General features: G+C 40.8%; 3 protein-coding genes, 2 long non-coding RNA genes, 3 other non-coding genes and 1 pseudogene across 9 annotated transcripts; 6 read left to right on the forward strand and 3 right to left on the reverse strand.

The window, feature by feature from the left end:
• Positions 1 to 16577: 16577 nt before the first annotated feature.
• Positions 16578 to 18087, reverse strand: LOC124342183 (annotated as a pseudogene).
• Positions 18088 to 25431: 7344 nt separating this feature from the next.
• Positions 25432 to 27355, forward strand: LOC124344449. The gene is made up of 4 exons (XM_046797992.1): positions 25432 to 26064; positions 26171 to 26369; positions 26538 to 26766; positions 26842 to 27355. Exons 1-4 carry the CDS (start codon positions 25564 to 25566, stop codon positions 27071 to 27073), a joined length of 1161 nt encoding a protein of 386 aa, XP_046653948.1. The 5' UTR covers positions 25432 to 25563; the 3' UTR covers positions 27074 to 27355.
• Positions 27356 to 29910: 2555 nt separating this feature from the next.
• Positions 29911 to 30772, reverse strand: LOC124344477. 2 transcript variants are annotated; one of them, XR_006919749.1, is made up of 4 exons: positions 30566 to 30772; positions 30377 to 30521; positions 30084 to 30295; positions 29911 to 29986 (listed from the first exon to the last, which is right to left on the reverse strand). It is a non-coding gene; the product is annotated as an uncharacterized LOC124344477 (long non-coding RNA). The 2 variants fall into 2 exon arrangements; XR_006919750.1 differs by having other exon boundaries at positions 30377 to 30505; positions 30566 to 30771.
• A 130-nt stretch (positions 30773 to 30902) lies between these two features.
• On the forward strand, positions 30903 to 37906 carry LOC124344476 (dual oxidase-like). Its single transcript, XM_046798026.1, has 9 exons — positions 30903 to 31301; positions 31367 to 31619; positions 32031 to 32111; positions 32336 to 32497; positions 32862 to 33049; positions 33445 to 33649; positions 33726 to 33892; positions 33966 to 35700; positions 35777 to 37906. The coding sequence occupies exons 2-9, from the start codon at positions 31460 to 31462 to the stop codon at positions 37654 to 37656; spliced, it is 4578 nt and encodes a 1525-aa protein (XP_046653982.1). The 5' UTR covers positions 30903 to 31301; positions 31367 to 31459; the 3' UTR covers positions 37657 to 37906.
• A 3434-nt stretch (positions 37907 to 41340) lies between these two features.
• Trnar-ccu lies at positions 41341 to 41413 on the forward strand. The gene has a single exon. It is a non-coding gene; the product is annotated as a tRNA-Arg (tRNA).
• Positions 41414 to 42111: 698 nt separating this feature from the next.
• On the forward strand, positions 42112 to 42995 carry LOC124342286. The gene is made up of 5 exons (XR_006918754.1): positions 42112 to 42226; positions 42307 to 42413; positions 42484 to 42571; positions 42636 to 42794; positions 42852 to 42995. It is a non-coding gene; the product is annotated as an uncharacterized LOC124342286 (long non-coding RNA).
• Positions 42996 to 43097: 102 nt separating this feature from the next.
• Positions 43098 to 44452, forward strand: LOC124341928. The gene is made up of 4 exons (XM_046794884.1): positions 43098 to 43312; positions 43373 to 43501; positions 43574 to 43716; positions 43804 to 44452. The coding sequence occupies exons 1-4, from the start codon at positions 43202 to 43204 to the stop codon at positions 44015 to 44017; spliced, it is 597 nt and encodes a 198-aa protein (XP_046650840.1). The 5' UTR covers positions 43098 to 43201; the 3' UTR covers positions 44018 to 44452.
• Positions 44453 to 45686: 1234 nt separating this feature from the next.
• Positions 45687 to 45759, reverse strand: Trnar-ccu. Its single transcript has one exon. It is a non-coding gene; the product is annotated as a tRNA-Arg (tRNA).
• A 1184-nt stretch (positions 45760 to 46943) lies between these two features.
• Trnar-ucu lies at positions 46944 to 47028 on the forward strand. Its single transcript is given in 2 exon segments — positions 46944 to 46980; positions 46993 to 47028. It is a non-coding gene; the product is annotated as a tRNA-Arg (tRNA).
• Positions 47029 to 60948: the final 13920 nt, after the last annotated feature.

Here is a 60948-nt window from a genome sequence, read left to right on the forward strand (position 1 = left end):
AAAAGCTATTTGTAGTATCGAGTTCTGATTTAGTTGTGTTAAACAGTTGTAAGAGTTCTTTGTGTGAAATCTGTATATCTTTTAATTCTTTATTTGTGTCAATGAGTTGGAGTTTGGTATTTCCTAAGTCAGAGATAGTAGTTTGGAGTTGTTGGAGTAGGTTCTTATGAGCTTTTTCTAATGTAGAGTGGTCTGAAGATTTTGATTGTATTTCGTTTTTGCTAACGGCTAATTCTGATTGTATGCTTTGATATTTTTGAAGGATTTCTTTGTGAGCTTTTTCTAGTTGCTGTGTTTCTTTTTGGAGGTCAGTTATTTGCGCTTGAAGGATAATTACTGTGCTGGAGGTGTCTTGTAGTTCTGAGTTTCTTTTTGTTAATTGCAGTTGGAGTTGTTGTAGTTCCGCTTGAAGGGTTTGTTCTTGATTAGTTTTAGATTGGTTTGAATTTCTAAGTACTTTGATATCTGCCTGAAGTGATTTATTTTCTGTTGTAAATTGTAAGAGATCGGTTTCTAATTGAGCTGCGGCCCTGGTTTTGAGTTCTAAGGCTGAGATTAAATTCCTGTTTTCTGATATTGTGACCTGGAGCTGTGAATCGAGATTAGTTTTTTGGATTTCAGACGTTCGAAATGCAGATTCTGCTGCTACCTGGTACGTCTGAGAACGATACTCTAGGCGGTTTATTTCTAATTCGGCAGTATGTAATTTTTTTGTTAGTTTTCTTTGTTCTTTTTCTTTTGATTTGATTTCAGTATTTAACTTTTTTCTATATTTTTTCGAAGTAGTTTCGGCTGCTTTTATTTTGGCTTCTGCTAACGTTGAGAGGGATTCGGCTAAAGCTGTTTGGTAGGTGTTGAATTCTAAGATTAGTCTGTTTCTTTTTTCGGTTGGATAGATGTCTTGCGAATAATACTGTGATATTGTTGTTCTATCCGAGTCTGATTGTGGGCTATCAGCACTACGGGAGCGTTTAAATGGTAGCGGGCTGGGTTGATTTCGTAAGGGAGTTGGAGGTCTTATTATACGTGGGCGTACTGATAGAGGGAGATTTGCTCGAACGATTGATAGATCCGGGTAGGTGGTAGGGATTGGGAAGGTTATGGCAGAGTATTGAGGTGGGGATTCGATGGAAGGTATTGGTTGGAATGATATTTCTTGCAAATTGGGATATGCGGTTGGGCTACTAACTGTATGGGGTTCGTGGTCAGGGTAGGTAATGGCTCTGATTTCGTTCTCTCTGGGAGCGGATGCCCCGTGAGGGTCAACTGGGTCAAAATGTGATGGTATATCTGACATTGACTTACTACTATGTGTAGCTAATCCCGCTGTGGGAGCAGCTGGACGTAGGTGGTGATGAATGTAGAGTTGTGTGGTTGTCCGGAAGAGATGATGGGCCGTATGGCAAGGTCGCCAATTGTAACAGATGGTTACGGAGGGTAAAGATGATTAAGTAGAGATGACGATTCGTTGGGATGATGCACTTTGTATTAGAGTACTAACATTGACAGTACATACAATAATACTGGAGATACAAAGGTGTACGAATGCGTGCGCGAACTCTGCTGGAGTTGCGCTTATATACCTACGAATGTGTGCAGGTTATAACTGGCGACTTTCTATAATATTAGAAAGTCTAAGATCTTACAGCCTAGACACGCGATCATGTCGTTAACAATGAATTAGATATCAGTCCCGAGGCTGCGCTCGTTCTTGATACTAATAGCCTTATGGCGATTGCTCCCATTACAGTGGATATCAACATGATATTGCTAATGAAGGTAATAACAAATGTAACGAAAAAAAAACCCTAAATATCTCGCTGTCATGTGATGGCCTATCACTACAATCAAATAATTCAAATTTCCTCAAAGTCGGTGACACTGGAGGATATGTCTGGATGTAGATAACTTTATCGTTAATGGAATTAGCACACACACACACAAATCACAACCTAAATACCTCGGTTGAATTTGGAGTTGGTGGCCTAGCACTGTAATCAGCTAGTTCACATTCTGTGGAAGTGTTATTTATTGGCCTTGTTACTTGTGCAGGGGGGATTTCACAAAAATATGATGAACTCGTACTATAAAATCCATTGGCAAAGTTCAAAAATGAGACCTGTTTGTTACTTTCCCTACGACGTTTCCTTGTAGCCATTAGTTATGGAAACAATGTTTGGGGCCCTGTTTCAACAACAAATAGTTGATTGACAGAAAAAATACTTTGTTTTTTAAATATCAGGTCTGAATGAGTTATCTGTAAGTATGATTTTCTCAATATGAAAACAGAATTCCGGAAACTAAAACTTAGACCAATTTTCAGCTTTTCTTCTTTTCGATTGCTTTTTTCTGTTTTTCGTCGCGTGACGCGTTACCAAATGCATTTTTTTTTAAAGAAGATCCGTCGAAATTTCCATGGAGAAATGACAAGGTAAACATTTTTTTTTAAATAGTGATCTTTAGTTACGTAAACCTAAATGTAGTTACAGTCCACATTGAAAAAAAAAATGCGTTTGCAAGCATGATTCATGGCCTTCACATGTTTTTCAATCCCATACTTTACTTTGTAAAAGAAGGGAAGTGGTAAGAAACGTTTAAGGAGAGGGTAAGAAAACAAACAAAACTTTTAGAGAATGGGGACATTTTGATAGAACGATTTCGGTATGCAGTCGCCACTAAGCAGCATTACACGTGTTTGGGTTTCACAAAGTGCAAAAATTGGAATTCGTTCTCTGTAAAAAAGCCAACATTCCGAAATTGTTGTTTTCGAAATGATTTATTTGGTCGTGAAAAATACTGAGGTTGGTCGTAACGAAGCGGTTCCAGAATGTTGGACGTCGAATGATGGAAAATGTTACTGGCCACCGAAAGATCCCCAAGGAAAAGTACATAGAGGCGAATTGCTGAAAACTGCTTTGCCTCAAAATTCTATTCAAAAAATTTCCGCACACATCGTAAGTTTGTTATCGTTTACGTTTCATCAGTTCTCATATTTCTGTTAATCTGACAGTCACCTAGCTATGAAGAAGCTGTGGTGCGATGTGATTTGCAAGAGGGTTCTGAATCAGAGAGTGTAACAAAAGCTAAATCAGGAGAAGGGGAATTTGGAAGTCATCATAGGAAACGACGTTCAACTCAAACTTCACGTGAAAATAGCATGTTACACAAATCCACCCAACCCCGGCACAGTAGATAGTGAGATTCAGTTCGTTAAGCCTTCCGTCACACCAGAAAAGAAGTTAGTTCGTCCGGGTCAAAATGCCTGATGGTAACTGTTTCTTTAGACAAACGTGCGGAATCTGAGGAAGAAGAAAATCATGTGTCCGAGCCGAAGAAAAGTAATTCGATAATAGAATAATAAACACTATCAGTATATAGTAGATAATAAAGTTTCAAAAGGTTCCCTTTTGAAATTCTTTCATAAAAACGCATCTATTTATTCCCATTATCCTCCCATTTCAGGTACGGAGAGTGTAACAAAGACAAAGGGTAAAAATGGAAAAGAAATTTATTAGTTGAAAAAGAACCTGAATCGGAAAAGCGTAGCTCGACTTCCCGTTATAAATTTGTAGTATTTGTGCAAGAAAAAGCAAACGTTGCCTTGACTCAAAAGGAAAATTTTATTACAAATTACTTAAAAGGTAACTTTTTTTGGCCTTGGTCTTAGACCAACATTTTTTTCTCTGTTATTCATATCTGATTCTTTACTCTTAGGCTTTCAGCGTTATGTCCGAACTAAAGCACAGTATGTTGCTGATGTGAAGCTAGAACAGCGAGATCAAAGAAAAATTCTCACAATTAAAGATTCAGTTAATCATTAAACGACACAAATCTCATCTTTATTCCATCTTCTTGCGTTCTTGGATATTCCAGTTTATTCTGGAATGTCCTTGGGACCGTTTCTTTCAACACACACAATCTGGTTCATATCACCATATGGGACCGTCTTAAACCGTCTTAACACGTCATATGCTACTACTAATAACGACTAACTACTAACGACTAAAATTGGCCAGGAAAAACTGAAAGAAATGAAGGACTGAATTGAAGGAAATGAAAGATTGAAGTGCAGGAAATAAAGGACTGAATTGAAGGAAATGAAGGACTGAATTGAAGGAAACGAAGGATGCAATTGAAGGAAATAAAGGACTGAATTGAATAAATTAAACAGATTTCTAACTTTTGACAATAGACGGATGGGCCAGCTGAATCGGTTCCTGCTTGAGTTCCGGGCCCTGCAGAAGCAGCTCTACCGTGCTCTCTCTGTTTTTACTTGCGGTGTACAGCGAAATCAATATGACGCCGGGGACGCCACTGAACACAAGAAGAGGCTCGGGAGAGAGGCCGAGAGCAGCACAGCCCAGCAACTCAAAAGAAGAAGGGTCGGACTAGGAGACGTGACGTGGAGGGACCGATCGATGGCGATCAATTTCTGTTGTTTGAAGGGAAAAGGAGACCAAAAACGTACCCCAAGACTTGACATTCTAACTAGTTTGGACGTTGGTTTTTATAGGGAGGAGAAGGAGAAAAACAAAAGAAAGAAGCTAAAAATGACGTTCCACACAATACGATGACTTTTTATAAAGGAGAGAGAGAAAGAGAGAAGGGATTTAAGAAGGGAGTTTCCGGGTTATTTTTCTTTCTAGACGGGGCTAGAGATCACACAGTTCAGTCCCGACGTGGACGGCCAGGAGTCTTTATGGGATTATCTCAGTGTTCGGACACAACGGCATTTCCATTTATCCGTTTCTCTTATTCGAAATAAAAAGGCGGAGGTCACCTGGGCCGAGGCCGATTAAAAAAAACGGGAATTAGAAAATAGGTAGACTATCCTCAAAACCAAATTTCATTTGCGCTTTTCCATGACCAGACGACGCAAAAATCGAAATGATTTCAACTAGAAAATCTTGTTTGGTTTATCATTTGCATTTCGGGGCAGCTTTTTTTGTTTTAGTGGCTCTCCAAGCTACGACTTTCATTTCAATGAAATGTGTGTGCATTCCTATTTTTAGCGCAGATCGTCAAGTCCGGTCCACGAGCACTGGCACACTGCTGGCCATGACGGGAGTGAGAGAGACTACCTAGAGACAACGGCAAGTTACTAGGCGCACCGCTCCCGAACGTTTGGCCCTCGCCAATCAGCCCGGTCGCCAGCCAATCGTCTAACGGATCAATGCTTTTAGCTTTTATAGACGGGGTGGCGGTTGCCGGGAGTTGGAGAGGAGAGGCAACACCAACCAACCGTTCGGTCCGGCGACTTTTTCGAACATTCATCAGTCCAAGAAGTCGAAAATCGCCAAGGCTGTATAGCTGATATGTTTAAAAAATTGTTGAAATGCTCCTCAATCTTGTTTTGTTTTTTATTTTATTTTTTATTTTGAGCTGCATTTCCTTTCGTTTTTCATTGATCAACAGCGCGAATAGGTTTCATTACAAAGTGCACCTGAAGGCCGCGGGACTCTTGTGCTTTGGTCTTGTAAATAGTTTGGATCCAAATGTACAATTTGTTGTTTGTTATTGACCAGCTTGTGGTATATTTGGCTTCTATTGACTCTTCAATTAACCCCCAATCGATCCAATTAAATAAAATAGATGAAAAAAATTTGTAAATGAAAACATGAATTTTAAGAATTAATGACTATAGATCCTATTCAATTATTTCTTAGTAACATCCAAACGTTATTATTATTATTATATTAATTGATGTTGTGAGTAGGAAAATTGGTTGAAAATTGACAGAGAGAGTCGTTTATATATTGTAATATATAACGTTCCAAAATTTCGAAATTTTATTTCGTTATAGAATTACAGTTGATTAATCATCGTTATTTATATTTGGCTTAATTAAAATGTTTATTTCAAAAACTACACTTTTTCGTAGTTTTTTAATATTTATCTTGTTATAGCTAATCGTATGATTAAAACGTTTGTTGACAGTGCAACGCTGCCTTGGTTTTGTGTTTACCGTCATTGTTTTCCCGCCAATGTTTACGTCTTGTCACAACTTGATTGTTAAAGGTTTAAACTGTGTAAGATTAATCTACATTTTCCTACACGTTACTTCTCTGTTTAATTTTCGAGTGTTTTATTTCTCCAGTTGAGAATCCTGGAATGCTTCGTCCTTCAGCTCCATTGGGCCAAGCTAATCCAACAGCAGGTATGAAAATTTTGATTCGATTTCATTCGGGTCAGGCAGACTGGTGGCAAAACCAGGGGTTACAGAAGGCGTACCTGTCCGGCTTGGTTGAACCTTCAAGACCACCGGCCGGTGGTCACCGGCATAGCTACAGTACCCCCTAGTTGACCACGGCTGCAGTTACCGAAGCCCCGTCCTGACACATCTATTATGTTTGGAGAGTAAACGGATCGGAAGGACGGAACGTGGCCACAGCAGAGGGTTGGCTGTGGATAAATGTTTAAAAGCAAATTCGGAGAAGTAAAAATACCCGACACTGAAAAGTCGGCGACGGCATCCCGTAGACACAGCGCCGGTCTGTGTGCGAGAGCAGTGCCGCAAGTGCAGTGAGAATGGTGTCTGCCCGTCCACGGGCTGAGGCCAGAGCAGGAACAGGCGTTTATGGGCCCAAGCCGCATGACCGAGCAGGAATAAAATTACAGAGAAACTCTAGTGGCCTACATTCATGTAAATAAGAGAATTACGATTTTTTGTTCGATTTTTTGCTCGTCTTGCGAGATAGGCGCTTAGTGCGGAGAAGAAAAACGACTAACGCATTCCAGAGAAGGTTGCACTGTGAGAAAATTTCGAAATTGGGGGGCCAGGGTTGGCCGCTAGAAGAGACCGCGCTGACTAAATTTAACCTGAGAGAGGAGTAGATGGGGCAGTGAACAATGAAGTGATGAATAGACTCCACCGAGGCGCCGCATTGGCATGAGGCTGAGAGAGAGAATCCAAAACGAAATTGATGCGAGTTTAGGTAGCAGTGGCCAGTGATTATTTGGGTGGTAGTTGCATTGGTCCTTCGGTTCAAGAGTGCTTTGGCAGACCATACCAACGGGAAAAAAACTTTGGCACACGCATTAGTAGACAAGGAGGACCACTCGTCATTCCAGGCGCTCCACACCTTCGACCTGATCATATGCTTTACATGGTTTGAAGAGAAAGGCACGGATAAAGTAAAGAGTGGAGAGGGGGATTGAGCCCAGTGTCGAGCCAGAGCAAGACCCGGAGATTTACCATTTGTGGCCGTAAAAACATGACAGAAACTGCCATATTCCAGTAGCTGGGTGAGGTTGCTCGCTTCGGTCGAACTGAGCGAATTGGCTGGTTGTAGGAATGCCAGCATTTCAGAAACAAAGATGTCACACGCAGAGGACGACTGCCTAAACTCGCTCACTCTCTCCAGGGCTGCCGAAAAGGCAAGGCTCATGGCGGTGCGGGCTGATATTGATGGAGGGATTGAGAGATTTAGGATATCTAGAACAGCACACGAGTCAGTGAACACAACGCAGAAGCCAGCTATACCACGCTTGTGGTAGACACAAATAAAACAATTGAGTGTGCTGGGGACAAGCGGATGTAAAAGAACAACCGTAGAAAAAAGTGGAGAGTTGTAGAGGAGAATATTCCATGGTGGATAGTTGGTAAGAGAAGGGAAACTGGTACGGGACAACGTATAGCCTTTGCACTCGAAGGGAAGACGCTGGGAAATGAAATTGCGCGATGATTTGGAGAAGCACAGATCAGTCGAACTCGAGAGGAGACGCAAGGTGGAAAGTTCAAGAATTCTGAGGTCAAGAGGAAGAAGATTGGAGAGAAGGATCAGGGATTCTGTAGGGGCTGTTTTAAACGCGCAGGTAATTGTGCGATTTAAGCGACAGATTGTGCGTTGGAACGATCGGACTTTCTTGGTTCCAGCTTTAGTTTTTAAAAAGGAAACCCAAACCGAGCAGCCATAAGTAAAAATGGGCTCTACGGCGGAGGAATAAAGGTAAGGTAGCCGTTTGCCATCGAAACCGAAAGATTGCCGTAGGCAACTGCTGACAGCCATTATTGCTTGCTTAGCGGAAACACACTTGGATTGAATGTGACTCGTCCATTTTAAATTAGCGTCCAGCACTAGACCAAGAAAAGACGCTGAGTGTGAAGGGGGAATTATAGTACCATTAATATAGACGAAGAGATTGGCCTAAGAGAAGTGCTTGCGAGAGAAAAAAACAAACACAGTTTTGGCAGCATTGAGAAACAGACTTCTGGTGGCTAGCCACTTTCCCACCATGTCACAGGCTAACTGCAGATTATGCGGAGCAATAACCGGATCTTTGTGCGTGTTTGCGAGGGTAACATCATCGGCATAGCCTGTCATGTTAACTGGGAACGGAAAAGGAATTCGGAGAAGGTCGTCAACAAGCAAATTCCAGAGAAAAGGTGATAATACCCCTCCTTGTTGGCATCCAAGATTGACACTTTTCTTTAGGCAGTGTTCGTTAATATAAAAACATGCCTGTCTATTGGTCAAGAAACTGTGAGCAATTTTCACTAGGTAGGCGGAGCAAGCGCGAATGGCGAGAGCCGATATTATGGCTGGATGCCACGCGGAGTCGAAAGCACTTTTTATGTCCAGGAACGCAGAGGCACACACCTTTTGCTCAGAGAGCTCATGACTCAATGAAAGACACCAAAGAGTGTGCGGCCGTTTCGGTTGATCGATTTTCTCTGAACCCATGCTGGTTGACACTGAACCACTCGTTAACGCTTGCGAGCCAAGCCAGCCGACCCAGGACCACTTTTTCGAGGAATTTAGCCATATTAGAAACCAGACTGATTAGCCTATAGCTGTTTAGGTTGGAGTAGTCGCTTTTGTATGCCTTGCCGATTATGACAACCTTTGCAATTTTCCACGAATCCGGAAAATAGCACAAAGATAGGCAAGCATTAAGGATGACCAAGAGAAAGGGCTTTATCAACGGTAAACAGAATAAAAGAAGATCAGCAGATAATCCATCGACCCCTGAGCAAACTTGGAATTCATTGAGCGTGCAGCGGTCTCATACTCCCAGTCAGAAATAACAGGAGGTGACTCATCAAGAGAAGGGTGAATAGCAGACCAAGCAACGGCTTCGACTGCAGCGTGAGTTGAGTCCGACGGGGGGCTCATCTGCGAAAAAGTGTCGAGCACAGCCATCAGCTATCGTGACCGGGTCCGATGAAAGAGTCCCATTGACAAGGATTTCAGAGGAAAGCGGGATTGATTTAGATTTCCCAGTAAAGTCAGAAAGGGCGCGGAAAACGTCGCCTTCGCCTGCACTCTCCCTAAATTTTTTCCAGGCGGAACACTTTGCTACTCTCAGTGCTCGTTGGTAGTTGGCTTTGCTACGGCGGTATAGCATCTCACTGTGAGAATTTTTGTCTTTCGACCAGGCCTTTAGGATGACCTATATTAGAAGAGAACGGGCTTTACTCCGAAGAGCACTGAGATCAGTAGACCACCACGGCATACTCTTCTTGCCATTGCAGCGGGATACTGAGGTTTTGGCGGCTTTCGCGCTCGATGAAATCGCGGAAACAAGACTGAAAATCTGGGCCTCCACTGACACACAAGAGTCCGCTTGAATAGGGGTTGGCAAGCAGGATAGAGCATTTTTTAGTTTGAGAGTAAAAAGATCACGATTAACCCAGGACAGTTTTGGCTTCGACCGACAAAAGGGTTTCCTTTGGGGCTTTTCAAATTCTGCATGATCAATTTCGAAGAAGATATATGGATGGTCGTAAAGTGAAGGGGTGGCAAGATAGAACCAACGATGAAATCTGACCTTATCGACTGCAAGGGTGAGGTCGACAAAAGACGTTCCAGAAGGTATAAAATCAAGATCAGTTGACGGTCGCTTGATTAAGTTCAGCTTAAAATTGGCTAAAATAGATTCAAATTCGGAGCCACGCTTGTCACAGGACGAGCTATTCCAAAGCTGGGACTTTGCATTGGCGTCAGTGCCGATGATGACAAAAGGTGACGAGACGGCCTCAAAGATGGGAGTGACCGCGGCTGAAAAGTCAGGGATGGAGGGGCGAAGATAGATAGAAGATATACGTATTGGGCCAGAGTTTGCTGATAGTTCAACACAGGCAGCAAAATTGGCAAAGTGCATGCTGCGTAACTTGCCAGATTTTGCAATTGAGTCTCGAATTAAGATGGCCGACCCATACGCGTGATCATGAGAGAGCTGGTGGAAAGATGAAAAACCGGGGGGACATTGGCAACAACTGGAGTAAAAGTTGGCAGCGCATAAGGCTCTTGGATCAAGACAATATCAATTTCAAAATCAAGGATTACTTGTGCAAGAGAAGCCGAGGCAAGGCTCGAGTGTCGCAAATTAATTTGAAGACACTTGAGACGATTGGGAAAGTTGGCAGGATCGGATAGAGAGTTTTGAGAAAGATTAAACATTTTTGTCGAGAAATGATCTGTACCGATCAACCGCTTTGACTTGTTCAGCGCAAGTCGTATGGCCAGATTGGTGAGGGCCACTGCAATTCACACACTTCAGAACGCTGGAGGTGCACTCACTAGTACGGTGCCACTCCGCGCACTTCCCGCAGGTTGCAAAGGTGGCCGGGCAATCCCGTTGAATGTGCCCGTAATGCTGACACTCAAAACATCGTCTCACCTCTCTGTTCAGATCTACAGGCACAATGCGGTAGTAGGTACCAAAAACTGATGCTTTACGCAAGGCTAGAATTTCGTCCCTAACAGCTCTGGATTTAAGAAAAATCTTGAAAAGTCCTTCAGTTGTCTGAGGTTTGGTAAAAATCACCTTGACAGACTGAATTTGGCCACACAAGAGCGCATTACGATGCTCCAATTCCGCCTTGAGTTTGTCCGGATCAGATACATTTACAAAAAGAGCCACCACCGGGAACAATACATTCAGTTTGCCAGCAGTTTCAAAGTGCCACTGCCACCTCGTTGTCGAGGGTGACAAACACCTTGTTATTCTTGTACCGGACATGGGACGGAATCAAGCCGCTGTTGGGAGTGTCGAGCAGCTCTTCAACCGTGAGAACGCTCAGAGGTTCAGCAGGAGCCGAGCCATTTACACATTTGGCTACGAGAACTGAATTAGTGTGGTTGCCACGGGCAACGAAGGCGTAAGACGAGCCAGAAACAGGCAGAGTAGACCGATCAAGGGGAGAGCTAGACCGTTGTAGGCGAAAGACACTATCAGCAAAAGCTACTTTCATTTGCACGGCCTCGTCGTTAAGGCGCCTGATCTGATTGTCTTGGTCATCCAGGTAATCACTGAGCTGGGAGACCTTAGATTCATGATCGGAAATGTCAACAAGATTGTTTTCAAGTAGGGACAAAGCAGCAGAAAGACGGGAAACTAGTTCTGATTTACTTAGCGAAAGGATGGTGGCAGCTGGTAACTCGGCAATAAATGTGGAGATTGGGTCGTACTTGGACTTCTTCACTCCATTCTGGTCTGTTTTTCAGGGGATTCAGTATCTTTCTTCCTTTTGGCAGGCTTGCTGGCCTTATTGACAGGGGCCGACGATGACTTGGTGGATTGACGATTTAGGGCCTGGCGAGCTTTGGTACAATCAGCCGAGCAGCAACGATGGCCATTATGAACAGCTTGAAAGATCTTGTTACAATGTAAACAATGCCGACTAGAGCCCGTCGACTGCCGACTAGGGCCCGGTAGGTCGCTAGGGGTGCTACCGTTGGACTCACCCATGGCCAGGCCAGAAACATACAGTCCATATAAAAGTAAAAAATCTGGACACAATGAATATATAAATTGATCACCAGATTCAGTACAAAAAACGGATATAAAAGATGCAGAGTAGGCTCCAAAAATAGCAAAACACACACACAATAAAAGAGAGTATATGGGAGGCAAGAAATACGTGACTGACAGCTGAGAGAAGACGACAGACGACTTGTATAAAAAAAGGGTATAAAAGGTATAAAAATATTAGGTCAATACTGTCTTAAAACTCATTGATTCAGCAAGATAAGCGATATGGCCAAAGCAGTGCTGGATAGCGATATGGTAATGATAGTGTATTTTACATGTGTTTTTTTATACCTTTGTGACCATGCATTACATCGACATGAACCCTCGATGAGTTCACGTTTTTCTGTTTGTTTTTTCTTCCTCTCGCAGTTAATTTATATCCTGGGTTACAGCCCAGTGACAACCGTGTTTTGTTGGCTGGCCTGAAAGATTACTCAGTACTGGACTGAACGCAAACCATTCAAGCCAGTGGCCTGAAAGGTATCGGTCTGAAGGGACAAACTAAACGTCATACATCGTTTTTTGTGTAATTATAGTTATTTATCGATTTTTTAACTATAGTTGGATGAAAATTCCATTCCGAAAGGAATCACTGGAGCTACCAGACTAAACAAAAATAACGTAAAATATTTCCTAGTGTTTGTTTACACCTTTCACTCTGACAATAATATGTAATTTTTGAACTTCCGGTTCGATGCGACTTCGAACCTGATACCAGGGCCATCAACCAGAATCCTCTCCTCGCCGATGAACTTTCATATCCATATATATTTTAGACTAGAGAAGAAATGAAACAGCATCGACAGGAGAAACATTGCAGGTAAGAATCCAGTGGTTAATACGACATGTCTTGTATTTTTACCATTTCATAATGTTAGGCTAGTTTCTTATGGAAAATAACATTTACCCAGGGAATTAACTAAAATACAAGCCGAAAATAAGCGAATCTTACATATTTTAGAGGAAAAAAACCTACTAAATTGTCTTTTATTTTCTTAGACTTAAACTTTATAAATTAAATATTGATTGTTATGCATGTAAAATAACTTACCTATAGTAGGGAAAATGTAATGAATCCTCCACACTCCCTAGTGCATCTTTCGATTAGTGAAGGGAGAGAGGTGGCTGCAGGCCAAAAGAAAAAAACTGGAAGAACTGCCAGAACATTTTCAGACAGATCTCCTCGAAATAGAGGAAACTCTGCGTCATAACGCTCAGCTGGTAGACGCTTATAAAGCCACTGCTCGGACAGCTGCCAAACGTTAGTTTTAGTTCGACGAGGCCAATCTGATACAAGAAGAAGCCCGTAGCGAGCACAAGCACAAGCAAGCAAAGTGCTCCAGAGCAAGAGACGTAGAAACGAAGACACTCCAGTCCACTGCAACTTGACAGGTGATCCACTAGCCCACGCAGGGGTAAGTGGGGTGGCATGAAAGTCTACTTCAGGTCTGAGAATCATGAACAGGCAAGAGCTTGTGAAGTCGGCATATACAAAGGATCTGAAACCTCCCAAAAGGCAGCTGCATACCTCGGTGCCAGAAGGCTTAAGTCCACTTCTCAAGTTGGCCAACGAACTCAACAACGAGCTCAGTCCTACGGTAGTGGTGACAGTTGTCGAGGATTTCCCGAGCCACCCAGATGTTCCTAGACGACGGACGAGTCATAAACTAAGATAGTTCCCCCAGCTCAAGAGTATATCAGAGAGCTGTGGAGACCCGACCGCGGAGCTGTTCGCCCGAGGACGCTTAACTACGATCTGGAAAAGCCCCCGTTTACCACCGACAGGAAAACCCTCTGCCCAGTAGTGCAGAAGAGCGATCAAGGTAAGGAAAATTTCCGCCTAACGGATTCTTTCCATAATACAAACAGAGCAGTCAGTTACTGCGACAACTCCAGACAACGACAAGCCAGTTGTGCCCGCCCCGGCAGGCGGCAATGGTGCATAAATTAAACCTTCTATCGGAACTTGTCTGGCTACTCTTTATTCCCAGGCAAAGCTCTGCGTACCCGTAAGATAAAAAAAAAGAAGGAGAAAATCAACGTTTGATTTGCATATCGATCCGGATGGTGAAAAAAAAGTGGCCCGATGGGAGACACGACAGAGAGACAAAAATGGGCGTAGATTTCGATGAAAACATAACGAGAGATGGTGGACCCAAAGAAGAAAAGACTTTTTGAGTAGCGGGCAACCGAAAAGGGGACACAAATAACCGATTCACAGATTGTACTCCATCAGCCGTGTTCCCAGAAGCCCAATCGCCCGTCGTTCGTATGTGAAAGGCGCGACGAGATTCTCGCCCATTCTACATTAGATCACTGGTACTTCATCCTTAGCGAAGATACCCCGGCTAACCATTGCACTTTATCATCTACACCAAAAGATTTTGGTCCAAGCTGCAGGTAGATCTTCTTTCCGTCCTTTCTTATTGGACCCTTAGACATCCCAGCACTATTCGTCTCCCAAACTACGACGCCAGAGAACGACAAAATCGAACCAACCATTAACCTTGGACAGCTACACCTGGCAACATCTTATTCCCATCAGTTGGCAGCCGCTATTTTTAGCCTCATCTTTCGCGTAACGCAACTGAACGAATTGAAATGGGCTGTTGCCCAGTTGGATCAGGATCAGCGAATCCAACCGTGATGGGAATAATTTACTACCCTCGCAACCAAATCAGCTGCTGCCCTGCATTGAAGCCTTGCAGCGAGCGGCTCCCTACCGGAAGTTGACTACTGATGAGATATCGGAGTCGTTTGACAGCAGCTCAGAGTCTGAAGTTAAGACAGTGATGCGGAAGAAGGTTGCAAACCGGAAAGAATAAAATACACTGTGCCTGATCAATGTTTTCCAGATTAAAATTTCATTTCTTCCTTATGATAATTTGAGGATCTAATAAAATCATTTCGATTCTTAAAACTTTGCTTATGTTTCATTCATTTTGTTGGCGTTGAGTTCACATGTCCACAATTACCTTAATCAATAAAAACTACACAGTATAGTATAGTATAGCTTGTAACTTTATACTATAGTTGATGAAACGTGTGTAGTTTCACAACGATCAAAGGTGTTGAATCTAATATTTAAGATAGAAAAGCAAGCTTATCAGCTCGCCGCGAAGGGATAGTCGTAAACCAGTTGAAAACTGTCTTAAATGACAAATTCAGGGCCTATTGTTAAGTCGGACTTATTCACAATTCACGCTTTTTTTCACAGACTTTTTGGTCTTAAAACGGGATTTTTCTGACACAGTTCAATATCCTTGCAAGTTATTTACGTTTGGTTTGATCAACTCATATTTTCAATTTTTACACATAAAGTTCAATAATTGAATTTAAAAATAACCATCATTTAGTCCAATAACTGCAAAACATAAATAACATCTGGTGGTGATTTGATGTGAAAGTGAAAAAGTTGTAGTCGCAACCGCCAGATGTCACTAGTCGTTAAGCAATTATTTTAGCAGTTTTTCATTAATTACAGGAGAGCTAATTAAGTAAATGGAATTATTTTTGTTCTGGTCGCACCGCATATTTTTTGTGTAATTTTTAAGACCAAAAAGTTCGAATTCTGATGTGAAACACACGAGCTATGGAGCGGGACATACACACATACATACATACAAAGTGACATGGTTTTTTTTTTCTCCGTATGCGGTTATTAGCTTCGCCCTTCGGGCTCGCAATAAAATCTTACTTGTGTTTGCTGCTTCACTTCTCCAACAATAATGACGAGGATATAACTGGACTGCATATTATAAAGCCGAAAACGGCGATTGTTACTGGAAAGCGTGAAAAATACTGTTATTTGACCATGAGCCCAGAGCTTATATGACTGCTGGAGGCCATGACTTTACATAGACTGAAATCTGAATGCACGAAGACCAGAGAGCAGAGAGCCCCCACGCGTCCATCAGCTGCGTAGAGAAATGTTTCAAAGTTTCCAAATTAACGAAAAAAAACCACCCCCCAAAAAAATTATTGTTCACATGCAACAATAATAAATTGAAAAATAATCAGCCGAAAACAACATTTGCAGTCTCTTTCTCGTACTAACAGATGCTATAGGGTCGTAATTGCAGTTCCTTTAAGAACGAGATTATCTTTTGTTGCAGGGAAATTACAGTCAGCAGTGCAGATTTCATCGCAAATGTGTAGATGTTTATAAGAAGGCCAATTTGTACAAATCGGTTTAGGCATAACAGTGCCGTAAAACAAAGGGTAGTGAATAAACGCTGGATAGGGGAAGTGTTGAAGAACAAGTAGCTTCAAACATAAAAACTGGGCGGGTTAAAACAATAATACTATGGAATTTCATGTAACCAGGACTAGAAAGACTAGGCACAAGTAGGGTAAACCACAGTTGAGCATTGATTAGTTTTGCTCATCGATGATGAGGCATCTGATGAATTGACGGCTTTAAACGATGCGCTTTTTCGGAAACCAAAACCAGTTCATGTGGCTTTTGTCAATACATCTGCCAAACCGTTGGTGCAAAAAGGAAACAATCGGCCTTGCAGGCGAATGACAAGAAAACCAGACGCCGACATTTTAAGTGGGTTCCTAGCATTAGATAAGAAAATAATTCAGACCATTATTCCCCAATATGTATGCAACACTGACTTACCCATATTTATCGGTTACGACTGGGAATTCATCACTGATCGACGCACATTTCCTTTCGTCCATGCCATTGGAACAGTTACGCTTACCATCACACACAGCCGACATAGGAATCATCTCTTGGCTACGATTTTGACTAGAAAACGGAAAATAGTTCAATGTTTTCAAATCGGTCAATTTAGGGTCTTCGAGGATATTTACCTGGGATCGAGACAACGGAAGACGTCGGCAGGACATTCGAGATCTTTAAAAGGTCCTTTCTCGTCTTCACCACCGATGCAGTCAACAACGTCATCACAGAGCATGTCACCAGGGATGCATTTACCATCGAAACATTCGTACTCGGTTCTGGCACACTTTGTTGCATTAAGGAAAGTCGAAGCTCCGAGAGCATCGACGTCATGAAGGAGGAAGATTTTGCTCTGCCCATAGACACTCAATTGTCTCGCGACGTATCGGGGAAGTTCACACCACAAGTTTGAAGTGTCAATTTCCTGCAAATACTCCAGTTGTTATTTATACATGTTTATGATTGGCGCTAAGTTTGACAACTTACGTCGATGGTTCTGTCGAGTAATCCTTGGCAAAATGTTGTCTCTCCCACGCCAGGCGGCCCAATGACGTGACCCATAAGAACCGTGCGTGTGTTTGGCTTCTTGCAGCCTCCAGAACGTTGCGCTTTTGTGACAGTTATAGCTGAAAGCTGGTTTTCCGTGCCAGCGGTGTGATAACCCAGGTACGCCAACAACTCACACGTCCGGCGGACGTCCAAATATGTCTTCAGGCTGCATTGAGCCATGTAACCTTTCAAAGTTGGCCAGCCCTACAATAAAATAGTCAGTTAATAGTCAGACATCGAATTTTAAAATCACAACATTATTTTATATTGAGGTTTCGTTACTTGGGTGTTAGTAGGTACCGAAAACTTAAGATTTTGACCCCAAGGCATTATTGAGCAAGGAGAAAAAGAGATGCCAGTTCTTGTGTGTTAAGAGCTCCATCCTTGTCCTTGTCATGCTGCTTAAAAAGCTGGGCAAGAAATTCCCAACCTGAAGCAGAGAATTCCGTGTTGCATCCTGGAGGAACTCGTAATCTAAAATCAATCATAGCATTAATGATGAATCGTAAAACAAAAGGGACATATTTAAAAAAAAAAGGTTACGCACGGTGTGTGTAAGTAATCTCGACTAAGGTTTAAGTAATCATCGTAGCCGAATTTTCTCAACACCGTCCAAGTGGTTTCATGTCGTCCTCGTTGAATAAATAAACGATGAAGGAACAGAAACCCTAAAAAATCAGAAACATTCTAAATTAAATAAAAATAGAAAAAGCGGGTTTATCTTCCCGATAAGAGAGTTCAACGCACCAGAAAGTGTAAGACCGTTGGAGCCTACGCCGTCATTAGTGTGGCGACGTACAACGTTACGTACATCTTCAAGAGCTCGATTTTGCAGTGATGTTCCAAAACGTCGCTGTTGAAAAGCATTCAGCTCAGCGTAACTAAGAGAGCCATAACCATCACGATCACAAATGGCAAATATTCGTCGAGAGCCCGCTTACATTTCTCCGTTAACTAACAAAGACATTAAATATTTAACAAAACTGACAACAAGCCTTGTAGAAGTAAAGTTAGCTTCACCTCTCGATCTTCAGCGATGTATAATGGAGCGGTTGATGAAGCACAGCTTTTTGAGCATAGTAGAACATCTGTAATGTTGCGAAGAGTTCGCGCTGAGCACTGAATAGAGAAAGATTGACAAACGTAACACAAACAACTAATACAAATTTCTGAAAAGTTGTTGTCCTAGTCCCGGCCCAGCTCACCCGCGAACGGAAATTATACCACCGTATAGCTGGAGCAGGCCTTCCGCATCTGGATGATGGTTTCACAAGAAGAATCGTTTGCGAGGAAGTGCAAGGCTCTCCCTAAAGACTCAGTCATCCTCCGTGATTTGACTATACGGCGTGTCGGGTAATTCAATTGTGAGAACGACGGCTTACTCAAGGCGGATGCACATTGGAATACGCCAAGCCTCATGCACGCACTCGACGCCCAATTGTCATTGCTACGGAACATCCGTTGACCAAGCTCATCATCAATTATTGTCATGTATAAATTCATCAAGCGGGTGTTTAGCACGCTTTTATAAACGCCAGTTACAAAACTAGTAGACATCCTCACTTCAAAACAAAAGAAGAAATTAATTCATTCAAAATGTATGACAAAGTTACAAAAAAGAAAGTAACACAAATGTTTGGAAAGTTATGTCCTGGTGACAATTGGCATATCACTGAGGTGAGTTGTGTTTCGTAATTAAAAAATAGCTATATAGAGCTATTTATCATAATCTTAACAAGCCTTAAAATTTTTAAATTGGATTCTCTATAAATTAAGAAGGCACAAGCCAATTATTGTTGATTTTCCCATTGTATAAAGTCCAAGCCACCCAGAAATATCTGGTTCCGGCGTAAACTCAGTTGTTGTTGTGTTGTTCTCACTGTTTAATTTGGGCATAGCCCGTGTTACTTGAATCTAAACCGTCCGAAGAAGCACTCTGTCGGTAGAAATAAAACAGATTTTGCATTTAAAAAACGCTTGTATACTCTTTTCCTTAAACCAAATGGTAGTATCGATGACAACGGCAAACATGCTGAGTATAGGGAGAGGTACTGCACCGGTCACGCCGGCTATCAGAGGAGGGCAGCAAATTCCGACAGACGAAGCAACAGACAGATTGAGGACAGAATTATTACAGGCCAGTAGAGCCGAGCTCCCAGCGAGCTCAAGTTCTAGCTCTAGCACGAACTCCAGCTCAAGTGATAGTCCGTCGAGACGACCAGCTACGCCAAGCGCAGCGACAGGAACAACAACATGGTAATGCGCGCACAATTTTTCAGCGTTGCCAAAAATTTAAAAAAATGTATACAGTACCCGCCACAGGTATTGGATCACCCCGGTCCAAAAAAGGCGTTTCAACCCGCGCGAGATAGGCCTAACGGTGTCTTGCGCGAGATTTAAAAAAAAATACTTTGATTGGTCGTACTAGGTTGATTTTTTTAGCTGATTTTTAATTTTTAAAAAGTTTTAAGTTTATGTATTTAAATTCATCGTTCATAAATATCGGTCACCCAAAAATTTATCGCATTGGCTGTCCCTACCCGCGGCATGGCCTTAAGATATGGCAGAAAAAGGATTCCTTCGCGCCTTATTTTTTTTCCTTTTCGATTCCTGTCCCCCTGTATTTTTTTTCAAAAATGTGTCCTTGTTTTTTCTATATTTTTAAAGCGAAATAGATGGAATGACTAGATTCTGTAAAAAAAATGCAAGTTTTGTCACATATTTTACAACAAAATCTGAGTTTTTTTCTATGGCAAGGACTTAGAAAAAAAACTTGTTCAAACATGTTTCAGGAAATCCGCAAGAAGTCACTAGTGCATGTAAGGGAGATTGCTCGGACGAAGCCCTTATGGAGAATTCCTACAGGGTGGCGTCACCATCCTCTCTATCACTCTGATTTAGTTTAAAAGCCTAATTTTTGTCATATTTAATGTAGCCAAGTCATTTTTAAATTGAAAACAGAATTTATTTTTTTGCCAGCGTTTGTCCCTTTCTTCCCCCCATTTCCACCCCGCGCGCCTTTTTTCTCTGAACAATTTTTTAGTCCTAGTAAATTATACATCAAATTAACGACCGATATCTTACCTAGAGCACTGTGTAATTCTTTTGAAGAAATATTCCGAATTAAAAACACTAGATTTTTTTTATTGAAGCCACTTAGATTTCTTATGGCCTTTGCCATGTAAACGGAAAAAACTACAAAACGCATGCGTTGCCAGATTTCTGGAAGTCGGATTTTCGCGATCTGAAAAAGCCCTATACTATGGTTACGGCCAAAAAGAAATCATCGCGATCCGACGAAAATTGGATTTTTCGGATTGCCGAGAAAAAAGCCAAACTCCATAAGGTTCTCTCTCTCGCGCGCACACGTTCCCAAACTTTAGGTAGGTACTGTATCGGGGAGATGGGGACTAGTTGGCAGATGGGGTAGGTTGGCATTTTGCTCGTTCGACCCCTTACAGACCAAAACAAATCAAGCCTTTTACACCAAATATGAAAGACAACACCCAGATTACTCATACAAAATTTCAAAATTATACGACTTCCCCAACAGGAGTTAAAGCAAAAAAAAAAAGGCAAAAAATTTTTTTTTGGGCCTCTCAGCACTTTTTATTTTTCTCATAGTATAAAACTCTAAGAGTGTCATTAGCAAAAAGAGCACCCATTAGCAAAAAAAGAATTAATGTTTGTCTTATTTTAAAAGAAACCCGACATTTCTACATTAAAAAGTTATTAAGTTATCAATTTATTTGTTCGAAAAGCACCCTGTGGGGTTAGTTGTCAGAAATTTTGAGGGGCATGTTGTCATACAGATTTCTCACCAGATGCTGAGTTGCTAGTTTTCAAAATTCGAACTATAAAGTTTGGACCAATGCAGAATCGTCAACAGCCAACTTACCCCGTAGGTGGGGCAAGTTGACAGACTTTTTTTTGCAGTTTTTCTCAATTTAACAATTTCGTGTAAATGAACATTGTAAAAAAATACGATCAATTCATAGAGAATTGAAATCTGAATCGGATTCATTCATTCATTTTACCAGTGGTGTACTCAAAAAATTCAGAAAAATTCAGGAAAAAAGCACCTGCCAACTAGCCCCCTTCTCCCCCATTCTTGAAATTTCCAATATTAGTACGCTTTTGCACACATGGTTAAAAGATCAATTTTTTTAATAAATACAGAGCTAAATAATTAGAAAAGAGCGACCTGCCCCCAGACCTTTTAGCCCCACTCTCCCCTATATTCCTTCTTGAATCAAAAGTGTTTGGATAAGCGTCGTGATATCCCGAAACCTGTTGTGTAGAGTATAAAGAGATGGATGAATTCGAAAGTTCAATGATTACTGATTCGGGATCTCGCCTATTAGTATGTACCAGCAGAGAAGGAACGTCTTTGACGGCTTTTAACCTGCATTTAACACAAGAGCCAAAAAAGTGGAAGGACAGGTAAGATGAAAATGAAAATTTTACACTAAGAAGCGATACGCATTATATATAGTGCTTCTTTTTATTTATAGTCTGAAGTCTGCGTCTACCCGTCGGAAATGAACTGTGTGGCTCTCATTCGACAAGAAACAAAGGTCATTGCTGGCCTTGGTTACGGCAACATGTACATCTTTGAAATGGAAATTATTTGGATGCCACAGTACCGGTTTTGGAGACCATCCGTCAGCAGCGGTGAACTGCATGATTCCTATTATGAACAGTGTCCTTATTACTGGTTGTGATGATGGGAAAATCCAGGCCATTAGTCTATTTTTACACATTGATTCTTGGGGGTAGTGGGTCACCACAGATTTCTAATTGAACGTTTAGACATTTCAACGTGTGGTCACTACATAGCATCTACCTCCCACGACGGACGCGTGCGGTTTTGGAATAATTCTTACTTCGAGGATCCCGAATCCCGATAAAGGTCGACCACTAAGAAAAATGTCCGCAACAAGAAAGATTAGCATTTCAGCTCTAAGAGACGCAACAAAGTTGATTTTTTTGCGAGACTTGCCGAACCTGAGCCTATATGGACATGGATTCTTAAAAGGAGTCAGTAGTTAGTTCAGACGGATTATAGACGGAAAGGCAACTCTTCCGGAAGGCAAGTCCAAAAAGGCAATTGCCTTTTTGGTAAGGCCAGTTGCCTTTTTGGTTGGCTCTGAAAAGAACCGAGTGGGCCGAGATCCAAGTGGGCCGAGATCCAAGTGGGCCGAGATCCAGGTGGGCCGAGATTCAGCAGACATCCGTCACGTGGCAGCTCTCAGTGAAGAATGGTACCTCTTGGCCTACCAGAGGGCGCTTATAAAGGTCCGGACGGCTTAGGCTCCACGCCTCCACCCAGTGGTGGGCCGAGATAGCTACAACGCCATCTGCACGGCTATCTTTAGGCTCCGCCTAATTGTGGGCCGAGATTCGGGTGGGCCGAGATTCAGTCAGGTGGGCTAAGATCCGACTGGGCCGAGATTCAGTCAGGTGGGCCGAGATTGCGCCCGTGCGCTTAATCGCGTACTTCGTGGGTTTTACTCGCGTACCTCGTGGGTTTTACTCGCGGATTTGGCTGAATTGACCTGACTGAATTTCGGCCCACCCGGATCTCGGCCAACCTATCTGAATCTCGGCCCAGTCAGATCTCGGCCCACCCGGATCTCGGCCCACCTGACTGAATCTCAGCCCAGTCAGATCTCGGCCCACCTTACTGAATCTCGGCCCAGTCAGATCTCGGCCCACCTTACTGAATCTCGGCCCAGTCAGATCTCGGCCCACCCGGATCTCGGCCCATCTGACTGAATCTCGGCCCAGTCAGATCTCGGCCCACCCGAATCTCGGCCCACCTGACTGAATCTCGGCCCAGTCAGATCTCGAACCCCCTGACTGAATCTCGGCTCAGTCGGATCTCGGCCCATCTATCTGAATCTCGGCCCACCCGAATCTCGACCCACCTGACTGAATCTCGGCCCACCCCAACCTCGGCCCACAATTAGGCGAAGCCTAAAGATAGCCGTGCAGATGGCGTTGTAGCTTTCTCGGCCCACCACTGGCTGGAGCCTAAGCCGTCCGGACCTTTATAAGCGCCCTCTGGTAGGCCGAGAGGTACCATTCTTCACTGAGAGCTGCCACGAGACGGATGTCTGCTGAGTCTCGGCCCACCTGGTTCTCGGCCCACCTGGATATCGGCCCACTTGGATATCGGCCCACTTGGATATCGGCCCACCTGGATCTCGGCCCACTTGGATCTCGGCCCACTCGGTTCTTTTCAGAGCCCAAAAAAGAGAAAGGCAACTGGCCTGACCAAAAAGGCAATTGCCTTTTTGGAATCACCTTTTTCAGATGGTTCAGACAGCGAAGAATAATTTATACTTTAAAATCTTTACGTGAATGATGTAGGGGAGAGGGGGGCTAGTTGGCAGGGTCACTTTTTGTGAATTTATTTGAATTTTTTGACCACACGTTTTGCAAATTGAATGATTGAATCAGATTCAGATTTCAATTCTTTATGAATTGATCGTATTTGTTTACAATGTTCATTTACACGAAATTGTTAAATTGAGAAAAACTGCAAAAAAAAAGTCTGTCAACTTGCCCCGCCTACGGGGTAAGTTGGCAAGTGACGATTCTCATTGCTCAAAAATTTCTAGGTCGAATTTTGAAAACTTGCAACTCAGCATCTGGTGAGAAATCTGTATGCCAACATGCCTCTCAAAATTTCTGACAACTAACCCCACAGTGTGCTTTTCGAACTCATAAATTGATAACTAAATAACTTTTTAATGTAGAAATGTCGGGTTTATTTTAAAAATAAGACAAACATTAATTCTTGTTTGCTTGGGTTTTCTGACACTCTTAGAGTGTTATACTATGAGAAAATTGAAAAGTGCTGAGAGGCCCAAAAAAAACTTTTTGCCCTTTTTTTTTTCTTTTTGCTATAACTCCTGTTGGGGAAGTCGTATACTTTTGAAATTTTGTATGAGTAATCTGGGTGTTGTCTTTCATATTTGGTGTAAAAGGCTTGATTTGTTTTGGTCTGTAAGGGGTCTAACGAGCAAAATGCCAACTTACCCCACCTGCCAACTAGCTCCCCTATTCTAAGAGTCGGGACTAATATTACAATCGCAACGTCGAACTGGTCAAAAGTGTTGATGAATTAGGCTATTTATTTTAAAAATATCGTTGCAATGAAGGTTTCTGTAAACCTTTTGAGCAATCTTGTTTTCCCTTAAGTATCGTTCAGACTACAGCTTCTTACGTACTACGTATAACGTAAATTTGGTTTCAGCAACCGTAACGTGGAAGGCAACCAACTTTTCGTTGTGAAGAAACGGTTGCTTAAACCAAAAATACGTAAATACGTAGTACGTAAAACCACGGTCTACCAGGAGAGGTAGACTAACGCCATGGCAGCAGAATAATCAAGGGACTTAGAAGGTTCCTTAAAATGCCGCTTAATCGCGGGCGTAGCTTGTTCACCAGCTGTTGTGTGTTGCACAGTCTCCCTCTCCCCCCTCCTTCTATGTATTCGGGGAATTCCACCCTAAGCCTCCAGCGGCGATTGGCGGCAATGGCAGCATTGAAGAGTTGTGACCAAGCTACGCCCACGATCCAAGCGGCATTTTAAGGAAGCTTCTAGGTCCCTTGATTATTCCGGCTGATCAGAGGGATAGGGCGTTAGTCTACCTCTCCTGGTAGACCGTGGTAAAACGCTCAAAAACCCTGTAGTCTGAACGTGGCTTTATGGTATACATACGCTAAGTATATTGTGTAAAGTTAAAGTCGATCGACAAGTCATTTAAGTTAGGTTAACAATCAAATACGATAATAAATAACGAGAGCTACAATTTGCAGAAGAAATTTTTTTCTGAAAAAACGCATTTTAATTATCAAATTTTCCGGAAAATCAGCTATTTCCAACGGCGATAGGTTTTCGGCGTCAGATGCAGACAGCGCAACGAAAGCTGCAACAGAAACGAAGTGAAAACAGATAGCAGAGTCTAGCTATAAAGCAATAAAAATTCGTTGCTTGTCCTTGAAAGTCAAACGTGAAATAACGGACATGTCCCGCAGCTTACGGCGCTGTTGAGTTGAGTTTCTGAAATGCTTTGGACCACATTTATTTATGCTTGATGTCGGTGAATGTATCCACGTGTAGTGGATATACCCATTGATCTCATAAATGGTTAAGGATATTTTTTCGATGATCAATGCAAACCGCCATGAACAGTGACAAGGCATGAAATTAATTGTGTTGACGAGGGCTCTTGCGGCTACACAGAGTCTCCGTATTAAGAGCGTTTTGTTGTATACAACACACAACCCGTATGAAATCCAATTCCGCATTCAACACAACAGGAGTAAAAATAGAACGCTTTCGGCTAGAAAAGTTTACGTTTGCTTTCAGAAAATAGCATTACTTATCAAACAATTTAAACCTTACATTTTTTTCGTGGTGCACAGTCTGCAAACGGCGTTGCGTAAAATTAGATACCCACAGACGGACGTGAACAATACAACCAGCTGATCAGTTATCTGACTTTTAATTTTTTCGTTGTTATTCTTAAAGAAACCACGGTAATTGTAACATGTTTAACCTAGAAGACAATCGCGAATCGCTTGCACCGAAGCGTATACACTATTTCAATATGTCCAACTTGCTGTACTATTTCAATCCGAAGGATTTCGTCATCACATCCAAGTGCAACGTATTAATGTTGTTGGTCTTATTCAAATTGGTATTGGCCGTGATTATTGTGACCATTTGCACCCGAAATCATGTACAGTCAGGAAAAGAACTTCCGCTTTGCTTGGGGAATTTACTAGACAACCGGGAACACCATTATGCAAAAGATTCAGATGGATCGTACGATAACAGTCGAATGATATCAAAATTGGGATCGTGCCAGCTGACACGTTACACTTTTGAACGAGTAGTTGCCTGTTTTAATGCGCTTAGTGAGCGACATTACTTAGCCCAGAATAACTCTTCTAATAACCTTAATGTCGTCAACAGATTATATAAAAATGTACACTTTGCATTTATAGGTGATTCCAGGATGCGTCAACAATTTATAAACTTTCTCAAGGTAAATGCGATATAGTCAGTGAAAAAGTTTTTAACAAAATTCTAAATAAAAAAAAATTATTAATTTAAAAAAATCCATCAATTTGACTAATTTTTTTATTTGTTAGATTATTCCAGATTACGATCGGAAATCAAAACCGAGCCCCCTCCCATTTGTTTATCACGGTAATATGGAAGTTACAAGTGAAATACTGAGATTGCGATTATCCTTTCAATGGCAACCTCTCGTTAATGACACGATTATCGATACGATACGCCAGTGGGCAACTGATAGTCAAGCTGATCGACCAAACTTGATTTTTCTAGGTATAAACATCTCTGTAGAAATTTGTCGTCGTGAATTTTTTAAGCCTAAGCTAAATGAATTTTTGTATAATGTGTCATCAGTCATAAACTGACGCCATTCAAATAAAATTTAATATTACCAGACAACGTAAACAACATCTTAAATAAGATTATATGTCCGATTAACAGGTATTGCTTTGTGGTACATGATTCAAACACCCGGGGAACATCAACCTTTCCAAAAACAATTAGAGCGACTCGCTCCGTTGCTCAGTCAGTTGGCGAATGTCAGCAAGGTTATTTGGCTTAATCAATACCCAGTCATGGAAACGTATGGCGATAATGGCGCTGTGAACACGGCGATTTTTTCGGAAAAGATCAATCATTACAACGAAGACGCTCGGTCTGAACTGCAGCAGTGAGTCCAATGGCGGAATGAATTAAACACAAATCTATATAGATGTAACTAAAAATGCCTTTCTTATTCTTTCAGGAGTTATTTGCCAATCATATGGGATTCAAGTAATTCGTTGGTTGAGGAATACATCCGCGGATGCATTCTCTTTCGGCAGCGCGTGCAACTTGGGATGTATCTGCTCACGGATCCGGATTATTCGTACATTAACTGCAACGACCACACACACCCGGCTTACTCGGCCCTATCGCAAGCCACTCAACTTCTTTTACACGACCTTTGCGACGCTCGAAAATTATTCTCCCCGTGACATTTGAAAATTGAGGATCATATTCAATTTTAGTAGCCTACATATGTATCTTGCACTCACATTCGGATTGTGAGCGCTATATCGACTTTTCCTTTGGTAAATGGAATCTCAAACTTTAGCAAGACCGTCAGAATCACATACAGTAGGCTACCAATTGGCAGCTATTAAATTATAATCCCAGGTGATATGGAGAAAAAAGAGAAAAACACGGAAACAGGAAACCTCTACTAATTTACTTTACATCCAGAAGGTCTCTTCTTTCTAACGCGAAATTATAGCGCTGTACCTTGCAAATTTTTAATACAGAAAGAAACGGAGACTTGATCAGCAAATTTTCATCAGTGATTTTTTTATTAAATAAATCCACTGATTCGGAAAGTTTATTCCGGTTAAAATTATTTTTTTAAATCGGAAAGGAGAAGGTCCTAAGGAGAAGAAGGAACTAAGCATATTAGATCCTTTCTGCTGGAGTGTCCTTCTCAAAACATACGCTGTCAGTTTTCAATGATATTGGAAAATTCGTTGTCGAGTTACGGTATTTTAGTCATATGTGAAGGAGAAATGGTAATATTATCTTTCGTTGTTTGTTTTTTTATTTTTTACCTTTTTTTTAACTATTGATTTTTTATTTGAATTCCAGAATCAATCGCGTCTAATAAAATTACTGATGGAATCGTTGCATGCTGGATAAAGATGTCCCTGATAATTGCAAAACGTGCTCGCAATTTTTGTATCTCCTATCAGCTTATGCAAATATGGTATTTACTTATTTAATTATCTATTTATTTATAAAATTAGTTTTTAAAAAATTTATTTTCAATGGAGTTGACAAGTGTCAACATTTATTTCAACTGGGTGCTTTCCGTAAGCTCCTAGTGTTTGTGTTGGGAGCGGACAGAGTTGGATTCAATCCTCCATCACCAGTTTTATCCCCCCGAGAAAATAATTCGAAGCCAACACCAACCGGACAAAAAAGTCTTGCCAAGCCTTTGCCAGCACCTTCCCCTACCTTTGCACTGTAAAGAAGTTGGAGTCAAACGCAAGCAAAGGATTTCCATGATCTCCATACAACGATGGCAACAATGATCCTTCATTGTGATTTGCATGCCCTTCCAGCATCACAACATCTGACAATACTGGTAGGCTTCCTACACCCCCGGAAGTAACATCAGTGCTGTATGGTCAAAGTTCCGTATTTTACTTTCAGCCAGAAAAAAAAGGAAAAACATAGATTGAATGTTATTTACGATAAATTGTGCTAATCATCCAGGATTTAGTCGTTGCGTGTTGCCATTTAAATAACATAAGTAGTGAATCATCATTAATCTGAATGCTGTTGTATATTGCCCGGGGTCAGCTAGATTTCTCGCGGACTCTGCGATCTATGACTAGATTTAAGAAAAATTAAGTAACTCTGTGTATTGTTTATGTAGCACCAGTGCGCGGTTGTTTCGGGATCATGAATTGAAATTTGGCACAGCTTCTCCAAGAAATTTTGGTACTTAATGACCATTTTTCGTCTTAATTTATTATCAAGGACTTATTTTTTTTTAAGTACTTCTGCCTTTCATGAATCTTCTAGGTTTTTGAGGATGGTCTGCAGTTTAACCGACTTCAGTGCGTTATTGATGGTTTTACTGACAAGGACGGCCAGTCTGTTGAAGGCGTTTTAGGTAAAAATAAAAATTAACAAATAGCATGTAGTCCTTAATTTCAACAGTTTTTTCGCCAATAGTGTACGCATTTTCTCTTTTTCTTCTGTTAGTCCTTTTTAGTTCTGTTAGTCTTGCAAATCGCCTTCAAATTGCAAAAGACTACCTGTTGCAATCACCATATGCAAGTGGTTAAATTATGGTTAGTTAATTGGTTGAAGCAAAAAATTAAGCAAAGCTATTGGTCATCCCACGCTGATCTAAGCAATGAGATTCCAACACACGAATATTTCAACGAACATCTGCTCAGGTAGACAAAATTTATTGCTGTGTTAATTCTTAAGTGATATTTTACTGATTTTTTGTCCTTTTAAAAATTAGGTTACATTGGAAGAGGCTACAGCACTTCTGACCGAGTTTGAGTCGTCGTAGTTGGTTAGCGCAGTCTATTGAAACTGATGAGACATCTACTACCCAAGAATCTACTTCTAAATCAAAGTGTCGTTTTAGCTTAAGTGCCTCTTGAACTGGCCACGAAACTCACTTCAAGTTGGGTATAAAATGATGCTAGCAATTGTCGATGTTGTGAATTTCATAATTCTTGTTGACAAAGCGCATTTGCCTTTTGTTAAACAGTCCAAATCCTCCCCCAAAAAACTGTCTGAACATGTGCCAATTACATGTCCGCCTCGGTTAAGACACACGGATGTGAAACCCTTTCTTTGGAGATACGAATTACCTTCTAAGTAATGAAAAAAAAAACAGTTTTAGGAACTAATGACGAAGCTCGTTTTTCTTTATAGAATTTCATTTTATCCAGAATTTATTGAATAATTACGTAAGTGAAGGCGATTGTAAAAAAACAAACAATAAAAACAAACAACCATTTGAATTCTTTTTTATTTGTTGTATTTCAGTGAGATGATTTGCATTTTACGGTTAACGAGGTTTCCGCCCCGCACGAAAATTTGTTTCAGTTTCAAATTGTTTTACGTCAGCCCGTTCTAGAAAAGCTTGCCTTCCCAAAATCAAAATTTTTTTGCCTATGATTAAAAGATTTCAGATCTTCCGCAATCCCTTCTTCTGTTTTAAATCGATCCCAATCCAGCTTTGATTTTTCCAATGTACTGAGCTTTGCTTTACTTGATAATTGACTGGTAATGCTAGAAAGGCCACCGGATTTTATTTTTAAGTAGGAAGGTTTTTTCCTTTCATTTCTTGGGAATTTAAAGGTCCAGTTTTCTTAACTTCTTCTGGGATTCTAAATGTAATAATATTGAAATTAGATTACACAAAAAGTGTGTGATCCAGGTAAAGCCCAGTCACTTGAAATGCATATAGACGTATAAAAAAATTACTCAATTTCTTCTCCAGCAAATTTTTACAGGCTGTAGATTTTGTAGGTTTGGTTACAATAGGTGCAACAGTCTCTTTTTGCTTCTTTTGTCAGTTTGTGTCAGTTCCCTCCTTGAAACTAGCCCACATACGATCAATCCTTTGTTTTTTATCTTCATCATTATTGGTATTTTTAAATTTATCTCCTTTGTCTGGTTCTTCAGAAACTGTTGTTCTACAAAACAAATAAAACGACAATGTAAGGCACAACATAAAACCATAAATAACGAATGAATTATAGTTATAGATAGCCTACTTATTTGATTTATTCTTTTTTAAGGGACGTTTTCTCTTTTTGGAAGAGCTTTGTTCTACAGTCATCACTTTCATTGTTTGAAATTTGTTCAGCTTCATTGGATAATTCTTCAACATCACTCTCAGTCACCTGGAAAATGTAACAACTAAAATATTGTGATAGCCTAGGTATACACTTTGGAGCAATTACTTGTAGGAATGTAATCATCATCACTGGAATCTGAGTAAAAATCTTCTTCATTCAATCAATCGCTTAACAACAACTAACTCATCACGCGAGACTGAAGTTTCTATCCACGATAACCGTTCGCAACTGAACACGATCCACACCGTAGACAATAACAGTCAATTTTCGCGCTCCTAGACCTTCAGGTGAGCTGGGTAGGGGGTGATGGCCTCGGGTTACCACCTTCCCCAAAAAATGAAAATGAAAAGCTCTTTAAGAACGTTCATTGGCATCTAGCGGAAACTCATGAACTAAACTTCAGTGCGTCGACCACACTGGAATGATTTGTTTCTCCTTTTATTCTTTTCCATGACAATACGGATTAACGCAAGCAGACGAATTTGTAGGCCTACTCATTTCTCAAGTTTAGATCTTTCGGCGTTTCTGCCATTGGAGGCGGCTAGTAGTTTTGTTGAAGCTTAAGTTCAGACTGCATTGTTGGATATTCAATACCGTCAAGACTGTTATAGTCTTCTCTCTCAGGTCTCAGCTGTTTCATTTCAAGAAAAGATCTAAAGATGAAACAATTGTTTGCAAGTGTGAGTGTTTCTACGAGCTTGCCCTGATTGAGTGTTTTCTTGTCTGTTTTGTTATATTTTTTTGGGAGTGGGGGTTACGAAACATTCTGACTCAACATTGACAAGGTGACTGATCGTCAGCAGCAGGGCACCAATCCACTAACCAACCAACCATTGACAAGGTAAATTAATAATTTTCATTTGTCGTTTCTGCTCAAGAGTAAACTTTATTTGTGTATTTGTGTAGAAAAGCCAATCACAGGAAGGAAAAGTTAGCGATAGCGTGTCGTACTAGTAATCGGTCAAGCAGTGATCGAGTTTCCACCCCCACGTTCACGCCATGGATTGTACAGCAGACCGCGGAAGATCAACACCTCGCACCGATAAGTGGCCTAGACAATGCACGACCAGCATCGTAACAAAGGGCACGATCATGTGGTTGGTTTATGGATTACTCATGTTACTTCCCTTCTCCCAATTTGTTGGACAGACACATGCAGGTGAGTTTTCGTTGGTTTAATTCCATTTTTTCTTTTGGGTGAAAGCGAAGAGACATGTGTGGCAATTGTAAAGAATTTTAGTTTGGCACTAAGGACATAGGTAAAGAAGATGTGATAAAGAAGTGGTCTTTATCTGTGCTAAGTAGTCAAAAACTAAATTCAACGATTATTTTATCTCGAAAAATAAGTAGAGTAGAGTACTCGTTCTAAAAAAAAAATCTGGTTTTGCACAATATTTTTATAAATGTATGCTTTAATCTGGGGCAATCGATACAGGTAGATTGCTAATAAGATTACACACGAGAGTGCTTTAATGTTAATACCGGTAGGTGAAATCCGTGGGCATTATCTCCTTTTTCGCAACCTCTAATGTAATACTAAATTCTTGTTTTTGTTTTTTTCTTTTGACAGAACGGATTAAGGGCACCTACGAAAAACCACGATACGATGGATGGTATAACAACTTGGCTCATCCAGATTGGGGATCAGTCGGTAAGTTAACGGTCTGAATTTTTTTTTTGAAATTAATAGCTACCAATGCATTTTTTTTTTCTATTCTATTCTTATGCTGTTGTTCACTTCAGTTTTCACCTGAGCGAATAGCTTAAAAGTAAAATTTTGAAATCTAAATGCCTTAAATGTGTAGATAACTTTTTTTTAAATTATTAATAAAAATGTTTTGGAACTAAATCAAATTGTTGCCATTTGTATTGCAGACAGTCACTTGACGCGCAAAGTCCCAGCTACCTACGCTGACGGTGTCTACATGATGGGAGGAGATAATCGGCCCAATGCAAGGAAACTCAGTGAACTCTTCATGAAAGGTCCCGATGGACTCGGCTCTGTCATGAATCGCACCGCTCTTTTCGCTTTCTTCGGTACGTGTTTATTACTCTGTTTTGTCCAGAAAAGAAACGCGCTTTAGCAAACATTTTCTAAGGTTTGATAAGGGTGAAAACTTTCAAAATCTAAGGCTTCCTACCAAATCGCTAAATGCTGTAAAAATTACGACATTTTATTTTTCTATTTTTAAAATGAATCAATCGACATCAATCTAACTTGACTTGATATGCAAATTGCACTTGGTTTTTACGAAACTATGAGTGACTCTTTTAGCTAGATCAATATCGAGGTTCCCTGTGTCTACGTTCGATTGTTGGCGACAACTTTTGATTGCCCAATAGTGTTACGTCATCAATCAATGTCTAATGTATGTCGTTGTATTTTATTTTTTTATTGCAGGACAACTGGTATCTTCAGAGATCCTGATGGCCAGCGAGTCGGGTTGCCCAATTGAGATGCACAAAATTGATATCGAAAAGTGTGACGAGATGTATGACGCAGAATGCACAGGAAAGAAATTCATGCCATTTCACCGTGCCTGGTACGACCACAAAACAGGACAAAGCCCAAACAGCCCCCGGGAACAGGTATACCAGAGATAATCGCTTACTCTTTTCAGTGATTTCCTAATACCTCCAGTAGAATCAAATAAAAATACTCAAGGGAAGTTAGCCATCAAATGCATATTTGGGAAATCCCATCCCATCCAGATTTATTGTATCTAGTTCAAAATGGTGATGGCAAGAGCCTTTGGGGCTACTTTACAGTTTACATCAGCAACCGAAACGAAAGACTTGCACTTCACTTTTGTTTATGGGTTTTTCGAATAATTTTTTCAAGGGAAATTATCTCATTTAGGATAGCCCCTGACACACTTGAGTCAATTTCTTTTTATGTGCGAGAACTATTCGCATGAGATCCATCGTCAAGTTATTGAAGGCAATAGTAATCGAATTACATAAATTGGCTTTTTGTCCCTTAGATCAATCGGATGACCAGCTGGATTGATGGCAGTTTTATCTACAGCACAAGTGAGGCCTGGGTGAACGCCATGCGGTCATTCACGAACGGAACTTTTAAATCGGGCGATTCGGAAGGAATGCCCCCACGAAACAAGGATCGTGTACCTATTTTCACTGCTCCTGCTCCACACATCATGAGAATGGCTAGTCCCGAAAAAATGCTTCGTAAGTAAACAAATTATTGACGGTAATTGGATTGGAGATGCTGAATGAATGAATTATTCACGATATGTTTATATAGTACTCGGAGATCCCCGGACCAATCAAAACCCAGCAATTCTTGCTATTGGCGTTGTCTTTTTCCGCTTCCATAATGTGGTCGCTGGTAAAATTCAACAAGAACATCCGGAATGGTCGGATGAGCAAGTCTTCCAAAGGGCTCGTCGTGTAGTGGTGGCAACATTGCAAGTACGTCTAAATCTTGATGGATGGAACCATTCAAAGCATTTGTTGTAATATTTTTATTTTTGTTTCTCTGTAGAACATTGTCGTGTACGAATATTTACCGGCCCTGATTGGTGAATCTCTTGCCGAATACGAAGGCTACAAAGCCGATGTACACCCTGGAATCAGCAATGTGTTCCAGAGCGCTGCCTTCCGCTTCGGTCACACGATGATCCCTCCCGGCCTCTACAGACGTGACGGCCAATGCAATTTCAGGTTGGGATCAAACGAGACGCCAGCCATTCGACTTTGCTCGGCCTGGTGGGACGCTGTCGAAATTTTGGTCAACAATTCCGTCGAAGAATTCATCCTGGGCATGGCCTCGCAGCTGGCCGAACGAGAGGACAGTTTACTCTGCTCCGACGTACGCAACAAGCTCTTTGGACCGATGGAATTTTCCCGTCGCGATCTAGGAGTGCTCAACATCATGCGTGGTCGAGATACCGGCCTGCCGGACTACAACACGGCCCGCCGCAGCTTCCACTTGAGCCCCATCACCAACTGGACCGACATTAATCCGGCGCTTGCCGTTCAACAGCCTGAACTCTTCCCAAAGCTGGCCGAGCTCTATGGAAATGATTTGTGGAATGTCGACATCTACATGGGAGGAATGTTGGAGTCAACCAACGGACCTGGTCCACTTTTCACAGCCGTCATCAAGGAACAGCTGGGTCGAATCCGCGACGCTGATCGCTTTTGGTTCGAAAACAGCGACAACGGCATGTTTACGGCCAGCGAAATCGAGGAGATCCGCCAAACGACATTTCACGACGTGATTTTCAGCACGATGAACATCAGCGAAGGGGAGATCCAGCGGAATGTTTTCTTCTTCCGCGATGGCGACCCGTGCCCGCAACCGACTCAGCTCAACGCTTCGCTGTTGACCCCCTGCAACTTCTTGGCCGGCTACGACTACTTTGCGGGCAGCGAAGGGCCCTACATCTACGGCTGTCTCCTCTTGGCGTTCGTGCCGATTATCGCCGCAGGCGCTGGCTACGGCGTCGTGAAATTGCAGAATTCCAAGCGTCGCAAGCTCAAGGCCCGTCGCGAAGAGAACAACAACGGCAAATCGGTGGACAAGATGGTCGTCAAGGAGTGGCTGCATTTGAACCATAAGCGACTGGTGAAGGTGAAATTCGGTCCCGAGGAGGTGTTTTACACGGTGAACCGCAAAGGTGAAAAGCTGCGCAAGGTCAACTTCAAAGGCGTCGAATTGCTGACGATCGAAGTCACGCAAGACGTCCGAAAAAAGCCGATGCTGTTGGTGCGCGTGCCGCGCGATTACGACCTCGTCCTGGAATTCGACTCGAACGCGTCACGCAAGCGCTTCCTCCACAAGTTGGAAACGTTCCTGACCAGCCACAAGAAGCACCTGGAACAGATTCCCACCTACCGCGAGCAGATGCTGTCCAACGCGGAGACGCGGGAGCGCCGAGAGAAGCGGCTGGAACATTTCTTCCGCGAGGCTTACGCTCTGACTTTTGGTCCCAAGCCGGGCGAGAAGCGCAAAATGGAGGAGGTGACGGGCGACGTCGTCATGGTCATGCGGACGTCTCTGTCACGCAGCGAATTCGCCAGCGCTCTGGGCATGAAGGGCGACGACGTCTTCGTGAAAATGATGTTCAACATTGTCGACAAGGATGGCGACGGCCGCATCTCGTTCCAGGAGTTCCTCGACACCGTCGTCCTCTTCTCCAAGGGCCACACTGAGGACAAGTTGCGGATCATTTTCGACATGTGCGACAACGATCGCAATGGCGTCATCGACAAAGGTACGTTCGCATAAGCTTAATTGTTCAGACTTTTGATTGGCCCTCGAGATTGATTGATTTTTTATTTACCCAACAGGTGAATTTTCTGAGATGTTGCGCTCGTTGGTCGAGATTGCGCGTACCAACAACAGCCTGAACGACGACCAGGTGACGGAATTGATTGACGGCATGTTCCAGTCTGCCGGCCTGGAACACAAAGACGCTTTGACCTACGACGATTTCAAGCTGATGATGCGCGAGTACCGCGGTGACTTTATCGCCATCGGACTCGACTGTAAAGGGGCCAAGCAGAACTTTTTGGACACGTCGACCAACGTGGCGCGTATGACCAGCTTCCACATCGACGCCGTCCAGGAGCGCCACCGCAACGCGATCCTGCGCAAGTGGGACGAGCTGACCACTTTTCTGGAGGCCAATCGCCAGAACATTTTCTACCTGTTCGTCTTCTACGTCGTGACGATTGCCCTTTTCGTCGACCGTTTCATCCACTACTCGTTCATGTCCGAGCACACGGATCTGCGTCACATCATGGGCGTCGGCATCGCCATCACGCGTGGCTCAGCCGCGGCCCTTTCCTTCTGCTACAGCCTCTTGTTGTTGACCATGTCCCGCAACTTGTTGACCAAACTCAAAGAGTTCTCGGTGCAGCAATACATTCCGCTGGATTCTCACATTCAGTTCCACAAGATTTGCGCCTTGACGGCCTTCTTCTTTTCGATGTTGCACACGGTCGGTCACGTCGTCAACTTTTACCACGTCTCGACGCAACCCATCGAACATTTGCGCTGTCTCTCCAAGGAAATCAACTTGCCCAGCGACTACAAGCCCACCATCACCTACTGGCTGTTCCAGACTCTGACGGGACTGACGGGCGTGCTCCTCTTTGTCGTTATGATGATCATCTTTGTCTTTGCCCATCCCATCATTCGCAAAAAGGCCTACAACTTTTTCTGGATGACTCACAGTTTGTACATTGTCCTTTACATCCTGTCCGTCTTGCACGGACTCGGCCGGCTGACAGCCTCGCCCACCTTCTGGGTCTTCCTCATCGGACCGGCCATCGTCTACACCCTGGACAAGATTATCAGTTTGCGCACCAAGTTCATGGGCCTGGACATAATCGAAACGGTCCTCCTGCCGTCCGACGTCCTCAAGGTGAAATTCTACCGCCCACCCAATTTCAAGTATCTTTCCGGCCAGTGGATCCGTCTCTCGTGCACCGGAGTCAAGCCTGAAGAGTTCCACTCATTCACGCTCACATCGGCTCCACACGAAAACTTTTTATCCTGCCACATCAAGGCGCAGGGACCGTGGACGTTGAAGCTGCGCAATTACTTCGACCCTAGCAACTTCAACCCGAAAGAGATGGAACCTAAAATCCAACTCGACGGTCCATTCGGTGGCGGCAATCAGGACTGGTACAAGTTTGAAGTCGCCGTCATGGTGGGCGGAGGTATCGGAGTCACGCCCTACGCTTCCATCCTCAACGATTTGGTCTTTGGCACGTCAACCAACCCCTACTCTGGCGTCGCCTGCAAGAAGGTCTACTTCCTGTGGACATGCCCGTCGCACCGCCACTTTGAGTGGTTCATCGACGTCCTGATAGACGTCGAGAGCAAGGACGTGACCAACGTGCTGGAGATGCACATCTTCATCACTCAGTTCTTCCACAAATTCGATTTGCGCACGACGATGCTCTACATTTGCGAGAACCACTTCCAGCGCATCTCCAAGCGCAGCATGTTCACCGGGCTGAAGGCGGTCAACCATTTTGGTCGACCGGACATGACCTCCTACCTCAAGTTCGTTCAGAAGAAGCACAGTTACGTCAGCAAGATCGGCGTCTTCAGTTGCGGTCCACGACCCTTGACCAAGTCCATCATGAGGGCTTGCGAGGAAGTGAATCAGGGCCGCAAGCTGCCCTATTTCATTCACCATTTCGAGAATTTCGGTTAATCACCGTGAGGAAATAACCTTGTCCTAAACTGCGTCATGTACATTTTGTTTATAGAAGCGTTTCTTTAATTTCTTGGAATCTTCATTCTGTTTGTCTTCTCATTAGCGTCGTGCTGCTTTTGTAATTGATTGCGTCTTTTGTTCTGGATTATCCTTATGGTGGACGCACTTGCCATTTCCATTTTTGTGCATCCCTCGATTCGCCTGTCTGTCATGTTATACTTGGAAAATAAAAGACGTAAGGAATGGTTGTATAATACTATAATAAGTTACGTTTGATTTGCAGAGTGCATTTTCTTGAGTTTTCAGGTATGATACTGATTCGTGAAGCTGAAAGCGCCAACGGGCAAACTTGGTATTAGAAGAATAGAATTGAACTCAGCACTCGATTGCATTCAGATTCGAGTGTTATTGATTCATGTACTGCAAATGTCGGATTCACATATTTGCCACTTTCATCTCCTACCTGCGGTAACAGAATTGCAATAAAAAAAATGCTATATATCGAGTATAATCGTTGCGCGTCAGTAACGTTCAAATTTATTAATTTCTATCTGGCAGATGGTATAGTGTAAGTTTATAACGAAGCCTTGAAAGTCGAAAGGAAATACGAAGCAGTTATTTATCAGGTGTGATTCTGTGATCGTATCGTACACCTAATGAACTAAATTTGCCTTATACTAAGTTGATGAAGCTTCAAGCATGGCGATGAAAACCCAAATGACTCTTTCCAAGTTGCAGTTAACGCCAACGAAAATGACGCCGACGAAAATTTCACCTAGTCGTCAAACGGTAACTTTACCAAAAACAATTAGAGCGACTGGCTCCATTCCTCAGCCAGTTGGCGAATGTCAGCAAAGTAGTTTGCTGGCTTAATCAATACCCAGTCGTGGAAAAGTTTGGAAGCACTGGCGCTATGAACACGGACATATTTTCGGATAAGATCCATCAGTACAACGAAGCCGTTCGGTGTAAACTGCAGTGAGTAATATAATTTATCGCAGGATCAAACGCATAAAAGTATAAATTCGTCTTGAAATTGATTATTTTTAGGAGTTACCCAGATATGCGAATCATATGGGATTCAAGTAATCCATTAGTTGAGGAATACATCCGTGGTTGCGGTCTTTTTCGAGAGCGCTTGCAATATGGGATGTATATCGACTCAGAGCCAGATTATTCGTATATTAACTGCAACGATTTCACACACCCAGGTTATTCAGCCTTATCGCAAGCCACTCAACTTCTTCTAAATGATCTTTGCGAAAAATAATATCCTAGCTATAACATTGGAATAATACAGGCGTTCAATTTTTTTTTTAATACATCTTTTTTAAAACCCATTTAAACTCCCGCCTTTTCTTTTGGTAAGTGAAATCCTATACCACTTGATTAACCCTCGCAACTCGAAAAGTAGCAAAGGAGGGGAGGGGGGTGTAAGAGAAGGTATTTCCTTGGGGATTGATAATATAAAGGGGAAAGAACAATCAAGAGGGATGTGGCTACTGTCAACCATACAACGAGCAGCTGGGGAAGGTCATCATCAAGAAAGGTGAGAGGACAGAGTGGGACCTGCAGCGGCCTCAATGTTTAAAAGTTGTTTATGCGAAACTTGTCTTTTAGTCACTTATCTGAACTGACGTGCCAGTCTTGGTCTCTCTCCAATTCGCCATAACAGAACTTAAAATCCACCAAGAAATTTGAATCTTCAATCCAATAGTGTTATAGAAACGTGTTGTTTTGTTTCGCTCAAAATTTCCAGTAAAATGAAGCTCTCGGTAATTGTAGTGTCTACTATCATTTATTTTGCAATCATCTGTGTCGTTAGCGCATCGCCCCAGATTACCGTCATCGCTCACATGACCAACACACCAAACGCTATTCGCTGGGCTCTGGAACAAGGCGCCAACGGAATCGAAATGGATCTGAAATTTGACGGCACTCGTCCCGTCCAGTTCCACCACGGGGCTCATCCTCATTGTGATTGCACTTGTTTGCTTCAGTTTTTATCGATTCAAGATCACGGATGCAGATCACTAGGCGAGGGCTGTTCCGGCTCCACCAGTGTCGCAGAAATGACGGACTTCCTGGGAAGCTCCGAGATAACATCCTCCCATCTAGCACTCATCTACATCGACGCCAAACTGGAAAAATCCATCCGAAATTACGCCCAAGCTGGAGCCAACGTAGTGCGGATGATTAACGAGAATGTCATTTCACGGGGTTATCGCGGTCAAATTCTTCTGGGTTGCTCGACTATTTCACGAGTTGATTACCTGCGCGGGGCTATTCAGGAAGCACAACATTCCGAATACGTCGATCGCTATTTCTACACAATCGACAGCGAAGGAGATAACGCGGAAAAAGTCTGGGATAGTTCTCTTCAATTGAGCAGCAACAACGTCGTATACACCACCGGGATAACGTCTTGCTTGCCCAACACTTTCTACAAAGCCATCCAGTACAGTCTCGACACGAAGGCTTACGTTTCGGTCGGAATTTGGACCATTGATAAAAAGTCTTCCATGAAAAGTTACGTGAATGCTGGTGTTAATTTCATTTTGACCAACAGACCCAGAGCGGCTGTTGAAGTGATCGGCCGTGATAATATTCCTCCGCCCGGATTGGCTTTCACGCCCAAATCCTTTGACGCTTCGCTGTTGGCACTAAATTCGTTTTTCGAATGCGACTGCAGTTATTTCTATCGGATTTCAGGGGGAGGATGTGCCGTCACCAAGTCTGCCCCACCCGATCACGCTTGTCGGTGCACGTATAAAGGTTTTTGGACTTGCGGCGGCCAGACAACCGAATGTTCCGACACGAACGACCGTCTCTGTCGATTACCGGATGTTTCCAAAGAGGCTTGTTTGTTGGGTGGTGGCGACTGTAGTGGATATTTTTAATTCATTTGCTATTTAGGACCTGTAGAAATAAAGCTCAGATTTAGCAGCTCAGCTTTAAGATTTTTCTAAATTGTGATGCGTGATGTGCTATGGATTATTTAATGCTATCCGCTTATGTCCCTTTTGAGTAGAAATTCGAAGTAAAATTATTATATTTCATATTTGTGTTTAATAAAATAATGCTATATCTCATTTACCTGCGTATTTTTATTAATCTGCTGATGTATTTAATTGTTTTTATGAAATGTTATTTTATATTAGCGCGATGACAAGCTTGCAATACGATTGGACAAAGCCGTATTACAATTGCGTCGATAAACTTAAGCCAGACAATAACTGTTTAAGGTCATTTTGATTTCCCGGTAGAGTTTGGGATGCGGTACCAGAATTTCTTCTTACATCCTGTCGAGCCTATTTCAATCGATTTCAATCACAAATTTGTACCTGTGTTGCACACGGAGTTGTATTCCTCCAAGCTTGGCTGTTTCTTATTCGACTGACGTTTCCTCGTAACTGCGTCAATCTTCTTTTGTGTCGAAAATTTCCCTGTGGAAAGAGAATTACAAAGCTTGCATGATCCAGTATAGCCCCAGTGACACGGAATATGCGTCACCGATAGTGACAGCGCACTTTTCAAACAAATTTTCTTTTTCAATGAAATTTTTTTTTACGGTCGTAATCTTCAAAATTTCTTGGAGTTAACACTTGATAGTTTTATATACTTTACATTATTTATTTTGTGCATTCTTCATTAGTTTACTAGGTGAACACTCCTGAACAAGCCTCTGTGGCCTAATGGATAAGGCACCGGCCTCCTAAGCCGGGGATTGCGAGTTCGAGTCTCGCCAGAGGTAATACAAATAAAATTTTATAAACAACGCTCACGAAGCTGAGCTTTCCACTACGTTAATGAAATATAAGGCGATCGCCGATCGGATAGTGGAATAAAAGCTGAAAGCAGACAGCTAAATCGATTTTAATTGGATTCGAATTTGAATTTTGAAATAATCGAATTCGCTTTGTGTAACTGAATCAGTAAATAAACAGTAGATAGACGAAACCGCCGGCGGTTGAAGGTTATATTGTGCCAATAATTTGAGCTTACCGTTATCTTTCTACCATTTCGATTAACAAAAGAAACATTGTTTGGCGAGAGAAAATAAACACAGCAAACCTAGAGCAAGACCCAATCGCGTTTTTCCTGACTAACTCAAATTAGCAATCTATATTCATAATTGTTCGAGACGACATGGAGAGGAAAGCAATAACCTCTGTTAGCATGCACGACGATGAACACAATAGCGCCCCATACCTGTTTGTTGAGTTAATGGAAAAAACAATTTGTGATGACGAGCTACAGTCAATAGCTCTACAGACTACAGCATATAGCGAGTGTCATGACAATCGGAATACAACGAAATGGAACTCAGTGTTGAGACTATATATAAGTGAGGTGTGCGAATAAAGTGACAAGTATTCTCGGAATATCATCGCGAAGGATGACCACCAAGAAAACGTTCTTGCGCTTTCGTTTACTATTACTATGTTTGTATTTTAGATTTTTTGTCATCACTAATTGTTTCAATCCAGCGGAAGAAGGCAACATCCCGCCTAAGATATTCCGCAGCAGTTTACAAGGGAAGGAGCTCAGGATCGTCACCGGCCACGTAATAAGACAAAATTAAATAATAATAAGGCGATGTAAAGATGTATGACTCATAGCAAAAATGTTTCGATGTAATTTCAGTTTCCACCAGTGATTTCCATTTTACGGAATTCCTCCGGCCACATCATTGGGTATTCAGATCAACTGTACCTTCAATTTCTTTACTTGGCTAAGAAATTAAAGTTCACGTGAGTATATAACATTTCTTTCGGGGGATAAATTTGTCGAAAACGATCGATACTCAAACGTTTATTACAGTTATAAAATATTCCCTGCCGCTGAGAATACCAACGGAGTCAAAATCAATGGATCCTGGAACGGAATAATCGGAGCTCTAACCAAAGGCGTACGTAGCCATCTTTCATGTTGCATAGCTTACCTGGTGGCTATCGCTTTTGTCATTTTCGCAGGAAGCTGATTTCGGTTTAGTCCCAGTAGCCGTTTCGCTGGAGCGGTACGAAGCTATAGAGTTCTGCGGTAGAGTAGGAGGAGACTATACGGGCATTCTAATTAAATATCCCGAGGGTAGAATTTCATTCACTAGCGCATTCGACGTTTTCTCTACAGGAGTAATAAATTCTACGAAATTTTTAATCTTTCAAAAATTAACATTTACGAATGTCTAGATATGGATCGGATGGATTATTTCCGGAGTTGTGGTCGTTGCAGTTTCCACTGTTCTGGCTTACTTTTCAAAAAGATTGGGTATTAGAGTTGGAGAAAATAAGGCTACAAGTATTGGGTGGTACTTGTATGGTACCATCCTTTCCCAAGGTTACATGTTCATATTGAATCGACAGGCCGTGCAGCATTGTCTGCCATTATAACAATTAAATTGTCTTAACTTAAATATTTTTTGGTTGAAGGTAGCAACTTCCCAACAAACCAATTCAAACAGCAGAAACTTCTCGCTGCTGTCTGGTGTTTCGTGGCTTTTGTCTTCGTCAACATCTACAATTCCACTTTGACTTCATACATGTCAGTGAGATACCAAAAACCTGTTGTTAATTCATTTCATGATTTGGCGGCCATCCCGTCCTACCAGGCGACTATACTAACTGGATCCATCCAAGATATGGACTTGCTGGTCAGTTTAACTGGTTGTTTTGTCATAAATTACTTATTTAGAAAATTATTCATGTTGCAGGAAACAAATCTCGAGTATATGAAAGTCATCTACGAAAAAATCAAGAAATGCTCATCGGATTGCAGGAAATTCACCTTTCAGGAAATGGTTAATCCTGTTGTACAGAAGGACAACTACGTTTCGATAATAGTAAACATAAATTTTCTATAACAAAAATATTGTATTTTTTTTAAATTTACATTTCGCAATTTTCGTCATCAGCCATGGAGAGTTGGCAATTCGTATTTGGAAAAATACAACGCGAAAAAATGCCAATTAGCTATGGCGTACGAAAGAACTTCGTGGAAGCCCATGTTTTTTGCAGTCCCAAAGTCCAGTCCGTACATTGAGGAAATTAATCGAGAGTAATACTTTCTATTTAATTGCTTTATTATTACTCATAAACAGGTGTTTTAAGTGTATAATTAATTCCTGTTCTATCGTTGATTCAGGGCCATGTGGTTCATAGATGTGGGACTTAACATGTATAACAAGACACCCAAAAAACTGTGCCAGTTGAATTACAACAGTAACGGCGTGTCGAGCAAGACATTTAGCAGCCGTATGATATTGGAGCAGTTCTACTTACCATTCCTCATTCTTTTCGGTGGCTACTTTTTGGCTTTTATTCAGTTCTGTCGGGAAAAGCTATACCCAATTCGTTAATGGTATCCAATTAGTTATAACTGAGGAATATTCTTTAAAAAAAAACTCGAGTTTAGGTTATAATCATAGTATACACGACGCAATTTATTAAATACACGAGCAAGCTGACGGAAACGGTTTTACATCATGTAATGAAGTATAAAACTTGTTTCATTTTACTCGATTAGAGCTTATTGTATTATTTATAGTTGAAACATCTGAAATATCGTCCGGATTAGAATTTACGTTATAAAACACTATTACCACTGCAGATTTTATAACTCGAACATTAATATTCGTGATTTATTTATTTGTCTAACTCCGTGTCTCTCTAAGATTCCTTGTTGATCACCTTGCGAGATTGGCGTTTGATTAATAAAAATAACACCTTATATTGTTTGGGTTTTACCGAGTCCAATGGATGCAAGATATCCTTTCAAAATGATCTAATTACGGTACCCGTCTCTACCAGGTCTCTACCCATGTCCACAATTGTTTTAATGACTGAAAATGATCTTTGCGTCTTTATGAACCATATACAGAAAAATACATGTAGGCGCCCACTGTATAGAGTGATCTCTCTCTCTATTCTCTATCTCAAATTTAAAAAATGTTTCTATTCCTCGTTGAAATGGGGAGATTTACTATCACAAGGTCTCATATATCCAACGAAGTATGGCCGTTTATTGTTCCCCTACTAGCGTGCCTTTTCCCCCCCAGGAAAAACTTTCACTTTCTTTGCCCTCACCTTAGCCCCCCCCCCCCCCCCCCCCCCTTTACTTTTTTTTTGAAAACAGAAACGGCCTGGCAACAAGCACTGTGGGCCTAAATTCATTGTTTAGTTTACAGATAGTAGGCTGCGGTTGACGTGGCTGGCTCAGGACTCAGGAGTGTGTAGCTCTACTCATTTGGAAAAAAAAAAAAAAAAAAAAAAAGCTTCACTCTTGTTCTTTTTCCGTATTTCATTCGACAAAATAATTTAGACCATATACATACGATCGCGATGGGAAATACGCAAAGATTACCTTGATGGATACTATCGCCTATGAAGTGAATTCTTTTTCCAACAGTCTGGAGCAATTTGCGCATGTTCGTCTCAAATAAACGGACAACTCGTCATCATACTAAGTCGGTCTCAAATAAGAAAACTGTGGAGAACTGTTCGGTTGTACATTTGATACATCTGGTGGGACTGAAACTCGCAACCGCAATCCCCGGCAGATCCCCTGTATAGCAGGCCCGCTTCCTTATCCATTAGACCATAGAGGCGGCGATTGATATAAAGTTTGCAATTTTTAAGTGGAATTTTTTTTCTTAACTAACTACATTTAAGCGCTGATGATGTACTTAGATTATTTTGAAAAGTCTTGATTGAAGTAAAGTCGGGCTTGAATTTTCAGATTTATTTCATCCACTTTATATTTTTTAACAATAAGATATAAAAATATATAAATATTTTTAGATTCGAGAATTCTATCGTACATTTAAAAAATCAATCACTCTTTTAAAAATTAAATGAAATTGCTTCATGGTTTTTCTTCGCTCATTAAAGGACTGATTTTGCTACTTTAAAAATGCTACTCATCTTAAATAAGCGTTGAAAAATTAAAGAATCGATAAATTTATCCGAGTCAGCCTGATTAGATAAAAACCGTTCAAGTCTGTACAACATTAAAAATATTAAATATTGTACCTCTGGCGAGACTCGAACTCGCAATCCCCGGCTTAGGAGGCCGGTGCCTTATCCATTAGGCCACAGAGGCGTCTATCTGTCCCATTGATTTATTCATTTAATTAAAAAAAACAGCTAATTCTGATTTTGATTCATTTTCCCTACCAAGAAAATTCAGTCGTATAATGAAATAGGAGAAAATTAAATTTCTAGTGACGAAGAACATCGTCCGCCATCGCATATACATTATGCTGGAAAACTGTAGTGCGACTTTCACTCTTCCCGTACAAGGCGGACCGGTTTGCTGCAGGCAATTAATTGTGTAATTCCTATACTGAGCCGAATAACTTAGTCTGTAGAATATCTAGCTATTGAGACTAAGCTGTTATTTTTTAAAAAGTGAAAAATGTATGTACAAAAAGTGCTGGACAGGAAATAGGAGTAGGGAAATAATACATCCGTGTAACTTGATCTGAAAGATAAATAACGCGCGGCCTAGCGAGCAAAGCGCTATGGTGGAAATGCGCAAGTGGGATTCGTTGAACTCGCTGAATGGATAGCCATGGGCAAATCTCATTAACCTAGATCCTATTAAAATATTCGATTCAAATTTAAAATTTGTGCTTGACATTAGACAACTACTCACAAAAGCTTACGCTATTCCGAAACAATTGAAAAATCCTGATCACTTGCGACGGAAATTATCCAGCAATGGCATTGGTCCTTTATTTGTTCGTTTGACACTATTCATTAGATTATTATTCAGGACATATGTTACCTAAACACGCCTTAACAATTAAAATTAAGAAAGATTGCACTTTGTAAAAGATGAAAGTGTAGCCATGACAACGTCCATGAAATCAAAACCAGTTAAAGCTGATAATGCCGCACCTGGATATAACTCAGAACATACTGTTCAAACAATCACCTGTATTTGTACTGTTGTTTCCGTAGATTACCTAATTATGGCATGGAAATGTATAAAGTTATTTGTACTTTTCTCTCTGAAATCTCTGTCTGATTTCACTTTTTCTTAGATGAAGTAGGCTACTAAAGGGAAATACAATATAGTCTAGACTTGCAGCGGACTTGTATAGTAAAATAAAGTCCAAAACGATTTTCGTTTTAATTGAATAATTGGCATCAAAAGTATAATGTCGAAAGGTCGAAAGGACTTTTTTACGGACGAAAAGTTTTTTTCTTTCTACAAGTCTTCTTCTTTTTTCGGTTCAGTCGTTCTAACGGTATATATACAAGACTATACTTTCTGTACATGTTCGTGTGGCCTAATGGATAAGGCGTCGGACTTCTACACATGAAGGCGATCCGAAAATTGCGGGTTCGAGTCCCGCCTCGAATACTTCTTTTATGAACCATTTTTTCAAAGTTTTTTAAACACAGTTTTGACTTAAAGATATATATCTTGAAACGCATAAATTTTTAAAACTTACTTTACTGTTATGATAAAATTTTCATATTTGGTAAATCTAAGCAATTAATTATTTCTAAAAAAATATTTTCGCCCGAAAAGGAACTTGAACCCTTAATCTCAGGATAAAAAAGTCTAGTATCATTTAATCTGTTTAAGAAAATATTGTCGTCACCATCAAGGCATGGATCAAGAATGGTAAAAATGGAAAGAAAAAAAATTTCGAGCTGAAATGGTTTTCTAGTTTTGGTCCTAATGGCAGTATTCGTAGCAACTAGCAAGACTATTCCAATTTACGCTACTACTGCTACGCCAATGAAAAATATGGACACCATTTCGAAAATTGTGCAGCCGTTTATTGTTAAGACAGCCTAATGAATAAACGTGAATAAATCACCGGCCTACTATACAGAGGATTGTGTCTCGTCATAAAACAGGTATACCAAATCATAGCATTGCAATTTCTGTAGAGAATTAATGAGGCTGAAGCGGGTAACTGCAACAATTTTTCTTAGTTTTTCAAGGGTCATTTAATATGAATAGCTAAAAGTAATAAAATAAAAATACAGTCCCCTCCATAAGTATGGGATCACCCCGCGCCGTTCCATAAGGCGGCGTGTATTTTTCATATGGGTTTTTCGGGTGGTAAAAATCGAAAAAATGACATAAATTCACCAAACTTGGGATTTATGTCATTTTTTTAGGCCTGGACAAGTGGCGCCCAAAGTATCGGATCACTCCGACGCCACCCGTGTTGTCTTATGGCGCAAATGGGCTTTTAATATTGCTTTTTATATATTTAATTTTTAAGAAGGAATTTTTATATTCAAACCCTTTTTACATTTCCCTTTTATAATTTAACTGTAAGATTTCCATTATGATCGGAACCATTTCCGAATTTTCCCAGATTTATTAATTTCCCCAGTTGCTAAAATAAGAGACTACAGAAGAGTTCATTTAGGGTTTGCAACCTCTATCGCCTGGCGTAGGCCGGAAAATTAGTGTCGTTTCTATACGCCCCTTAAGTAAAAAAAGGAAGCAGAGCGAGAGCGCCAGTGGTGTATAGAAACGACACTAATTTTCCGGCCTACGCCAGGCGATAGAGGTTGCAAACCCTAAATGAACTCTTCTGTAGTCTCTTATTTTAGCAACTGGGGAAATTAATAAAATCTGGGAAAATTCGGAAATGGTTCCGATCATAATGGAAATCTTACAGTTAATATTTAAAAGGGAAATGTAAAAAGGGTTTGAATATAAAAATTCCTTCTTAAAAATTAAATATATGTAAAGCAATATGAAAAGCCCATTTGCGCCATAAGACAACACGGGTAGCGTCGGAGTGATCCGATACTTTTGGCGCCACTTGTCCAGGCCTAAAAAATTGGGGAAAAAATCTGAAAAAAATTCAGACAATAGAAAAGACGCAAAATGACATAAATCCCAAGTTTGGTGAATTTATGTCATTTTTTCGATTTTTACCACCCGAAAAACCCATATGAAAAATACACGCCGCCTTATCGAACGGCGCGGGGTGATCCCATACTTATGGAGGGGACTGTACATCAATTGGAAATATTAATTGCAGACTTTTCAGCAAATCGTCGCGTTTTCTGTATAAAAGCCTATTGGATAAAACACTGGCCTCCTGACTGCCAGGGGGTATTGTTGGAAAAAGAATTCACTTCAGCATAGGCAAAGGCAATAGCAATAGTATCCATAAACGTAATCCTTGCGTAATTCCCATCGCGATTGCACCGTCGACATTACTTTTGTAGACGAATACAACATAGGGAGAAACAACACGAATAGAAGCTGTAAAAAAAAAACGTTATGGCACGTTTTTAGTGCCATATGTAGCACCTCAACCCAGCACCTCAACCCTCAACCCTCAATCTCAATCTCAACCCAGCACCTGGCTATTTTCCGGCGCTATTTTTTCAAACAATTTTGTCAAGCTATGCTGACACCTAGCGGAAGGAGAATCCGCTAGATGTCCGCGATGTTGTCGCTTATGTCTTGCAGATGTTGTCGTCGTTGTCGTTCACGAACTTGGATAGACCGAAATCAGTAATCTATAATTAAAAAAAGAAAAAAACATTACATTACGTTAAAAAACAATTCTATTGAAGTCTAGTACCTTTAAGAGTGCATTCTTGCTTTGACTAGACAACATTTTAACATTTTGCAGTGGATTATTCAAGTTGCCCCTCGTGAATAAAAAATTCCCGCAAATCGCCTCTACTCATCAGTTCTAACATTAGGTAGATGGAATTGCGCTTACAGATGCTGGCTTCCAACTAATGATGTGAAATATTAATAGATTGGTCAATATGTACTAGTAAAAAAATTACGAAAAAAGTAACTTTACAACACCAGGATGATTTAGCATTCTTAACAAATCTAACTTATTATTTAGTTTCTCGACGAGTTTTTTTTTTGGAAATCGGTTAAATTCTGAGATTCCCTGGTCAGGCATTTAATGGCATTTTTCCTGTTGGTTGTTTTGTTCACAACCACACTTCGTGGTTGTTTGTTGACAACCACACTTCGCCATATGAACTGCAATAATAACATTTGTTAATAAAAAGTAAATTTGTGCATAAAAGAAAATCTTACCCTTTTCCAAGTTTGTGAACAATAAAAAAATCACGATTCAGTTCTGTTGGAAAGTTGGTATCGACATGATTTGAGTCTAGGAATGTGAACTGTACTGACAGGCATGATTTGTCATCATTTGTATGATATTTGTTGTGATAAACTGGTTAATTGATTATGTACTGTTTCTTCAGATACTTTTCTTTTTCACACACCGTTCTAGAACTAGAAAGGGAATCAAGCGAACGAAAATCTATCAATTTGTTGCAGATGAAAAGTTGGATATGTTATAGTCATCGGGGCCTTTTATAGTTTTAATATTGCAACAAAGCAATATTGGCTTCAATGTTGGACGAAAACAAGAATCTTTGGATGATAAGCTAGTGCAAAAGTTTTTTGTTTTGCACATTGCCCATGCCCACGAAAACGAGCATGTGGATAATAAGCTCCTGCCAAAGATTTTCTAGTTTTGCCCATCCTACTGACAAGTCTTGCTAAGACACAGCGCCAATTATATAACAAAACTATATAGCCTCGCCAATTGAATAATTGACCTTGACGTTCCACAAGCAGACGGCCTATAAAAAATAACACTGTCATCTGTTAGTGGATCGAGCTTTAAATACAACCAGGGTGTCTATACAAAAAATCTCCCGAATAGGAAAATTTGAGTCTCCAAATATTACATATGTGAGAAAGAAAAAGTTTTCCTTTAAATTAGAATCAATCGTATCTTCTAATTTCAGAAGCGAACTTTTTCTTCAATTTTAAAAGTTTTCCCTTTTTCCCCCTTTTTGTTACCGATTTCCCCGTAAATAAAGTTGATAGTTAAAAAAATTAGTTAACTCCCATTTAAAAGTAATTCTACGTCGAATGGGATAAGTCACGTTGGGATCCGAGCATCATGAGAGCGTCTCACGGTCCAAAAACCTGTTTTCGACACCCCTCGCCCAATTCCTCGGGGACATCTAAGCTTAATAGTATTTGGAGGGTTGCCAGAAATTTTTCTTCTTCAAATATCTCATTCTTCAAGCGCAGTAAGCCTTCATTGCGTAAAATATCTTCAGAATTTTGGTTTAGCTTTTATTAATTTTTTCCAAAAGGGAAACGTCCCAAGCACGTCCGACTCCACAGTACATTTCATTTTGATGGTCCTGGGTCGTCTTAGATTTGTTATAACCAAACAAATCCACACCGTAACTTCCAGTTAATGAAAATGAAAACGTTGCAAGCACGTCAAAGCAGTACATTTCATTTTGCTGATCGCGGATCGTATTTTAAAAATATTTTGTTATCAAACAAATCCACATAGTAACTTCCAGTTAATTTAGTGAATCATCATTCATTACTTCCTCGTTATATTTCATGACAATTGCTCATTGGAATCCTTTAAAAGAAGTAATTTCCTGATTTCCTGACCATTAGTTATTGATCAATCATCGCCAATTTTTTCTCGATTATTTGTAACGTTTCAAATTTAGTATACAAGCTTACTTTGAGCTTAATAAAATAATTTGTTTTCCATCTAAAGGTTACAATTATTTTGCCAAAAAAAATATTAATGCTGTTTATAGCGCTGCGGAACAAAATTTCTGTCCTGTCTTAAGATTTTTTTACGGGTAATAAAAACTAAATCTTCATCATTTTTTCAATAATGTTCACCTTTGCCTAGCATCAACTTAACAATATAACATGAATTACAAGCATCCTTATTAAATTACCTTTTCTACTAAAAAATCATATTCTACAATCAAAAGAGGCAGCCTTCCCGAAAAAATGAATTTTTTATCTTTCACTTTTTTTTAAGTTGTGGGATTGACAATCGACGTGGATTCTATTTTCTGTTTCGTTTCAGTTAAAATTGTGATTGAAAATACCGTGTTTTGCTCTATCTCTTCTAAGAGGGCCAGAAAAAGCAATTTTTACCCATCTTTCGGTTGAATCAACATATTTCAAACAACCATTCATTTACCTCTCAAAACCACCCCAGACGAAATCTGACGTCTTCCCTATTTACTACTTCCAAATGCCATCTACCTAACAAAAATGGACTTTCCTGCTTTTGTGCTCGAGTTACTCGCTGTCAGCGACTACGGTACAGGATTCCTGATTTAGATATCGTCTATTGACGTTCGGTTTACATCACCACAGTAACTAATCAAATGGCACCATAAATTACAGATTCCATTTGCTCAACTACAGGGCAAAATGTAAAGGAACAAGGTCCAGCTTACAATCCATAGCTGGCCAAGAGAATTTCTGTATTACTCTCTCGACCAACTACAGAAAGTTGACAGAAGAAGAAACGTTGCATGGCCAGCCTTTTCAATGAAATATGAATGAAATATGTTTTGTTCTTAGAATCTGTGTATTACCTTGATTGTAATGGGGAAAAAGAATTGGAACGAGAGAAGGTGAAAGTGCGACTTCACTACAGTAGAGTAGGGAGAAAAAAGAGAGAGGAACTAGACTTCTTTTTCTGTATATGAAGACACAAGACAAACTTTGATAGGACATATAGTAAATAGTACACACACAAACGTCTACAGACAAAATTAGGTCAAAGTGATGGTTAAAAACAACAATATGAAGGCAAATTATGAAGGCAAATTAATTTAAACAAGGGTAATCTCAAGGCCTTTAAACCTTTGGAAGAAAATTATTTAAGTTCAAAGGGGCGTAAATTGAGATTTCAGGGTAAGCGTGTGATTGGCATTGATTGGGATTTCAGGGGGAATGTGCAAAGAATTCCAGGGGAAGCGGTTTCCCGAAAAAAGACAACTTAACCCCATGAAACGAAGTGGCCTATCGCCTATCCGGAAATTCGCGTAAGCAGCAAGGTATCGGATCATTTACTTAAATAGATTGTTTCTATTTTCATAAAGGATATATTAATTTTAAAGTGTGGTGTTTATGGTGGGTCGGAAAAATTTTAAGTAATCCACTTTTTTAGAAATTTTTGAAGTGGTTTTACTTCACAAGAAAACTTATATCCATAGTCAAAATAGAAAAAAAAATTAATACAAAATAAACTTAACTAAATTCAGTTTTTCTGGATAGTGATATCCATTAGTATTTACAACTATTGGCTATTATTAGGTAGCCAAAAAATCACATTGCTTTTTTTACTTGATTTCTTGTTTGTTCAGTTTTCAAAGAGCACGAAGTAATACTAAAGGAGTAAGGCAGTTTGCCATTAGTAAGCGTTTGCTAGTGTTACGGAACGGAGATAAATAATTAAAGGGGGAATTATCCGACACAACTTAACTAACTGTATTTAAAAAGACAAGGACAAACGAGAAAGACAAGTTTAAACAATAAGACGACACAAAACGTACCCTTATGAGAGACCAAAACCCAGTCTTAATACCAGACTGTAACAGAGAATACCCAGTCTCAATACCAGACTGTAACAGAGAATACCCAGTCTCAATACCAAACTGTAACAGAACTAATAACTCAATGGACCCCAAGGAGACCTTATATTATTGAAGCTACTGACGTTCCAGAGTTACGCCTCTTACGGACGTTCAGGAATTGCGCATCATAACACTAGGTAGTGCTTACTGCTTTATTCTTACTCCACACTCTTTGCACTCTTGCACATCTGTTTCACCACTATGTGCATCTTCGAAAATGCTAAATTTGATTTATTTCATTAGGTAAACAATTCAAATCAACAAGGGACAAATACGCCAGCAAATAATATTTTGATAATGCAAAATGAAAATTGTGTATGATATCTTTTACGTGATAAACCGGCTCCGTGGATTTTTCGTTCACTGCACAACAACTAGCTTCATTCAGACATTCTAGATTGTACTAAACAAATTAACGATATAATTCCTCAAAGGCACACTCGCAACCTGGTAAACATAATTTTCAACACGTAGCGACCGAGAAAAGATTGCTTAGAATCCACGAACTTAACGATTTGAAATAAAATATTAAGCGTTACCATTTGGTATACACGTCAAACGTGAAAAGATCTTATTCGGATACTATAAATTTTGAAATAGTACAACCAATGGGAACAAATCAGTCAAGGGGACAAAAGGTTTGATAAAGAGAATTTGGAGTTATATTTAAGAAAAAATAAAGTGACTTGAGAAAATAACGTCACTGCTGAGTTCAAAACTTGACAAAACGAGCAAATTTCTAAAAAAGAGTCACGAATTTCAAATCGAGGCTTTATGTCATCACAGTTGGTTATTAGTAGGTCAGGTACGCATTCGTGCATTTACACAGGAGGGATCGTCGCACGAAATCATATCCGCTGTTCCACCGCTTGCAGTATTTTGACACTATGCATGAATATTTTCTTCGTCTTCGTCTTCCACTGAGTACAAAACACTTTAAACGTCCAATAACGTTGGTAAAAAAATATGATTAAATTTTAAGTTCGATAAGGAAACAATACTTGCCTGTAGCGCCTTCGCTTTGTTTCGATCACCAGTCTCCTATATTCAGCTCAATCAACTCTCCGCGTCGAGTCTACTGTCGTGTCATTGACGGAAAATCCTCCAGTTTAGGCCAACCGATTCTTAGATGGAGAGTAATTGTAATCGGAGTATTCTTTATTGTTATAACGGCTCGTGCTATGAGTTCTGCATGTAGACGGCACGTTTGCAACAGGACAAATAGAGCTGCCACGCTGGAAAAATTGGGGCTGGTTCAATTTGGGTTGAGAACAAAACTATGGGTTCCTGGCCGGCGACACATTAAAAAAACCTTTTTCATGAGATGACTGAAATTGTGAGAATCTACTTCTTCCGACGATCTAGCCGTAGCGTCAAGAGCTGAAGAGTCGTAATTGTTGTGACAGCTAGCGCATGAGTTCCAAATGTAGACGGCACGTTGGGGAACAGGAAAAGTACAGCTGCCATGCCAGCTGAAATTGTGGAGCCTGACGGGCATGGGATGCATTTTCACTGAATTTGGTGAAGCTGACAGGGGCGTATGCGTTCCCACCTTTCGCGGTCATTAGGGATTGCTTGCGTGAAAGCGGAGAGGGAAGAAGCATTAATTTTGTTGATCTGCCCACTTTGGCCGGCTCAGCCGTGGTTACCAACGCTGATGAGCATGGCATGCGATACCCCTCGGGTCCTTAGGCCAAGCCAAAGGCTTCTGAAGTCGGTCAAGGAGGAGCGAACCCATTATGCAGCGTCCCCGGCTTCCAGTTAGTCTCCTGGAAGGTGTCAGGGTGGTCTATGGATAGCAGGGTTTTTCGTGAGAGGTGGTCGAGCTATTCGTGGGGGCCATAATGGCAAATACGACCAGCGTGTACGATAGTGCCTGGCGAACTTGGTCAGATTAGTGTATGGGAAGGGGTTCAGATCCAACGTCTAATGATTGAATCGTGATAGAAGCTATTTTGTCGGAACAATTCAGATCAAAATCATACAGTACAGTCAATATCAATAGATCCGCCCTGTCCTTCACAATAGAAAGGCTAGAAGGCTTCCAAGTGGGCCAACACACAAAAATGTTATTGTTAATGAAAGGAATTTATAATAAGAAACCACAAGCGGCCAAGTATGACTCCGTTTGGGATGTTGATACAGTTCTGTCATACGGCAAAAGCAAAGAAAATGCGTCTCTCTCACTATGCGCAGCATTGGCGTCAAAATTAGAGACTTTCTTGGCTCCGGCCAATTTGTTTCGAGCGTCGGACTTGGCTTCAGTAAATTTATTAGTATTCGCGGGAAATAGGATCTCCTTCGCTCTCAGAAGACTCCGCAAGGCCCAGTAATCAGGGTCAATGCAGTCCTTTTCATTGCGACTGATGACTGTATGACGAGCTACTGAACCCGGTTGCGTGCCTACGAGCGTATATAATGAAACCAGAGGTGTTCAGGGGTCCTCATAACGAAGGCTTGCTGTTCATCAGCTCGGTGGGTAAGTGCAATCTGGTCAAGCGCTTTAGGGCATTGGGCTTCAACGTACACCTTCAGGAGGCTCTATCATCGTGAAGTAGTGACGGACCCATCACTGGTCGGAATCGTCCTTCAGCCAAATGGAAACAGCAGCAAAAATGGGTATATTGAATTTGCTCCCGTTTTCTATAAATAAACAGCAGATGTGGCCGAGTGGTTAAGGCGACTGACCGGAAATATGTCTCCCACAGCGAGCGTAGGTTCGAATCCTACCATATGCGGTTTAACAAATCATTTTTGACATGACAGGTTAGGCAGAAATAAATACAAATTTTATTAACCTTCAAAATCTCAGTTGGTAGAGCGGTGGACTGTACGATCTACGAAATTGATATTGGTAGGTTACTGGTTCAACTCCGGTTCGATGGATTTTTTCATCCTATTTTACCCGGTAGAAATTTTCTACAAAATAACTGAACGTGCCAGGGATCAAACTTAGTATCTCCTGCTCTGTAGGCAGGCGCCTTATCCATTGGGCCACACGTCCTGGACCCAGTTTAAGATTTTCTTCTTTGAAATCTCCATACCTAGTTTTTTCCGGATTCCAGGGATGAATTTTGGGGTATGAAACTTTCAACTCAATGGGCCCTAATATTGAAAAGATAAGTGGATGATGGTTCACTGTTAATTTGGATTTACCCCCTGTTCTTCTAATTCTATTTAATCCAAAAAGTATTCCATGAATATTCCATGAAGTCAAATCTACAATTAAGCATTGTTAGTAGGAATTTTTTACAAAACGAAAAACGTTCCAGGGATTGAACCTGGAATCCCCTTCTCCATAAGCAGGCGCCTTATCCATTTAACCACACATCCTGTCCCTTAAGCAAGATTATCTTTTTTGAAATCTCCATACCTAGTTTCTCCGGATCCCAGGGATGAATTTAGGGGTATGAACTTTTCAATTCAATAGGCTTTCAATATAGACAAGATTATTGGATGAGGGCTGACGGTTTGCATTAAACTTGGATTTACTCCTGCTCTTGTAATCCTGTTTCATCATGTGTATTCCGTGCATATTCCTTGAAGTCAGTAACCCGATTAAGTTTAATGGTAGGAATTTTCTACAAAACGACTGAACGTGCCATTGATCGAACCTGGAATCTCCTACTCCGTAGGCATGCGCCTTATCCATTGAGCCACACGTCCTGTGCCCAAATTAAGATTTTCTTCTTTGAAATCTCCATACCTAGTTTCTGCTGATCCCAGGGATGAATTTTGGGGTATGAAACTTTCAACTCAATGATGGGCTCTCATTTTGACAAGATTAGTGGATGATGGTTCACTATTAATTTTGATTTACCCCCTGTTCTTCTAATTCTGTTTAATCATGTGTATTTCATGAGTATTCCATGAAATCAGTGCTACGATTAAGCATTATTGGTAGGAATTTTCTACAAAACGACTGGGGGGCTCCTCCCCCAAAAGCTTATTCTTTAATTATATATGGATGATATGAAATATAATAATAATTGGGATAGCATGGCCGAGTGTTCTAAGGCGCTGCGTTTAGGTCACAGTCCAGTTCTTTAGGTGAGGGTTCGAATCCGTTTTCTGACACAAATAAACCATTTTATTTACAACACTACGTTTAACTAATCCACTCAGAAGAGAATATAGGAAGGATTAAAAACCTATTTTGGCTAAACAAATAGTAGATTGGTTAAGGCGACTGACTAGACATCACTGATATCACATCAGTTTCCCAAGAACAGGACGGGAAGAAAATGAAAATATCTACCCATCGATTAGCATGTTCTCAGGAATGGTGATGCTAGAGAAGTTCGGCACATCTTTACGCTGCAATTCTTTAGCCATCCTTGAGGCATTTTTCGGCTCAATGAAAATTAATTGGTTTGTCGGCAAGTGGCTCGAGCAATGTTGCATTGCAGGGAGCAATTCTTCAGTAAAGCAAAGATTTGTGGACGGCATTGAAACTCCTTGAACAAGCAATTTATTTTCTCCTGTCCTCGTTTTTTTACTTAGAATGAGAAATCATGAGAATTAATAAAGGACAATTGAAATTGTTTTCAAAAAGTTAAATACGAATTGGTGAGAGTGGTTTCATTTATCTGATAAAGCGCCATACAGCAGTTTGCTGTAATTTTGTTTCGTTGTTCATGACACGCTCTCAGATGATGGTGTACTGCTGGGTAATTTTGGCGAATCTAGAAACGTAGGGATTTTTCTCTCCTGATACAATTTTGATGCAGAGACGGGAGCATATTGCTTCCACTAGATGGCTCTTTCCTGGCAATAAATGGGAAGGGGCGCCTCCGGATAGAAAACACCGTTTCATATTTTCCACGTTGACATGGCTACTACTCGGTTCCTCTTTGAAACGTTCAAAACGACCATTTGAAGGTTTTTAAGTTTTGTCAAATTGAAGCGGCCGTTTGTCATACTCTAATAGATCTTTGTACAGACGAACCACATCATCCAATTCCGATTGTTTAAGACATAGTCCGGAATTTCTATTCACCGATGCCAAAGCAAGTTTGTCCAGTTCAACATTAGTTTGAGCCATTAGCGAAACAGTTGTGGGCTAAGGCGGCAGCGGTAATCAAAGTTTGGCGGATTTCATGTGGCATCAATTGGCCGAAATTTAAATTTTCACCTGAAATAAAATAAAATTCAATCGCCTTTGAATTTCAAGTATAATTTAAACAATACCTGGTTTTCTAATTAACTGGATCACGTTGAAAAGACACTGTTCGACAACATTAGACATGGTAGCCACAAAATCGACATCGGGACGAATGCTGGCTTCGGCCTAAAACCACAGAACTTTTTAGTCAACACATGAAATGTAAAATATATCAATCGTGTCTCACGGCAACTGTCTGGAATGAGGGCAAGGCTTGTTTGACAAATGTCATGACCGCCTGTTGGATGGAAGGGTCTGAAAAATCATCACCGGAAGGTAAGATTCTTTGACGGGCGAAATTTCTCAAATTATCTCTCATTCCATTCAAAGCCTCAGGCATTCCGTAAAATCTACCCTCCATGTCCTAGAATGGCATTATAATGTCCACCTGTTAAGTAAAACATGAATTAGTGGGTGAATTTAAATCAAAACTGAATGAAATTTACCTGTGTGGATATTACATCCTGAAGAAAATTAATCAACAAGACGATGGACAATACTGGATTGAGGCTATTGGGAAAGTGATGGATTGATTCGGCCACGGTGGTCGGAACCGCTGGCGTTTCATTTTGGACATGGGGAATGATTGACTCCGGGAAGATGTTGTGTTGCTGACGTGGAAATAACAACCACTGGGTGTTGTCTGGCTCGCTCAATGTCGGTTCTAGATGAAGATGAGCGGGTGAATTGTCAAACATGACACGGTAAATAGTCATCGAATTCGCCGAAAGTTGTTGGAGAGTGCCCGCGAGAAGCCTGGCGATCTTCCTGTCCTCCATCAACCAGCCAACCATGACATGTCGGATTTGTAGTTGGGGGAACTGATGGATTAGCAGCAGTGACTGCATTTTTTTTTGCAACAATTTTTTTGCGATTGCCTTTGGGCAATTGTGTAGGATTAGGAGAATCGGGAGGAATGGCGGTCGCTGTGGCCAACATAACAGTTTCCGTCATTTCTTCATTTTCTTCCTTTCTTCTTCCATCTACATTTCCGCTGTACGCTGGACTATTCTGTTTGTTCAAAAAAATATTAGAAAAATATTCGAGAAAGGTCTATAAACACGGAAACAAAAAATTAATAAAATACCAGACATACTTGTACTTCATCAACGTACAATTCCACTTTTTTTTATACTCATGGTATCTTTTGTTTTTAATGTGTGCAGAATAATGCGGCAAATACCGACTAATACTGACAAAAAATCAGTCTGTTTGTTTTCTTATCACCATCTTCTTTCATTTTCGAAATTTTGGCTACTTTGAATGGAGGATCGTTGTTATTGGTCAATTCTTGATCTAAATCTTTTAATTGATCTAAACAAAAAAGAAATTTACAGCCTTGAAAAAATATAGTGGTGTTTTATAGTGGTTTAAATATTGAAATTGTTGATTAAATATAAAATATAACGATACGATACGTTAACGATAACGAATAAAGTGGAAAGTCCGTTAACGGACGTTTTGTGTTGTTAGTTCACTTAACGGATAACGGTAACGTGTGGAACAATAACACTAACGAAACATCACTAGTAATTACAAAATTAAATTGAATTTCATTCATTTAATTTCATTCAGCACTTGTTTCTGCCTTTTGGTAGCAGCAATTTCGGTACACTTCGCGAAGAGGAAGCACATATGTAAAAAATCCTCATCTGTGCTCTACGACATTACAAAAACAATTACAATAACAGATGGATTCTTACTACACTACAGCTGCTTACCACTAGGTAGTCGAAAAACTCCCTGTTTTTGGGTTCACTCATGGTTATTTCAGCTTCTTCTAATCCACCAGATACAGATAATTCCAATAAACAAATTCCATATGGAGTGCAATGATGAATTGCTAACATACGTTGTCTGAGAATAAAAATGTAATAATCTATCTCAAAGATGTCTTTGAATAAAACAACAATCTTAAAAAAAATGTAATTAAAAATTGTTAAGCAAAAGGAAAAAACAACCTACATTTTTTGGAAGTGTCTGAAATGCAATCATGTGTGTTCTTCACAGCATTCCTGTAAATATTCTTTTTTCATTCTCGACACATAATCTTCAGCAATTTCCTTATAGAAAGACATAGCTAAAACAATGAAACACCTTCTCCTACGACAATTTAAAAAAAATGTAGTGGCCATCACCAATTAAGTTTTGCAACACTAACGCCTTCCAAACACCAAAACTGGTGACACCTATCTCTACCCGCCGAGCCCACACAACAGTCACACAATAATCATTTCATTTTTACAAGTAAACGTGTATCAAAAGTAACGTTTTGAAAGGAAAAATACGATATTGTCGAAAATGTAAAGTAAGAAATTGTAAGTACATATACCTTGTCCTAAATTTTCAATATCCTTTATGCCAAACTTGGTGACGTAGTATTAATCTGCCCACGTGGACTCCAACAAGTACGACAACAGCATTGCTGTATGAGTTAGTCACGTCTCTCACCGGTATAACCGACAGCCTAGGTGTTTCTATCTTACGCAAAGATGCTATTGATGTTTGGGAGGTCGAAAAAAACACGCCAGTTGCCTTCAAGATCCGAAAAACATTCAGTTGTACACCAAGACGGGTGATTTAACTAAAGGAGAAATCCAGCTTCCTATTTACCGATGTGGCAGAGGAACGACGTCGTTATAAAGTTTCCATTTACATGTAAACAACTTCATT

Source organism: Daphnia pulicaria, chromosome 6 (assembly GCF_021234035.1).
Source record: "Daphnia pulicaria isolate SC F1-1A chromosome 6, SC_F0-13Bv2, whole genome shotgun sequence".
NCBI lineage: Eukaryota > Metazoa > Arthropoda > Branchiopoda > Diplostraca > Daphniidae > Daphnia > Daphnia pulicaria.

Coding starts and splice junctions, on each gene's coding strand:
- LOC124344476 (XM_046798026.1), top strand. CDS start 31,460: ATGGATTGTACAGCAGACCGCGGAAGATCAACACCTCGCACCGATAAG. Junction 32,112..32,335: donor TCCAGATTGGGGATCAGTCG/GTAAGTTAACGG, acceptor TTTGTATTGCAG/ACAGTCACTTGACGCGCAAA. Junction 32,498..32,861: donor CGCTCTTTTCGCTTTCTTCG/GTACGTGTTTAT, acceptor TTTTTATTGCAG/GACAACTGGTATCTTCAGAG.
- LOC124344449 (XM_046797992.1), top strand. CDS start 25,564: ATGTTTAACCTAGAAGACAATCGCGAATCGCTTGCACCGAAGCGTATA. Junction 26,370..26,537: donor ACCAAACTTGATTTTTCTAG/GTATAAACATCT, acceptor TCCGATTAACAG/GTATTGCTTTGTGGTACATG. Junction 26,767..26,841: donor GCTCGGTCTGAACTGCAGCA/GTGAGTCCAATG, acceptor TTATTCTTTCAG/GAGTTATTTGCCAATCATAT.
- LOC124341928 (XM_046794884.1), top strand. CDS start 43,202: ATGTCAGTGAGATACCAAAAACCTGTTGTTAATTCATTTCATGATTTG. Junction 43,502..43,573: donor ACAACTACGTTTCGATAATA/GTAAACATAAAT, acceptor TTTCGTCATCAG/CCATGGAGAGTTGGCAATTC. Junction 43,717..43,803: donor ATTGAGGAAATTAATCGAGA/GTAATACTTTCT, acceptor TCGTTGATTCAG/GGCCATGTGGTTCATAGATG.